Raw genomic sequence first — 70,375 nt, 5'->3', positions numbered from 1 at the left:
CGCCAGGAGAATGGCAAAATTGGGTACAGAAAGTATTTGGCACCCTACCGCCAGTGGGGGAGGCGGTAGGCTAGCCTACCCTGCCGCCTGGGGGTGTGGCGGTAGGGTAAAAAACAGAGCAATTCCCCTGTTTTTCAGGGGGTGTAACACTTTGCACAACAATTTATCACAAAATTTCATCACAGTAACAAAGAAATTGCAGACAAACTTTAGTTCTCATGACAAATTCATTACAAATGTCAAATTCATTCACGAAAAGTTCACGACACATGGCTTCTTGCCTTGGTACTACATAGTTCATGATAAATGATAAATGTGGCATGGCTTCATCTGGTTACATGACGAGTCCACCGAAGCGAAGGCCTTACTGACTCATACGGGGCCATTTCCCCTTCTTGTCACGTGCCTCATCCTCCTCTTGCGCCTCGCGAGCCTTTGCAAGCTTTCTTGCCCTCTCCTCCTCATGAGCAAGCTTCGCTTGGCCTGCCCTCTCCTCCCCGCGTTTCTTCCGCTCCATCCTCTCCTTCTGACGACGCTCTTCCTCCAAGCCTCTTCGAAACGATTCTTCGAACAGCCGCTGGCGCCTAAGACAATCTTGATATTGGTCAATTTGGACATCTTCTGGCACTTCATGATCTATCCACGTGAAGTACTTGCATAGAGGAGGCGGTGAGTGCATACAATTTTTTTGTTAGTGTTGACACACATTTGAGAGTAACATGTTACTTCTCTAGCATACCGGTGGTTGGTCATATGCGTTAGTTGGAAGCGCACAATCATAAGCATAGTTGGGGCATACAAAATATCTCCTCCCTTCCGTCCATGACTTCTTTTGGTCGGTGGACACCTTCACCTTGCAAACATCTCCACACCAACATGGCGAAATCTTCACATCTTTCTCCTTCACCTTGTCCAAAGATGCGTTCTGCCACTTGTTCGGCATGTCTTCTTGGTTAGCACACGGTGGCCTCGTCATGGAACCGGATGAAGCCATGCCTACAACAATTAAAGATGTTAAGTCAAAATATGAAGCCATGCCTAATGTAAAGAGACGAATATATCAACACATTGACATGTATAGAGACAAATATATCAACACATTGATATGTATGGAGACAAGTAGTACCATTCACATTATTTCAACCATCCGGATTTAGCAACACCTCGATAGGCCTTCCCCTATCAACCCGACGTGTCGTAGAACCACTGGATCCACGGACCCCTCTGAGAACTGTCCTTCCTCCACGGCCACGGCCCCCTCTAAGAATTGTCCTTCCTCCACTGCCCTCTCTAAGAACTGTCCTTCCTCCACGTCCACGGCCCCCTCCAAGGCTAGTCCTCCCTCCACGTGTTTGACTAGTGCCCGTGTTGGTTCTAGGTTTCTTCGTGCATCTCCTAACGTTGTGTCCCGTGTCGTTGCATTCTCCACAATTGTTGGTGTCCGGTGTCTCCATGAAATGACCACTACCAAATTGCTTCATTCTGGTGTATCCAGCTAGATCATCCATGTCACTCCTGAACCTCTTCTTTCTTCTTCGTCCCCTCATTGGCACCATGAGTGCGGGATCTGGCACAATGTCTGGGCCATCATACTCAGGCCATTGTGACTCATCAAGGGAAGGATTAAACTGAGGCGCCCACATCAACCTCGTTTGTTCCAATGAAAATTCGTGCAAATGCACCGTTGTACCATCGGAAACGCGCAAGTTTCCTGCCCGTGTTGCGGTCATCAAATGCGAGCAAGGCCAATGATATTTGTGTGGCCTCTCACACTGGCACCATCGGTTTTTGAGGTGCACCTCGTACGCAACTCCACCATAAAACACACCGTCTCTTGTTGTCCCACCCGGCTCATCTATTTGATATATCATTTCTTTTTCATTGTACTTTATGACTTGTTGATGGGCAGACTTGCGCGCTTGATGCAACAACCAATCATGAACCTTCAATGGATAGTCCATCTTCTCGCCAATCCACTTGGCCGTGATTTTGGAATGCTTTTGGAAGTACTCGTTGAGCTTGATGAAAGTGTACTCGAGTATTGCGGTCACCGGGAAGGACCGGCCACCCTTCAACACATTGTTAAAGCATTCCACCATGTTGCTTGTCATGTCCCCATATCGCATACCTCCTTCATCGTTAGCGTGTGACCACTTTTCTTTATCCGGCTCGTGCCTAAGCAAGAATTCTTTCCCCCCTTTGTTCTTCTCCAACGCCTTGAGGAGTTTATCATATCGGCTTTTGAATGTGTCGGTGTTGAATGCAACGCAAACAAGGGTAAGGTATTTGCAAAACTCCTTGCTCTTGCGTGCCCGGTAAAAGTTTGCAACAAAGTGCCCCATGCACCAATGGTTTTGAAGCTTTGGAAAACCGGGAATATCAACGTCTATTGCTTTGAGAATCCCATGATGGCGATCTGATATAATGCATACCTCTTTCTTGCCAATCACCTTTGTTCTCACATGCTCCATGAACCACTCCCAATTATCATCGTGCTCCGAAGGCACCAAGGCAAATGCCACCGGCAACACGTTATCATTTGAAGAGTGGGCCAACATGACCACTAGCATCTTCTTGAACAAGAGGAATACCATCATTTCGGAGTACTACGGCGCTAGCATTGCTAGGATCTTCTTTGGGTTGGCTACTTGGTGGTTGGCTAGAACAATTGGAGACATACACCTCGGCACTACCATCATGTATTGGGGATGATGCATTGCGGTTCAAATCAATTTGCAAGGGAGGAGGATCAACCTTTGTGGCAAATATCTCAAGAGACTTGTCTTGTGATCCGTCTACTTTGTCCTTGTACACATTCCAATGCAATTGGGAGGTGATGGGCAGATCCTTTAATCGGGACTTTAATCCCAATCCAACGTCATACCTCCCAATAAGATTAACCTCGGCATTTGGGTCATTCCAATGTAAGACGCTTCTCACTTTCACTATAAGATCATCAAATCTTGGACTTGTGTCAAAAACCATAGCCTCTTCCCCTTCATCGTCATTTCCATTCATAAATGTCGTCTTGTCCAAATAATGAACATTTATGAGCTTATGCATCTAACAATAATGAAAACAATATAGTCATCCATATATGTCATCCACCCAATTTAACCAATTCAACTGGACAAATAATCTAAATTATCCACAAATTGGACAAATAACTAATATTCATAGTCAATTTAACCTTAACATTAACCCTAACCCTAAACCTAAGCATGGCCATAACTATAACCCTAACACTAACCCCTAATTTAACCACTATAACCCTAACCCTAACCCTAACAATAACTGTAGGAACGAAGTATGTCTACCAGAGGGGGGTGAATGGTAGTTTTAAATTTTCTTTTGAAACTTCAAAACTCCAAACACTTAGCAGCGGAAATAAACTAGAGCGAAGGAAAACAAGCAACAAGATATATCATGCATATCGAAGGAAATGAGCAGGGAAGGAATACATAACCAAAATGCTCGGAGGAGACGAGGGATTTGTTCGACCAGTTCGTTCTTCTGCAAAAGAACTATGTCTGGTTGGAGGGGCTATGACTTAACACCGAAGATAAACTCTCTTCACCCTATTCTCGTCGACAATTGGTTCGTCAACCAATGTCGATTACTCATGGTGGATACTTGAGGAGATCTCCAAACCTTCACAGACTTCTTCTTCGAGAACCACAATTACTCTTGGTCTCTGAGGAAATTGACACCTATCCGTCTAGAGAGTGTGCAGCTCTCAAGAGTAACAGGCGGAGCGTACTAAACTTAGATTCCAGTGATGCTCAACCACTATCTAATTCTTTGGCTCTAGGGGTTTTCTCTTGATTGGATTTTAAACTGAAATCACACTTGGAGAGGGGGTTGCTCACACAGTCTTCTCTCACATCAAACAGAGCAGCCACCGACAAAATCCGGTGCGGGGTGGATATTTATAGCCGCAGCCTTCCCATAAGGGAAATGACCGAAATGGACATGGGTTCCAGCCAATGGTGAAATGCCACGACTCCAACGGTCGGAAAAACGAGCAACGGTAATATTACTTGCGGACCAAGTAATACTAACTCTTCGGTCCGAGGCAAATCTCTTGCAACACAGAAGATCACAGTCTCTTGTTGGCAAGTATCCGCTCGAAGCATAAAGAGATTTCTCTCACAGCTTTCATAGGAATGGGTTAAGCATCAGAGAATCAAAGCTTCGAACACTGTACCCCTCTTAATAGTACGGGTGTCCTATGACTCAAGATAACCAAAGAAAAGCAACGAAACAAATGCTACATCTTCGCTCCGTCTTCAGTTCTTCAGTAGCCTTCATATCCTTCGGACACGCACCGAACAGATTGCTTTTCGACAGTAATTTTGAGTGGTCACTCTTCTTAGCATAATCTTCGATAATAATCAACGTCACAGGACAGGTGATTATCCTTCGGAGTTGTAAGCAAACTCCTCGATACTTCAGGGACTTTTTACTCTGTGTGCACTAGCAAACACATTAGTCCCACAACTATTTATGTCAACAATCTTCAAAACTATAAGGGAGCATTATTGCACCAACAATCTCCCCCTTTTTGAACGATTGTTGACAAAATAGATAGACATCGAGGTGAAGGTAAATATTATGAAATATGAGAACTGACAAGTGTTACTTTGCTCGAAGATGAAATATACTCCCCCTAGATGTATGCGGGGTTATGAAGGATAGTTCAAGGTAATATCCTGCAGAAGTAATTCATTCGGGGAAATTTCATCCATTCACTGATTTACACTGAGAGAAGATATCCATCGAGAAAATCATTTCAGTGTTAATCAGATATGACATCTGCTAATAAGTCCACCTGCAAAATAGATACTTCGAGAGAATATAGTGCAGCAGGGGGTTATTAACATTATATCGCAGATGTCATAGAGTTTTACAACGCATCATAAAGTGGCGAACAAAAACATTTGTTAACTCGAGCGAGAAACACCAGAAGTTTTGAGCGACCGCGAAGAAACTGAAAAACAGGTAAACTCGATGTAATTCTCCCCCTTTTTGTCAACAAGTATCAAAAAGGTGAGGAATAACAGGAGTTCTCGAAGAAATATGCATTAGTCAGTGGCATCTCCAGCAGAGCTATCGGAGGTATCATCGTCGTCAGAGCTTTCTGGAGCCACATTTTCTTCAGGATTGGCCTAAGAATCTCCTCGGGTGACTGGAACTTGAGGTTGTGCTAAAGTCGAAGGAACAGTAGCAGATTCATTCGGAAGAATGGGCTTCCATGACTTGTCAGCAGCAGGCTTTTTAGGCGGTGAGGTTGCTTCAGATTCATCAAGAATACGCCTAAGCTTTAGTCGGAGGGTATCAGTAAGTGGTTCATGAGAGGGAAGTGAAAATGAGCAATCTTGAAGATCCTCAGCAGTGAACCCTTTGTCCAGATAGTCATACAGCTCCGAAAGGTTTGCATTGCTCAATTGCTTGTTAGAGAAAAACTTCCGAAGCAGCTTCCAGGGTCTCTTCTTGTTTTCGTCATGATCAGATGCACAAGACGTGTGCGATTGTTAATAGCATTCAGTTGAGAGGCAAGTAGTTCTTTTTCACATCGGTCCTCAGCAATATGTTGTAGGAGAAGTTGCTGTGTCCGAAGACTAATTTCCAGCTGCGAAGCCGGTTGAATAGTCGACAGAAATGTATCGCGCTGAGGCAGACGAGGACCATCAAACTTGTTATGATAATTGGACGGGCTAGAATCAGATGCTTTGCCCGAAGAGAAATCTTCCAGAGCTTGAATGGTGTCTCGAACTGGTGGGATAAAGCTCTTGTGTGCTACCTTGGCCAGATAGGTAGTCTTCAGAGAATGATCAATGACTTGTTGGATCCAAGGAGCAAAGAATTTCAGGCACATTGGGTGATGAGCAGAATCCTTCAGAATGTGGAGGAATAAGTCTTCGACATCGAAGACAAATCGATGAAAAATAGCATATATTGTGTTCCGAAGAACATCCGAGATTGATCCATCAGTATTCATACCGTCCAGAGGACAAATAGTATATGTGAGCAGATGATAAATGGTTTGATTCTCGAAGGTCAAATGCTCAGGCATCGGAGGCCCATCATAATCCTTAATCTTCTCAGGGTCCATAGTGCACTTGAATTCTTCATCGGATATGGCATCGATAGAGTGCACGCGAATTTCTCGATCACCATGCTCAAAGCGAGGGAATTTGAAGTGCCAGACAAAATCAGTGGCGGAGCACTTGACGCGTTTTCCTTCGGTCATCCACTCCATGATCCAAGTAGGGGTGTTTGATTCATCTCCTGTGATATACAAGGTTGCATAGAACTGGAGAATGACTTCACGATTCCAGGGATGCTCGAAGGCAAACACTCTGGTCAGATAGGCATCATCAAGAACATCGAGCACTTTGCGAAAGCATTCCAGGCCTCTCATAGCAAGAATATCAGGGTACTCATGAGGGAAAATCTTTCTGCTCTCATAGAGTACACGAGTGTAGTAGATAGCCTGTTCTTTAGTCCAGAACCGAGGGGAATCAGAAGTCTGAGGACTATTATATGGACTGGACTGGAAGAACTTTGGATGAGTGTTCCGATTAAAAATGGGACCTCTTGCACCAGCACCAGCAGGAAAAATGGGAATACATTCTCGAGGATATGGCATCTTCAGTTCTTCTTCGACTGTGAGATATTCATCGCCATATACCACAGAAGGAGGTTCACGTTGGTTCTGCCAGCAGATGGTTCAGCCACATCTTGATGATCGATGGTTTTCTCAGACACGGGCTAAGGAATCGCAGTAGGAGGAGAAGGGTTTCTAACAGGCGGTGTAGCAATTCTTTCAGGAGGAGGGGTTGGAACCCTTTCGGCAGGAGGGGTTGGAACCCTAGCAGGAGTAGGAGCCCTTGGGGGTGTTGCAACTCTTTCAGAAGAAACAATCGGGTCTTGGACACTAGTTGCTTCAGGTTGATGCTTGGGCAGACTGACATTTTGTTCGACGCTAGGGCTAGCAGTCGTCTCAGATGGTTCAGCCGATGGCACTGCTGTATTGTCAGGTACAGACTGTTGAATTTCACCTTCTTCAGAAACAGGAGCGGGACCGCGAGGAATATTTGCCTCAGGCACTGATTCAGTTGGCCGAGGAGAATTAACTGGTGAGGGATTTGTAGCAGATTCATCATGAACAGGTGGAGGAGCATTTTCCTTCAGCGAGACATTTGCTTGTGGCATAGTAACAGGAGATTTTGGTTTCGGGGCCAAAGAATTTTTGATGGCGGCCTTCTTCTGAATCTTGAGCTTTTTGCAAGTAACTTGATCAATATGGTATGGCCCTTGACCAAATCAGTGTATCCAGTCATTTTTTGCTTGATGATCCAAGCAAGTTTTTCGAACGAAAGTCTCCAGCTGTGCATGAAGATCCAATCGCCTACTGCGCAGAAGAGACAAAGAGACTTCATAGAGTCCAGCATAGAATTCTCAATTTCAGAGATAACAAATTTTGATCGAGCACCATCCAGCTGTTTCTTCAATTCTTTGAGCTGATTGTTGATAAAGGAGATATCAATCGAATCATTTCGCAGATCTTCAACAATTAATTGTTGACGCTTGAGTTCTGATCTCCGAGGGAATAGGCAAATCTTCCACATTCCCATCGAAAGGATTTTCAAAGAATCGATCTAACTGCTCCATGATGAAATTGATGTCAAACACATGTAGACTAGGGTCTGGGATTTCCTTCGGAGTAGGAACAGGATCAGCAGCAACAGAGGTTGAGGGAGCAACTTGCTCGGCAACACCAGGAATTTCTTCGCCCGGCTTGAGTGAACACAGAGGAGGAACCACCACGTGTTGCTTCATCGTAACTGTAGTGGCAGGAGTCTTGCAAGCTTTCTTGAGAGGTAATTTGACTTGAGGAGCTCGGAGATCAGGCAAGACCGTGGAGGTTGTGATATTTACTTGCTCACTGACTTGAGCTTGAAGTTCCTCGTGAGTCAGAGGAGGATCATCTTGATCGGAACTGTCTTCTTCATCGGAGCGGCGCCTTTTGTTTATTCTTTTCTGTTTCCGAGATGAAGAGGACACATTGGGATCATGAACCCTTTTTGATCGACCTTCAGCCTTTCGCTTTTCTAAGTCTCCCTTCAACAAACGAACATTTTCTTCTTCCTTGGACTGCTTCTTAGCAGCCTGCCTATCTTGCGCGCCTCTCATCGGCCTTTTGGTGTTTGATAACTTCCTGAGGAAAATCCGAGGGTTTTATCATAGATGTGGGATGAGGATTCTCAGGTAGAGGAGGGCAAACAGCTTCTGCGCCTTGAGGAACGAGGGGAATTTCACGAACATCTCCCAAAGGAGGATGGAACGCAAACAGCTTTGCATAATGGGGATGGAGCTCCTGATAGTTAAACCACTTTGTGACCCAGTGACGTCGAATCCGTTGATGTCGCCACGCCTTCTGAGTCTTGGTTTCATTTGGCTTGGTGTCATACTCACTGTGGGAAATCATCTCAGCAGCATTTTCGATCGGTTTTCGATCGGCCACCTTTTCTTCTCTTGGGAGGATCAGGATTGTTTTGGCTCGGCTCACCATCACGTTTTCTCTTCGAAGGCCCTACCGTTGGGGCCTATGCATTAGGAGCTTTGGATTCATCTGCAGTGCCTAGACCAAGATCATCACCGTCGGCATGAACTGTTGGATGAGCTGAGTCTGCCATTGACTGCATATACCTGTAAACGAGAAAACCAACGCGAGGAAAAACAAACTTGCGTTATAAATGCACACAGCGTCTTTTGCAAGAGAGGGAGTTTTCCATCGGAAGGGGATCTGTGAATGGGAGAGATGCGAGGAACAACTACAAACCGCATCCGTAATGGTTACTAAACCTAACAGATCTAAAAATACAGCGGTAATTCATCCGAAATACTACTGCGGTAGAACTCGAACCGAGTGGATGGAGGGTTGAGTTCGAGCTGCGCATACCCTAGCTTGGTGACGTGCAGCGACTATGGCGATGCGGTGAAAGAGATGAGCCGCGGCGGCGTTGGGTGACTCCGGCGTCCACTCTCCGGCAGCGAAGCGGCGGAGTAGGCGACGGCGTCGAGGCACTCAGCGGCAAGTGGTATGGAGAAACTATTCGGGAGGAGCGAGCAGGAAGAGGAGATGATGGCGTCGATGGGGACGAGACGGGGTTAATATAGGAGAAGGGCGGATCAGATCGGACGGCTGAGACAGCCAGACGGTTCCCATTCAACGGCTAGCGATGGGGACCAGTTGAGCAAATGCACGTGGCAACCGTCAAAAGAAAGTGGTCCTTATCTAGGCGGGAAAACCTAAAATTTTGGACGGCATAAGCCAAAGTAGACAAAGTTTGGTCCGATCTTTTTCCGTGAACAAGGACATCAGGAAAACGATTGAGACCAGATCAAGTTGTGCATTTAGAACGAGAAACGAAAGAAAATAGTAATGAAGAGAATCACTCAAAGCACATTAAAAAAATAAGTTCGAGGAAAAATATGTGGTGGCGTTACCCACCGTATAAGAACTGTATGACCCCGAGCGTCGCACAATTATCATGGCACCCGGTTAGTCTAGTTCTTTGTTAATATATTCACTCTTCGAAAGAAAATTTCACTTTGTTGAAATTTCAGACTCGTAGAGTGTTGTGCACCCATCCCTTCAAAGATGTGGAAGTGATGGTCTGGGTGCCGAGTCCAGTCTACTGCACGTTTGCGGAATCCAGGATATTTAGCTCACACCGTAACGCATAGAATCTTTTCTCATCGAGAGGCTTGGTGAAAATATCTGCAAGATTATCTTCGGTCTTGACGTGCTCAATAATAATATCCTCTCAAGCAACATGATCACGAAGGACATGATGTCTGATATGAATGTGCTTGGTGCGAGAATGCTGAACTGGATTCTTCGCAATTTTGATCGCACTCTCATTATCACATAGGAGAGGGATATTCTTGAGCTTGATTCCATAATCCTTCAGTGTCTGCTTCATCCACAATAACTGAGTACAGCAAGCACCAGCAGCAATATATTCAGCCTCAGCCATAGATAATGAAACACAGTTTTGCTTCCTTGAAGACCAGCATACCAAGGATCTACCGAGGAAATGGCATGTCCCCGAAGTAGATTTCCTGTCAACACGGTCACCTGCATAATCTGAGTCTGAATAGCCAATGAGATCAAACTGTGCTCCCTTAGGATACCATAAACCTAAGGTGGGGGTGTGAGCCAAATATCTCAGAATACGCTTAACCGCTTTGTGATGCGATTCCTTCGGTGCAGCTTGGAAACGAGCACACAAGCATACACTCAACATGATATCAATTCTGGATGCACATAAGTAAAGCAAAGATCCAATCATCGAGCGATAAGTTTTCTGATCATAATCTTTACCAAACACATCGGAGTCCAGTTGACCATTTGTGGGCATTGGAGTCTTGTAGCCCTTCTGATTCCAGTCTTGCATTTTGAACTTCTTCAGGCAATCGCGAAGATATTTCTCCTGAGAAATGAATATGCCATTTGCCTGTTGACGAATCTATAGTCCGAGGAAAAACTTGAGTTCCCCCATCATGGACATCTGATATTTTTCGGACATCATTCGTCCAAACTCCATCCTGCAAGCATTGTTAGTACAACCAAATATGATATCATCCACATATATTTGACACACAAATAATACACCATCAACAGCGCGTGTGAATAGAGTGGAATCAGTGGATCCTGCCTTGAACCCATTGTCGATCAAGAACTTCTTTAAGGTGTCATACCAAGCACGAGGGGCTTGTTTGAGACCATAAAGAGCTTTCTTCAACCTGGAAACTTTGTTAGGAAACTGAGGGTTTTCAAAGCCAGGTGGCTGCTTAACATAAACTTCCTCATCAATAACACTATTGAGGAAAGCACTTTTCACATCCATCTGATAGAGCTTGATATTTTTGTAGTTTGCATAACCGAGCAAAATATGGATTGCCTCAAGGCGTGCAATAGGAGCATATGTTTCGCCAAAGTCAATACCTTCTACCTGTGTGTACCCTTGGGCAACGAGTCGAGCTTTATTCCTTACCACAATACCATCTTCATCCTGCTTGTTGCGGAAGATCCACTTGGTGCCGATGATATTGTGTTTCTTGGGATTGGGTCGATCCACCAATTCCCACACATCATTAAGCTTGAATTGCACCAACTCTTCTTGCATGGCATTCATCCAATCTGGATCATTCATGGCCTCCTCGTATTTTGTAGGTTCTGAAAGAGATACGAAGGAGAAACTGCCACAATAGTTAGCTAAACGAGTGCGAGAACGAGTTGTTGGTCGATGACCTGGATTTTCAAGATCTTCAAGGATAAGTGCTGGATCAACTCGATTTGCCACCCGTGGATGAACATTTCCATTTTCATCAGATTCTTCATTTTCCTCAGGTTCTTCATCAGCATTGGCATTTCGTTCGCCATCTGCATTTTGTGTCGGAGGAGTACTTGTAGTAGAATTCTCTTGAGGAGCTCTTCATCCAAACACAGGTGCGTCATCATCGGAGGAGTCATGAGCATTTCCTTCGACTGGTCTGACATCTCCGATTGCCATCTGACGAATTGCTTCCGATATGGATGGTTCATCTATCACATTAGGCAGGTGCTCCTTTTGAGAGCCGTTAGATTCATCGAACCGCACATTTACCATTTCCATAACTTTCCCATGGTGAGAGTTATAGACCCGATAAGTATGTGAATTCGAGCCATAACCAAGAAGAAAACCTTCATGTGCTTTTGGTGCAAACTTAGAACTGTGATTCATATCACGAATATAGCATGGTGCACCAAAAACACGCATATAAGAAACATTCGGTTTCTTGCCAGTGATAAGCTCATAAGAAGTTTTCTTCAAGAACTTGTGAAGATAAACACGATTGATAACATGGCAAGCAGTATTGATGGCTTCAGCCCAAAAGCGAATGGGAGTTTTGTACTCACTGAGCATTGTTCGAGCCATTTCGATGAGAGTTCTATTCTTTCGTTCAACAACTCCATTCTGTTGGGGAGTATAAGCAGCAGAGAACTCATGAGTAATGCCATGTTCATCAAAAAAATCCTCAATATTAGTATTCTTGAACTCAGTGCCGTTATCACTCCAGACATGCTTTATGCACACATCATATTCATTCTGGGCCTTCTTGGCGAATCTTTTGAAGATGTCTTGGGTACAAGTTTTGTCTTCGAGAAAGAATACCCAAGTATACCGAGAGAAATCATCAACAATAACCAGACCATAATGACTGCCACCAAAGCTGGAATAATTTTGTGGCCCAAATATATCCATATGAAGAATTTCCAGAGGCCTTGTAGTAGTCATGACAGTTTTTGATGAGTGATGCTTCTTTGCCAATTTTCCTGCTTCACAAGCACCACATAGACGATCCTTGTCGAATTTTACTTCGGGAATGCCACGCAGATGATTTTTCCTCACCAGAGTCTGCAAATTTCTCATACCTGCATGACCAAGTCTGCGATGCCATAGCCAACCCCCAGTTGCTTTAGCTAGCTAGCAAGTTTGGACTGTGGGACCTTTAGAGAAATCCACAATATAAAGATCACCTTTTCTAATTCCCTCGAAGACGAAGGAATTATCAGAGGCCATAAACACAATGCACTTGGAGATGGAAAATAGTACAAGCATGCCAAGATCAAACAGTTTACCAACGGACATAAGATTGAATCCAAGAGACTGAACAAGTAGAACATCATCGATGCTCTTGTCTTTGGCTATAGCAATTTTACCTAGTCCCAATATCTTTCCTTTGTTGTTGTCGCCGAAAGTAATATACTTCTGAGAAGATGCAGTAAGGTTGGGGTCGAAAAACTACGACTTGTCTCCGGTCATATGACTAGTGCATCCACTATCCATGATCCATTCAGTACACCCGGAGACATAGTCCTGAAAGAAAATTATTTTTTCTTAACCACCCACATCTTTGCAGGTGGCTTCGAAACATATGAGCGAGCAGGATATGAATTCTTTCGAAAAACATGTGAGTTGTTTCTAGTACGAAATAATCAAATGAGTAGGCATTGAAATCTCTTCCAGATGAATGAGAATAATGATTAGACAAGGTATGTATGTAATCATTCTGTCGAAGCTTTTCACGAGCATATCGAGCATTTTCTTCCTGCATGGTTAGAAGAGTTTTCATAGGTAATGCCTCGATGGTTTTCTTTTCCACCCAGATGGACTTCTTGGGAGATCCATTCCTGCAGTTAGGTCCAACATAGCGAGTAATAACCTCACCACATTGGTTTTTGAACAACTTATAGTTGTCCAGAGAGTCATCATAAGAATATTCAGGAATGGGACAGTTGTATCCCGACATCAATGCAGGTTCGAGCGTTTTGCTCTTAGCAGGCACCCACACAGTGCGAGGATATTGATCGGGCGTCCAGTATGTGCCGTTCTCATTTAGTTTCCTTTCGAAACCAACTCCTTCCTTCCTGGGATTTTTGTGAAGAATGGATTTCTTCAGGACATCACATAGCGTTTGATGTCCCTTGAGGGATTTGAGTAGTCCTGTCCGAAGTAGATCCTTTAACCTGTCATTTTCATCAGAGACAGATCCATTTTCCTCGACCGAGGGGTTAGCACTCACAGAAGATTCAGCATTGTTTTCTGCATTGCTACGTTCAAGACATTTCAAGCAAGGAGGGATGAAAACATCAGATTTCTCTTTGAGTTGTTGGGTGAGAAGAGAATTCTCTTTTATCAAACCCTCATGAGCTTCTCTCAGCGATAGGAGTTCATGTTTCCTTTTCAGATATTCATTGGTTAATCTCTCATGATCAGCCGAGAGAAATTCATGACGATCTGTGAGTTCAATCAACCGAGTCTCAAGAGTGGAATACTCTTCAGTCAATGATTGATTTTTCTCCATCTCCTCAACCAACAACCCTTCAGATTTTCTGAGAGTTTTCTCAAGTTTTTCAAGCGAGTTATGTTGCTTCTTGGCAATTTTAATGAGCTTAGCTCGATCATCTTCATCAGAAGAAAACTGATCACTGGAGTGAATCGTGTTGTTCCTGGAAGATACCTTTTCTTTCGAAGCCTTGGCCATGAAGCAGAAAGCAAGAGTTTCGTCGTCACTTGAGTTTTCCTTGAAGGTTTTTGATGTAGGTCTTGCAGCACATGCTATGCCAGCCATCCCAGAGTCAGAATCTTCCTCGGAATCCTCAGTTTCTTCAGATTCAGATGATTCTTCCTTGTCAGAGTCCATTTCCTTCCCGATATACTCCTCGGCCTTGCGAGAAGTGCGTTTTCGGTTCGAAGAAGATTTCGATGGATTCTTTGAGGACCTTGAGGAGGACCTGGAGGAAGAGCTCTCCTTTTTATTGAAGGACTTCTTGGATTTCTTCTCGTCGTCGGAGTCGTAGTACTTGCTCTTCACTTTTCCTTTTGACGGAGGAGGAGTGTCGTAGCGTCCACTAGCTCGAATTTCAGCTTCCCAGAGCAGACAGTCAGAAATGAAGTGTCCCGGTTTCTTGCACTTGAAGCAGGTGTATTCTCCACTTGGTTTAGACTTTGAACTGTTCGAGCTGCTTGAACCTTTCTTCTAGAACTGATTTTTCTGTCGGAAACGCTGAAAACGCTTGGTGATGAGAGTGAGGTCTTTGCTAATTCTTTCAGGGTCATCAGAGTCTTCTTCGCCAATTTCTTCGGGAGAAGATTCAGCAGCAGCATTTAAAGCATGATTCTTCTTGTTTGAGCCATACAGATCTCTCTTTTCTTCTTCCTGTTCCTCATGAGTGTTGAGCCTTTCCATGATATCAGCAGAGTCGAGGGTTTTGAAGTCAGGGCATTCGCGGATCATGAGAACAAGAGTATCGAAGGAACTGTCAAGAGAACGAAGCAATTTCTTCACCACTTCATGATTAGTGATATCCTTTGCACCCAGTCCTTGCAGTTCATTCGCTATGTCACTGAGATGATCAAAATTTCACTGACATGATTCATTCCCAATCCTTCGGAACCGATTGAATTTGGCACGGAGGGTGTCGACGCGAGCTTCTTTCTGTGAGGAGACACCTTCGTTGATTTTCTCAAGGATGTCCCATAGATCTTTAGCAGTTTCACACCGGCGGTAGCGAAGGAATTGAGTCCGAGAGAGATGGCCACCGATTTCATCCTTAGCCTGCGCATCCAACTGAATGAGCCTCCTTTCTTGATCGTTGGGAACATGGGCAATCTCAAAGTTGAGTCCATTTGAGACCACGTTCCACATTTCTTCATCGATAGCTCGGAGGCGGATCTTCGTCTTCTCCTTCCACAAGGGATAATCCGTCCCATCGAAGATGGGGATCTTCAGACGCGACTTGTAGCTAACTGAAGACATACTTAAACTCCAAGGTTGTTAGACCAAAATGAGCAGAGACAGGGAGTACCCGCTCTGATGCCAATTGTAGGAATGAAGTATGTCTACCAGAGGGGGGAGGGTGAATGGTAGTTTTAAATTTTCTTTCGAAAATTCAAAACTCCAAACACTTAGCAGCGGAAATAAACTAGAGCGAAGGAAAACAAGCAACAAGATATATCATGCATATCGAAGGAAATGAGCAGGGAAGGAATACATAACCAAAATGCTCGGAGGAGACGAGGGATTTGTTCGACCAGTTTGTTCTTCTGCAAAAGAACTACGTCTGGTTGGAGGGGCTATGACTTAACACCGAAGATAAACTCTCTTCACCCTATTCTCCTCGACAATTGGTTCGTCAACCAATGTCGATTACTCGTGGTGGATACTTGAGGCGATCTCCAAACCTTCATAGACTTCTTCTTCGAGAACCACAATTACTCTTGGTCTCTGAGGAAATTGACACCTATCCGTCTAGAGAGTCTGCAGCTATCAAGAGTAACAGGCGGAGCGTACTAAACTTAGATTCCAGTGATGCTCAACCACTATCTAATTCTTCGGCTCTAGGGGTTTTCTCTCGATTGGATTTTAAACTAAAATCACTCTTGGAGAGGGGGTTGCTCACACAGTCTTCTCTCAAATCAAACAGAGCAGCCACCGACAAAAGCCGGTGCGGGGTGGCTATTTATAGCCGCAGCCTTCCCATAAGGGAAATGGCCGAAATGGACATGGGTTCCAGCCAATGGTGAAATGCCACGACTCCAACGGTCGGAAAAACGAGCAACGGTAATATTACTTGCGGACCAAGTAATACTAACTCTTTGGTCCGAGGCAAATCTCTTGCAACACAGAAGATCACAGTCTCTTGTTGGCAAGTATCCACTCGGAGCACAAAGAGATTTCTCTCACAGCTTTCATAGGAATGGGTTAAGCATCAGAGAATCAAAGCTTCGAACACTGTACCCCTCTTAATAGTACGGTTGTCCTATGACTCAAGATAACCAAAGAAAAGCAACGAAACAAATGCTACGTCTTCGCTCCGTCTTCAGTTCTTCAGTAGCCTTCATATCCTTCGGACACGCACCGAACAGATTGCTTTTCGACAGCAATTTTGAGGGGTCACTCTTCTCAGCATAATCTTCAGTGATAATCAACGTCACAGGACAGGCGATTATCCTTCGGAGTTGTAAGCAAACTCCTCGATACTTCAGGGACGTTTTACTCTGTGTGCACTAGCAAACACATTAGTCCCACAACTATTTATGTCAACAATCTTCAAAACTATAAGGGAGCATTATTGCACCAACAATAACCCCTAACATACCCCTAACCCTAGCCATAAATGAGCCATAAATGCATCATAAATGAGCCATAAATGCGTCATAAATGCACACAACAAGATCAACACTTAGGGTTTGCAGTAAATTGACCAAATCCACACAAAACAAAGATATCAACCAATCAAAATGAGGGGAAATGAGAGAGGTACCTTAGGTGATGAAAATGCTCCGGATCCACCAGTGAAATCTCAAGGAAATGGAGGGGATCAAGGGGGTGTTTGTGAGGGGGAGAGAGAGGGAAGAGGAGCTGACCACGGGGAAAGAGATGAATGGGGAAGAAGAGTGGTGGTGGGGCCCACAAAGTAGCCACTTATCCACCCCCCAGGACCCTACCGCCAGGGGTGATGGCTGTAGGCCTCTGTATCCTACCGCCAGGACCTCTCGCGGTACGCCCTTTTCCACGTCAGCAGTGGCTGACGGCCGTCAGTCGCCGTCTAGGTACCTACCGCCAGGGGGTGTGGCGGTAGGACGTGCAACCTTACCGCCACATCCCCTGGCGGTAGGAAAAGGGTTAGATCCCGAAAATTTTCCACCGGAGGGTCAGATCCTGAATTTGTATGCAAAAAGGGTCAAAACACGAAATTCGGCCCCCCTCTGCTTCCAGCATGCCTCCTCCAAAGCATAAAGCTGCGACAATTGCTCCTTGGTAAGATATCGATGCATCCACTCCCCCGAGAGAGCACCGGGTAGCCTCGATCGTCCTACTCTTTAAGTTCACAGAGTAAGTTATCCTTGCTCTAACGAAAATCATCTGGAAGTTGGATCCCCAGCCTGTCATAGATTTCCTGAACTCCCTCGTCGCAGCCTCCAATCGTGTACACACCTCCATAAACAGGTCTTGATTCTCCACTCGCTGTAGAGAGGACCATAAACGAAGCGTCCCGGTACATCTGTAGATAACCTGCATAAGGGAAGTACTTATATCATTAAAAACCTTATCACTTCTACATAGCCAAAGCGACCAAATCACGGCAAGCGCTCCCACCCTGAGAAGAATTCTAAACCTATGATCAATCTCATGTAACCGGTTGCCAAATATATTAGCAACACTACACGGAGGATACAAGCCAGAAGCTATCTGGATGACTGACCATATAGAATGAGCCAATTTATAGTGGAAGAACAAATGTTTTATTGTCTCATAATGCAGACAAAATACACATTGCGTACTTCCATGCCAATTCCTCTTAATAAGGTTATCTTTAGTAAGAATGACTCCGCGACGAAGATATCATGCAAAGATTTTATTCTTGAGAGGTATCTTCATCTTCCAGATCTTCTTATTATTATCAACTGGCACATCTGACTCGATCAAAGCTCTATACATAGACTCCACTGAGAACTGGCCTTTCTCATGTAGGTTCCAACGAAAGACATCGGACCCTTGTGACAACTGTACCGTGGTTAACCGTTGGAGCAGTATGTTCCACGATTGGAGTCTAGGTCCAATTAAATCCCTTTTGAACGTCACATTTGGCGGAAATGATTCCAAAACCTTGGCAATAGTATCGCCCTTGTGATGCACAATATTGTACAAAGCTGGATATTGTTCCCGGAGAGTAGCATTACCTAGGCACTTATCCTTCCAGAATCTAATTTTTGAGTCATCCTTAATTGAGAAGGAACCATAGTGGAAGAAATATTTCTTCGTTGCCATTAGTCTGGCCCAAAAATGAGAGTCCCCAGGCTTCCAGTATACTTGGGATACCGCCTTAGAACTCACATATTTTCTCCTTAGGAGGGTTTGCCATACACCATCTTCCGTCAACAACTTAAACAACCATTTGCCGAGGAGGGCCCTATTCTTAACCTCAAGGTCATGAATGCCCAGACCGCCTTGGTCCTTGGGACGGCAAACCACACTCCATTTAGCCAGCCGATATTTTTTTTCTCTCGCTATCTCCTTGCCAAAAGAATCTCGATCAGAAGTAATCCAATCTATGTAATACTCCTTTCGGCAATTGGAAGAAGGAAATCATATATAGTACCATGTTACTTAGTACTGAATTTATGAGGACCAACCTTCCACCCAGAGATAATAATTTACCTTTCCAACTGCTAAGTATTTTTTGTAGTCTCTCCTCGACGTGTTTCCATTCAGCATTTGTGAGTCTCCGATAATGTATCGGTATCCCCAAATAAGTGATCAGAAATTGGCCCAATCCTCATCCGAATAGCTTAGCATACAGATGGGACTCGTCTTGAGCCTCGCCAAAACAAAACAATTCAGTTTTATGAAAATTGGTCTTAAACCCCGAGAGTTGCTCGAATGCTGATAAAACTAATTTCAGATTTCTTGCTTTCTCGAGGTCATGATCCATAAAGAGAATCGTATCGTCAGCATATTGGAGGATAAATAGGCCACCATCCACTAGATGATTCACTACCCCATCAATTTGGCCATCAACCTTAGCACGCTCAATCATGACAGCTAACATATCAGCCACTATATTGAATAGCATGGGCGATATTGAGTCACCTTGTCGCAATCCTTTCTTCGTTTGGAAATAGTTGCCAACGTCATCATTGCCTTTAATGGAAACACTACCTCCAGTCACGAAACTATGGATCATTGCGCGCCACTCTGCAGAAAAACATTTCATTCTGAGAGTCTGTTGAACAAAAGACCAATTGACTTTGTCATAAGCCTTTTCAAAGTCGATTTTAAGAACCACCCCTTCATTTTTTTCGATGCAATTCATGAACTGTTTCACGAAGGACAACAACCCCATCTAGGATGTTTCTGCCTTGCATGAAAGTAGTTTGAGAAGGACAAACCACATGTTCAGCAACCGAATTTAGCCTAATCGTCGCTACATTAGTGAATACTTTAAAACTAACATTAAGGAGGCAAATTGGATGATACTGTCGTATCCTTTCAGCCTCATTAACCTTAGGTAATAAAATAATTTCACCGAAGTTTAAGCGAAACAACTCTAGTTGGCCAACGTGAAGGCATCCAAACAAGAGTAGGAAATCTTGTTTGATGACCTCCCAAAAATTATGTAGAACTCAGCGGGAAAACCATCAGCACCCGGTGCTTTGTTATGTTCCATTAGGAAAACCACCTTTCTAACTTCCTCCTCGGAAAATGGAGATGTTAGAAGGCTATTTTTCGCATCAGAAACCTGGGGGATGTCATCTGTTCGAGACTCATCCATCGAGAAGTTTCCTTCCTCAGGGGTTCCGAACATATTTTTATAATAACTAGTGATATAAGACTTAAGTTGCTCATGCCCTTCAATCGTGCCCTCCTCCTGTTGCAGGGAATGAATAAGTTTCTTCCAATGTCTACCATAGGCGACACCATGGAAAAATCTCGTATTCGAATCACCTTTTAGGATAAACTGAGAGTTTGAATGTTGGTACCACTTGAGTTCCTCCTCGCGCAGCATGTGAGCTAACTGGGCATTTGATTGACTCTTAATCTCTATTTCGATGTCAGAGAGAGGTCTAATCTCTGCCAGAGCTTCTAAATCATCAATAATAGATGAAAGACGAAGCTTCTCCTTTTTTAGGATACCCGCAGTGTGCCTAGACCATCCACAAAGGAACTTACGTAATGCACGCATTTTGTTGTTCCATATGTGTATTGGGGTAAGCCCGGCAACTGGTTTATCCCACACCTCCTTGACCATTTCATGGAATCCATCCCGATGCAACCAACCCAGTTCAAACTTGAACCTGCGTCGGTGCTGTGATCGAGGTAATCCATTGGTTAAGAGAATGGGTGCATGGTCTGAAATAGTCTCTATACGAGGAAGAGCGCGAACAGAAAGCATTGGGAATTTGCATTCCCAGTTGGTATCCATTAAAACGTGGTCTAGTTTCTCATATGTCGGCTCCGGAAGACTATTCGCCCAGGTGAACTGTCTTCCAATCATGGAAACCTCTCGCAAATCCCGACTGTCAATGACAGCGTTGAAAAAGGAAAGGCCAATGATTATCAAACCTACCTCGGCTTTTCTCATTTGGAAATCGTAGCAAGTTAAAATCCCCACCAATAAGAATGGGGTAGGGATTATCTTTCGCCAGATTAACCTGTTCACGGAGAAAAACGGCCTTGAGCTCATCCTGGGCTGCCCCATACACGACGACGAGGGTCCATGTGAAGTTGTCAGCTTTGTTTCGAATATGGAGTTTAATATGAAACTCTCCATCCGAACTAGCCAGAACATCCAAAGTCCCTGTGTTAATGCCAAGTAAAATGCCCCCAGAACGACCTCGAGGTGGCCTTGAAATCCAATTATAGTCTATCCCGCCAGACAGGCGGTCAAGCAGACTTGCTGAGAAATCACGTCTCCCCGTTTCAGATAAAGCCAGAAAGTCTAAATTGTACTCCCTATTACATTCCGCTATGAATAGATGTTTAGCCAAGTCACCAAGACCTCTACTATTAAAGAACATGCCATTCATGAGGAAACAATAGGAGATTTAGAAAATTTCATCCTCTTAGAGGGTTTACGACCTTTTTTCGAACGGTCAGACTTGGATTTACGACCGGAAGTTGTAAGCTCAATCAATGAACTAAGCCCGGGTTCCTCCAAGCCCACGTCTGAAACCTCCCCTACTACATGAGCGAGTAGCTGACCATCTGATGTGGCATGCAGCTCCTCCTCATCTAGATGAGAGCTAAAAGATTTGCTAGAAACTCGTGGAGTGACCTTTAATCGATCATATTCCAAATGTCTCAATGCGTTTGCGGAAACAGAAATATCATTCTCATTACTTCCTAGACTAACACCCACATTATTCAACTTAGCAACGATGGATGTAGTAGAAAAAAGATAAAAACGATTTGGATGATGACAAGGTACTTTGGTTGTCGAGGTTCTGTACAGCTTTACGCCGCATAGCCTTGGCCAAAGAGTTTCGTCAGTGTCCGTCGTTCCATCGTCAGCCACCGCATGGCGGGCACTGCGACGTGTGGGCGTCACCCCCGATGAAGAAAGTCGTGTAGGAACATCCGCCGGAGGAGGGGATGAGGGTGTAGTAGCAACCCCCTCCCCGGCAGTCACAACCACCGGTACACTCAACGCCACCGCCGAAGATGGCGTGTCTGGAGGCGGGACCACGGGTGGTGCGTGCATGGGTGAGACGTACACGTTCGGCTTCATTGAAATTGTTGAGCAGCCGCGGACGCGTCCGGCTCCGATGGAGATCGAATAACAGTCGAATGTGCAGTACTGCATGGCTGCACACCCGAGGCCAGCCCTTTGTTTCCTAGCACACTCGAAACATGCATGCACAGCTCCAACTGAGATGCGTGCTGGGTTGGCCCTACCCGAGCCGCTGGATGCCAGGGGTGGCGCTAGGGGTATGCTTGGGTCTTCATGTGAATACCCATGATTTTTACAAAACAGTGTTAATTTTGGCAAAACAGTGACTATTTTCGAAAAACAACAATGATTTTGGCAAAATGAATACACATGAATACCCGGTTGCAAATTTCTGAAGCCGCCACTGCTGGATGCCCGCTAAATAAAGGCACTACAGGGCGCCCCCTGAAACTCCGGCTGCCTGCACCGGCTTGGAGACAGCCGGTTGCGACGGCGCCATCCGTGTCGACGGCGGGGGCTGCTGCGCCAGCTCAGCAGATGGAGAGTCCGGGCATCCCGCCGAGCCGCCGGTGACCTGCACCAACTGGAGGGCAGCGGGTGACGACGTTGCAGTCCGAGAAGGCGACGAAGGCTACGACACAACCACAGCCCGTGGCGTAGAAGGCGAGGCAAACTCCTGCACTAAAATCACTAAACCACGTCCTGTCACACCTCCAGAGCCCACACTCGACAGTACACGTCGTTGAACTTGAGTCTCATGAATTTTATTCGCCGGAGCAGAACTAGAAGACGGGTAGTTGGAAGGGTTCCCGGTGTGCTCTGAGGTGTCCATCACATCATCCTTCTCCTTGGTGCCGCTCTCATTGTCAGCATCATCACCCTTGCGTCTCCAAATAAATGGGACAAAGTCAGGGTCCGGAATGTATCCAGCCGGCTCCTTCCTGAACGTGAATGCATAGCCCTTGAGCTTAACCAGCACATCTGTTGCAACAAAAGGCCCCGCGTCATCCTTGTCCTTAGACAAAATCTGAGAGTTGGTCATAGCCACGAGAATCCGAACTACACCCCGGCGTCGCAGGCTAATGAGATCCACATCTAAGGTCTTGCCCATCAAAGTACCAACGGCCCATAGACCCCAAAAATGACGCACCGTATGAGGAACACCCTCGACATGGAGCCAAATCTGTTGAAGCTCGAGCTTATGTGGGACCTCCTGCGACCTCCATGCGGTGACAGTCATCTGGGCATTAACCGACGGCACGTTCATCTGAATTCCGTCAACCCTGTCCAAGTCCTCGAAAGAAGGAAAGCTAACAAGGTAAGCATCAGACCCGTGTTGAATAGCCTCCCACTTCCACTGATCATGTACCGGACATCTCCTAGCAATCTGACTCTCGACAACGCTCGCCGGTACCATCAACCCACTCACATGAACACGGGCGATCGGTGTCTGTGTCGGCGCCAAATGATCCTTCACCACACTATGTGGCAGCAGGGCAAAGTAAGTCTCCTCAGCACCAACTCCCGGGACAAAATCATTGGGCTTGGGGAGTTTCAGAACCGGGCACTGCAACGTTGGATAAGCGATTTTGTCACAAATATAACAATAATGCTGCACTGTGCAATCCTTTGCGGCATGCTTATACACCGCACACTTCCAGCGTCGGACCCCTTTCATAGCCTTGTTCTTAGGCACTGTAGGATTCACTTGCACATCAAACACGGGAACTCCCAGAGAAGGGACATCGACAGTAGTAGGCCCCTGTGGCACCTGAGTGTTCTGCTGCTGCACAAATTGCTGATATTGCCCCTGCTGAAAAGACTGCACATGTTGTTGTTGTATAGGTTGATGCGGTATATGTTGCTGAACCTGCATGTGTTGAGCCGGTGGGTGAAAACCATGTTGCAAAGCTCCCCCAGCAAACTGTTGTTGATGCAGCTTCTTCTTCTTCTTCTTCTTACGTTTCTGGACTGGTTGTGCCACAATCCCTCCTGGATGGAACTGTGAAGGAACGGACATCCCGGCCGGCGAAGTCCTATACGTAGAGCCTGGCGCACCGGCGACGGCCGGACCGTATGGCGGGGCGTAGTGCCTGGCCTGGCCATAGCTAGGGGGTTGGTTCCCACCGTAGTTGTAGACCGGCGCCGGTCCTCGCTGGAGAAGAGGTGAACTGGAGAAGCCCGGCGTCTGAGCCGGAGGGCGCGAGGGAGTGGAAGTCACCCCCATGACTGGAGCTGGATGAGGGTTCGTCCCTCTCGAGACGGAGGCACCACGCATCGAAGGAGGCACGCCCGCCATGGGGCGCTGATGCGCCGCCGCGACGGGCAACCCCGACGCCGGGAGATTGTACTGGAGCCGTATGCGGCGTCGGCGAGGGGAGTGAGATCTTGGCGGCGACGATGGAATCACGCGAGACAGCAGACGAGGACGACGGCGCTGAAGTCGAAGGCCTGGAGTTGATTGATCGCTCGTGCGTAGGGTTATTCCAGAGAGCCCACATACGTCTTCGAAGAAAAGCCCAAGAAAACTTCAGGCCTGGATCCAACGTTGCATGCATGGGCCCGATCCCCGAGGACGCAATTGTAGTTTGAACGTCCGTAGAAATCGGGGAGCTCCTAACCAGCGCTTTAGGCCTCGGCTGGCTATACCGGCGCCCGCTAGCGACGCGTAGCGGGCCGGCCCACCAACCGAGTCAACAAAGTAGACGTGAAGAAGAAAAAGGAAAAAAACCAATTGTAACTGAAAATATGGGATGTCTAGGTTTCGAACCCTGCAGCACATCAATCAAGGATTGATGCTTTAACCACTGCACCAGGACTTGATGCTTTGACCACTGCACCGAACTAGTTCTTTTATACACTCCTAGAAAAACTGTCGTGGTTACCATTTCCTTTAGTAAAACCAATACGTATAAATTATTTTTTAGAAAGAAAAAGAAACTTTGAAAATGAGATCATCGATTTTTAGAAAATTTCATAGGTTTATCTAAAAAGTTCAATGATTTTGAAAAAAGTCCATCCATTTTGAAAAAAAGTTCATGGGTTTTGAAAAAAGAGTTCATCGGTTTTGAAAAAAGTTCATCAAATTGAAAAAATGTTCATCGATTTTGAAAAGAGTTCATCAATTTTGAAAAGAGTTCATTGATTCTGAACAAGAGTGCATTGAATTGAAAAAGTTCATTGGTTTTGAAAAAGAGTTCATCGGTTTTGAAAAGAGTTCATCAATTCGAAAAATAGTTCATTGATTTTGAACAAGATTTTATCAATTTGAAAAAACGTTCATCAGTTTTGAAAAAGAGTTCATCGGTTTTGAAAAAGTTTGCTCAATTTTAAAATAGTTCATTGATTTTGAAAAAGGAGTTCATCTATTTTGAAAAGATTTCGTTGATTTTGAAAATAAGTTCATTGATTTTGAAAAACAGTTCACAAATTTGAAAAGGTTCATCGAATTTTGATTAAAAAAAAGTTCACGCATTTAACAAAGAAAAATAAAAATAAAAAATGAACAAAACCGTTCCAACAAAGGAGAAAAAGGAAAAAGGAAAAATAAAGAAGAAAACAATGAAGAAGATGTGCATGAACACATCCGATGTGGTTGGAAGGTTGGTTATTGCTGCTTACATACAACGAAGAAGTGTTGGGTTCGAGTTCCGGGAGCTCCTAACCGGCGCCTTAAGCGCCGGTTCAGGCAGCTGGCGCTCACACTCCGCACCCCATGGGCCGGCCCACCGCACACAGTGAAGGAAAAAAAAAGGTCTCGCGTAAATAACACACAAAAAGAGCGGATACAGCGACTCGAACTCACGCTTTACGGCTACAACACGAGAACCGTTTTGCTAACCACTACAACCTGTGAACACCAGCGACTACAAGGAACACGAGCTATTTAAGACCAACGCGTCAGCGCTATTTATTAGATTTGCGAATTATTTGAAAACAATTTGGAAAAGTTATTTTTTTTATAAAAAAGAATTCATCAGATTTTGAATTTGTTTAAGAATTTTAAAAAATAGTTCATCAATTTTGAAAAAGGCTCATCGAATTTGAAAAAGAGTTCGTCGATTTTGGAAAAGTTTGTCAAATTTTGAAAAAGTTCATCAAATTTGAAAAATTGTTCATCGATTTTGAAAAAAAAGTTCATCCATTTTGCAAAAATTCATTAAATTTGAGAAAAATCATAGAATTTTAAAAAAAATGTAGTTTTTGTTTTTTGTTCGTGATTTCAAAACATGTTCATAGTTTTCAAATTTATTCACTTTTTCAAATTTTCTTCACAATTTTAAATTTTTCAGTGTACATGAAAAATGTTCAATGGGTATTGAAATGGTTTTTCAGTGCATATCACAAAATTGTTCACTGTGTAGTTCAAAATTGTTCAGATTATATTACAAAAATGTTCAATGTATAAAATTTGTTCATCTTATATCAAAAACATGTTCAGTGTATATTTGAAAATCTCTCGTCGTATATAAATTTTTGTTCATGTTCTCAATATTTGTTCACGTTTTAAAAAGGTCATGGAATTTTATTTTTAATGTATTTTTCGTTTTTTGTTCGTGATTTCAAAACGTGTTCATAGTTTTCAAATTTATTCACTTTTTCAAATGTTTGTTCATCGATTTTTCAAAACGTGAAAAAATGAAAAAGTCCATCGATTTTTGTTCGTGATTTCAAAACATGATTTTTTAATGTACATCGATTTTGAAAAAGTCCATCGATTTTTCTAAAAAGTTCATTGATTTAGAAACAACAATATTGAAAAAAGTTCAACAATTTTGAAAAAATGAAAAAGAGTTCATCAAATTGAAAAAAAGTTCATCGATTTTGAAAAAGAGTTCATTGGTTTTGAAAAAGAGTTCATCCATTTTGAAAAGAGTCCATCAATTTTGAAAAGAGTTCATCACTTTTGAAAAAGAGTTCATGGATTTTGAAAAGAGTTCATTAGTATTGAAAAAGATTTCATCGATTTTGAAAAGAGTTCATCGATTTTGAAAAGAGTTCACCGATTTTGAAAAAAAGTTCATCGATTTGAATTTTTTTTGTCAATTTTGAAAAAAGGTTCATTGGTTTTGAAAAAGAGTTCATCCGTTTTGAAAAGAGTTCATCGATTTTGAAAATAGTTCATCGCTTTTGAAAAAATGTTCATGGATTTTGAAAAGAGTTCATCGGTTTTGAAAAAGATTTCATCAATTTTGAAAAGAGTTCATCGAATTTGAAAAGAGTTCACTGATTTTGAAAAAAAATCATTGATTTGGAAAAAAATTGATTTTGAAAAAGAGTTCAGTGATTTTAAAAACAGTTCATGAATTTGAAAAGGTTCATCGGATTTTTATAAAAAAAAGGTTCACGCATTTAACAAAGAAAATGACTAAGGAAAAAAAATGTACAAAATCGTTCCAACATAGGAGAAAAGGGAACAGGAAAAAGGAAAAGAAGGAAAAATTAAAAAAGAAGAAGAAGAAAAGTAGAAAGAAGATGTATTAGAACACACCTGGACTGGTTGGCCTGTTGGTTACAGTAGCTTGCTTAGAGTGAAGACGTTCTGGGTTCGATTACCACCCATGCGCATCTTTTTTTGCGGGATAAACTGTGAAAAAGGAACGTAGATGGGTCGAGCCCAAGTCAGTGCGGGGGGTATGCGCCCGTTAACGAAAACAACTAAAACGGACGCAGCGGGCGCCGTTTAGGATTTGCCTAGAAATCGCTCCTGACTGCGTCTCCGGCTCAGTTTCAGATCTCGACGATCGGCAATGTCATGCTTCCAATGCTAGTTTGATGCATTGAACTGATGCATTTTCAGCACTGTTCAAGAAGGCGCTCGCCTAGGCGCGCATAAGCACTGGGCGTTAGCATAACGCCTCGCTTTGGCCCTAGGCGCTCAAAAAAGCAGCCGGCGAGGTTCTCCGGCGAGAAAGCAGCCTCTCGGGCGAGGAATCATGTTTCTCAGGCGAGAAATCAATCTCCCCGGCGAGGATTCGACCTCCCCTGCGAGGATTCATCCTCCCCGACGACAAATAGATACACGACGGGGCAATGTGTTGAGCCAGGCACCGCGCGCCCAAGGCGCGTTTCCTAACTAGTGGATTACATTGCCTGCTCAACCATGCCATGCTACGGGTGTTCAACTAGTTTGACTAATAAGCCGAGCTTTCTGCGACCCTGTGAGATATGGATTACATTGCCTACTCAACCATGCCATGCACAGAACAAAGTGCTGGTAAAAATCTGACATAGTAGCCCAAGTGTGTTGTTATAACCCTTGCTGTATCTAATTCCTAGAGAGATAGAAAGTGTAGTACATAGCTATTGGTAGTATGTACTTCCTCCATCCAGTTCCGTGACAAGTAATTCGGGACGAACGAAGTAAATCTAGGAAGCCATGTGTGGAGTTTGCCATATGTCACCAACAGCACAACAAAAGAAATTAGTTTTGCAATACTAGAACAAAAACTGTACAGCAAGTGATGATGCTTCTAAAGGGTTGCAGCAAGACATTATTTCAAAAAAAACAATCAGGGGTTTGCGTCGGCTAACATTTGACCATCTAGTCCCTTGAGCAAAGAAATATACTTTCTTTATTTGCCAAAAGTAAAATAAGATAGATCTAGACAAACGGCAAGGTACTACTACTTAGAGAGACAAAATTTAGAACAGATTTGCATCAACTTGGTCCCAAACCAGAACAAACAATCCACACACTACCTGCAATATGTTGGCCAGAATGAAATAGGAGTTCAGGCAGGCAGATTAAGCATCAATCAAATGTTCAGCATCGATCGGACAATTGACTTATAGGAGGAGTATAAAGGTTCTAGATGGAATAAAATATGGCGACACAGGTTACTAATAGACGGTGGTTTTTCATCAGATGGGTCATGCATGTGCTTAATTTATGTCAAGCAACCGCACTTCCTCTTGGAGTTCACTGTCGCAGCTGTAATCGCCATAGATCCGGTCCTCCTCCAGATTATCCAAATACAAGGTTATGTAATAGCTGTGAGACATGACGTCATCACTGGTGTCTCCTTCGCCGCGGAACATCTCCTCAAACTCTCTGTCACGCCCCAGGAAACTCTCCTTCGTCGGGTGCACGATGGTCCTCCCTCCGGACTCACAGTAAAGGCAACGGACTTGCTCTGCCATGCATACACATGCAACGGACTTTACTATATAGTTCTGGATCGTATAAAAACTGATGACAGAGTGCAAAGCTATTTAAAATATTTATACTAAACTTTAACACTTATTTATAAAATAGTTATGTCAAAACACAAATAATGAATCATGATGATTTTAAATTTATTTTGCAACATTATATATTTCAATATATATTATCTTAAAACATAATTGACCAAAATCCAAATGTAATAAGAAATGACAAATAGCATGCTTCTTGAATAATTTGTGACACTTCCATAAATATACTGCATATGTGTTTTGCATGTTCTTAAATATACTAGTAGACAACTGAACAATATTAGTAGAGACTCTAATGGTGAACGGTATAAGAAATATCATGATACTGATCTATAATTAGCATCAAAGCAAATACAAAAATCTAGAGTATATAGAAGGGTTGAGAATCTTCCAGTCGAAGGATGTCTTATTAGGATGTAAGGAAATTGTGCCCCAAGTGCAAGAGTTTGTAATAAGAAATAAGTTTCCAACGAGAACTAAGTATCAATCCAAGGAAGTAAAATTTCCTAAACCAATAATTAATTCTGCAATATTAACAAAACTTAATTTGTGCCTCCCAACAATTCAGCATGGGTGTCAACATTACGAGCTTTGCTAGTTGTACACGATATTAATTGATAAAGTGGCACTAAATATTTTTGTAATAAATAACAACTTGAAAGTACATATCCATATTACCCTAGTTGGTTTTGATGATTTATGAAAAAATCATTGAGTTGACTAATGTTCAGTTACTTGGAATATTCTGGCATAATTAAGGATGTCCTTTATCAACTCGAATTTAGGAAAAGGTCTGCATTAGGCAAACCACTAAGATTCTACAGTTATTTTTTAGGCACATTAACATCCTTTGTGCTTGGAAACACTCTAATCATTTTTTAGGCCTGTCTATTTTTCCAATGGATTGTTAAGAATTTCAACAAATATAGAAAAGGTAAGTTATCAAATGGGAGAAATTTAAGCGATGGAGGAGAGTTTAATCATTTTGCAGTGAAGCAGTGCGAAAGGTTTGCCGTGCCAATCCCTTGTGACAATGAGACGCTGGAAATTAATATGTGAGAAGATGTGAACAAATTTCAGTTCGCTGAAAACTCGATGAGCATTCATGTTATACGAGATTGCAAAAATTAACGCATATATTCATAACAAGAGAAGAGAAAATATGATACTTGAACTAAGTCTTGCAAGTACATAATACGTATCGTGAGAGAACCTGGAAGTTCCAAACTTGGAGAAGGGTCATGTAGAGCCTTACTCAGCAATTACATTAAAATATACTGGGAAGAAAAACATAGGAAAAGACAACCAAATTTGTTGAAGGAAACACCTTGATATTTATAAGTGATGGACGTAAATTTGCACTCAGAGTGATAAACACTTGTTCCTCTATGAAAAGTTATCTTTAGCACAAAAATAGAACCTGATTAGTTCTTACTTGAAGTCTAACAAAAAAAATTGAAAGTCACTCCCCTTTTAAATGTCAAAGATTGTTCAAAAGAAAATTTCAAGCAGGGCCACTAGAACAGAGTACCAAATAGCAAAACAACCATTATTGAAATCATAGTTATTTATCTATCTTCCGTCCATAACACTACTATCAAAGTTAAGCGAGAACATGTGGAAGGTTCTGTTTTCGCTTTCTCCGATGCCTTTATCAGACAATAAGAACATCGCTAATGCTCTAATAAAGCATCTCTAGCTAATTTATTGATAGTACTATGCAAAGCAATGGACATAATTTGGGACACAAATTACTACTCCCTCCATCTCAAAATAAGTGTCTCGACTTTATACTAACTTTAGTACAAAGTTGTACTAAATTTGAGACACTTATTTTGGGATGGAGGGGGTACCAAATTGCTATGGTTTCTTACAGATACTAGGTCTCCAGGTCTCCTTGGACGGCATGAGGCGGTATTGAAACTCCCTCTTCTGAAAAGCATAAAACCTGCAAAAAAAATTCCTCATAGAAGAAACTAGAAAATCTGATCAGGATGAACATTTGTGTCACATCACCCCTCACAATGGTTCTCAACACGTCCATTTATCACCGTCCCCATGTCGAATATGTTGTGAAATCACTAGATCCTACAATGAGAATTCTAAGTTCTTCGGAGCTCCAACTATGAGTGATGCTAGTAGAGTTCTTCCCGTGTGAGAAAGTTGGCTTGTTCAATTAGGAGATTATGGTGAACCTAGGAGGACCGAAAGGAACTAATGTGAAAATATACTCATTATTTACATTCTTGACTATACGATGTGAACATTTTTCAATTAGTAGTGTGAAACATGAAGAAATAATCATCTCGCTAGTCGTCGGAAATTGTTCCTTTTTAAGCTAGATTTGACAAAACACACTTACAAATTCCTACAAAAATAATATGCCTAATAACATGCCAAAGGTTTTAGTATCGAGCTTGATGGACTGGAAAACATTCGAGCTAAAAGTATAAGTAGCTATCTTGAAAAACATAGTTTTGTAGATCATGAACGTGTGCTTCATTAATTTGAGAGAATAATGTATGTTGATTTTAGGAATTTACGATGAGCTTGATGAAGTCATGATTTCAAGATAAATAAGCAAGTCCATATGATCCTTAAGAATCCTATATAGCTACTTTGGTTGTTCTAGGAGTTATGTGCCTTATGGACTGCATCCATTTTTGTTTGCATATGACTGGATCCAACGCACAATGAATGTGTTGATTGAATGGTGAACGAAGCTTGTCTAACATGTAGGGATGTAGAAGAGGCGAGGTTGTTGTTGATGAGTGAGTTAATCACCTCGGTGCAGAGAGTAGCAGTTGTAGCATCGTAAAGATAGATCGATGTTGCCACATTGATGCCAGCACTAGAGGGTGCCGCTTGGTCGTTGGGAAGGCGAAGAATACAGTGGAGCCATCAACCATGGTCAGTGGAAGTGTCACCAAATTGGAGATCGCATGGCAGTTGTCTCCTAGCAAGGTCATGGGTGATGAGAAGGAAACACATGTCACCGTCCATGGATCTCACAGAAAATGTATGTGACGTTGAAGAAGGCCACAAGCTGAATACGCAAAGAACCATATTGCAAGGATAAATTGCAGAAAAACACTTCACAAGACTAATAAAGTGGATGCACCATTATCTATTTCATGCAAAATACCATTTCTCTACATTTCTTCAGGTAAGCATTCTGGTATGCTCATGTATTCGATCAAGGGCCAACCTCTCGAAGACTACAAAATTCACATCCATGTAGTATTTTACGAGAACTCATGTAAACCTTAAGAAGCATAGTTTTTCAATTCACAACACAAACTGAATCAGATCTTATCATATACTCCCGCAATTAGTCACTGAAACTGAACATTCCTGCAAGGTTAGTCTTCAAACGGGTACATGTGAAACATTAGGCAATGCTTCAGTTCATAGAGAAGGAGAATGATTGAACTACAAACATAGTTAGTGATGAGGAGAGGGTCTACATAGCTTAAGCTTTGATTTTTGATCGAGACCAAGAGGCGAGCTGCGGGGAGCACGGAGAGGTACTGTCGACTGCAGCGCCACTATGTGGTTTCATAAGGGGCGAGGAGAGAGGGGGCAGTGGAAGGCGGTGGACGCCGTCGCCGATGGACAACGAGATGAGGGTGATGGCAGACGACATCGCTAGCGGGCCGCGAGATGGAGTACAAGGCGATGGAGCAGCAACCACCGCCACACACACTTCTCCAGCTTCCTCTTCGCCTCCCCAACTGCCAAGCTCTTCGTTGTACGATGCATCGCCGCCTTCTCCTCCCAATCCACTTTGGGACGTCTATATCTGGGTGACATCCGCCATCGCTATCGCCTCCATTAGGGCTCGCGGGCCATGTTGTGATAGAGAAGCGAAAGGGAAAGTGACGATTTATGTTGCCATCGTTACGACGGATAGGAAATCGATCACAGGTGATTGATTCATTGGCAAGAAGGCCCATTTAAACAATGGATCTTAGATTTTGTTACGGGAGTAGCGGCCCATCCGGTGTAGCGCGATCTTCACATCAATGAAAGCCAGGTGGGACTAAATCCTTAAATGAAGATCCAACGGTCAAGCCAGGCGAGACTAAATCCTTAAATGAAGATCCAACGGTCAAGAACACCCACAAGTCCAGATCCGACGGTAAAATATGTTGATGGCCTGGGAGGGCTCTATTTAGTGCGCAATTTAAATGTCTCTAACTGCCGCTAGTGGAGGTGATGTGACACCAGCATATATAGTGGGTTCTCCCAATTACACTTAGTGACTGGTATGATGAGAGAAAGGATACACCAAACGTGCTCGGGCCAAAGGGCATGCGGCATGCACGAGTGAATGATCCATTGAAATATGGCACGTGGCCTTGCAGGAGTGAAACTTGCTTTTACCGTTGTAATTTTTGATTTCTTGGCGGACAAGCGGACATTTTGTTGACTGTTAAGTTGGAAACCAAGTCGGTTTAGATGGTTGTGGCGAAGTGAAAGCATGTGGGCTCTTCTGTATATAAGACTTGCAGGTCACCGTCAAAGACTCACATAAATAAGTTAGGGTTCCGGGTTGTCTCGCTTGCGCATTGCGCCACCATCATAGTGCACTCCATCCTAACATCGGCGTGCACCGATGAGGAGGTCTTCGGAATCTCTCGTCCTTGATACTGCTCCGGGGAGAAAAATAAATATGAATTAGCCTTTTGAGAAGTGCTACACACAACAGCCCAAATTCGTCACCACGAACATGATCGTGTTCCTTCCAAGTCAGGCGGGTCTCCAATGTCGCCCGGCCGATTGGTCTTCCCAGCATTGTAGTTAACAAATCCTTTTTATGGACCAGCCATGACTAGTACTATGCTAGAGCCATGTATGCTAGTAATTGTTTGTCATTATTTATTTATTTAGTAGAATTAGGGCATGGCTAATGCATAGCCTTGCGGTAAAGAAGTGTGTGTCACGTAGAATCGGATGTCATGGAAAGTAGGTTTGGATAGGGAAGCGGGGATCCTCTGCGAGAGGCATCATTGTACATGCCCTTAACCTCTTGTGTGATACTAGGTGCTGGCACGTGGGCTCCCACTCTAGTCCAGTTCGGTCTAAGGGAGAGGGGAAATGGATATGGATGCCAGGCTGGAGGGAAGGGACGGTGGAGGTGAAGCGGAGGAGGTGACACGTGCGCAACATGTCAGCACAGCAGCAGCATACTCTATCCCATCACATCATGCAGTGCAGTGCAGTGCAGGGGAAGGAAGGAAGGAAGGAAGCACGAGAGAGTGTGATGTGGGCCCCACGCTCCACTCCACTCAGTTCCCACTTCCACCACCACCAGCGGTTCCCCCCTCTACTTTCCTCCTCCATCCCACCAAAGCAATCACGATCACAATCGGAAGCAGTCCCGACCGATCGACCGATCCAGCAGCGAGGCGAGGCGAGGCTCCTGCTCTTCTTCCCTCCCCATCTTCCAAAGATTTATTTTTGCTCTACAGCAGCAGCCAGGCAGGCGCTAATAACTCTTCATGTATAACCACACCACACAATTACTATCGCCTTTGGTTTCATGCACCAATTGTTTGCTCATACACTACATATTTGTCTGATTGGATTGGATCATTGATTCTCTCCAGTTTTACTCCCATGCCTATTTTTTATTTTTCAAGTCCATTTTTTGCAGTTCCAGTCCACGGCCGGCCGGCATGGGGTCACGGAGGGGAAGGCCGCAGCAGCAGCAGTATCCTCCTCCTGCCAGAGGAGGTGGGCGCGGCCCAATCCCTCAACAGCAAGGGGGAGGACGCGGCACCCAGGGATTCACCGCCGCACCGCCGCAGCACCCAAGACACGATGCGGCCGCAGGCAGAGGCAGGGGCCGTGCTGCCCGTGGCGACGGCCCCTCCTCCCCTGCCCCTGCCGCCGCAGGGCCGTTGGGCCGCCTGCCTCCCGAGCTGCGCCAAGCAATGGAAGACCCTTCTCCGCCACCCGCCCAGCCAGTGCCCGTGCCCGCGCAGGCCGAGGCTGCTGCCGCAACGGGCCAGGCGGCGATCCCGGCGTCGAGCAAGGCGATCCGGTTCCCCCTCCGCCCAGGCAAGGGCAGCGCCGGCACCAGGTGCCTGGTCAAGGCCAACCATTTCATCGCCCAGCTGCCGGACAAGGACCTCCACCACTACCATGTTCGTCTCTTGCTCTTGATTTCTTTTATTTATTATCCTTGCGACTTGTGATCTAGGTACTTTTCTTTTTGTTACTGTCTTGCCAAAATTACTTAACTGAATTCCAACCGCAGGTGTCCATCACCCCGGAGGTCACGTCGCGCGTCGTCAACCGGGCGGTGATCCACGAGCTGGTGAACCTGCACAGGGCGGCCTACCTCGGCGGGAGGCTGCCGGCGTACGACGGCAGGAAGAGCCTCTACACGGCGGGCCCGTTGCCGTTCGCTTCCAAGGAGTTTCAGATCACTCTGCTTGACGACGACGATGGATCCGGCGCCCAGAGGTCAGCCATTTCGCACTCCATATTTATTCAGACCTGAACAAGTATGCTCAGTGTTTCTGAACTTAACTTTCTTCTTCCATTTGATTCAGGCGACAGAGGAATTTCAAGGTGGTCATCAAGTTCGCCGCACGAGCCGACCTCCATCGCCTCGGGATGTTTCTGGCCGGGAGGCACGCGGAAGCTCCTCAGGAGGCGTTGCAGGTCCTTGACATTGTGCTGCGGGAGCTGCCCTCTGCAAGGTAGCAATGACGCACACACGCTAGTGATATTCTACAGAGGCCGTTTGGAAAATGGAGGAAGATAACTGTTCAAATTGGTTGTTCTGACAGATATGCGCCGTTTGGACGATCCTTCTTTTCGCCGGACCTGGGCAGGAGGCAGCCCCTCGGCGACGGATTAGAGAGCTGGCGCGGGTTTTACCAGAGCATCCGGCCTACTCAGATGGGCCTGTCACTCAATATTGGTAAAACAATCTCACCTTCATATCGTATTATGTTCTGCATGATTTTGTTACTTTGGATTTATTTATTTTCCCTTTCATGCTTTTGCAGATATGTCAGCGACAGCTTTCATTGAGCCATTGCCTGTGATAGATTATGCCGCGCAGCTGCTGCGTTCTGACATCCATTCGAGGCCCCTCTCAGACGCCGAACGTGTTAAGGTCTCCCCGCGAAACTAACTTGTCCTTTTAAGAGCAGATAAAATGTGGGTTTCTTGAGCTGAAATTTGCTCAGTGCCTACTGTTCCAAAACTTATTTCTGTGCTCTTTGTTGATACCATAGATCAAGAAGGCACTGAGAGGAGTAAAGGTGGAAGTTACTCATCGTGGCAACATGCGAAGGAAGTACCGAATATCTGGTCTGACAACCCAGGCAACTCGAGAGCTAACGTATGCAAGTTTTTTATGATATTTTTAGAAAGCATTTACCAAATGAACCCTGCTTGCTATATTCCCTGAGAATGATCCGTTGTTTCTTCATGCCGCAGTTTTCCTGTTGATGAAGGGGGTACAGTAAAGTCAGTCGTACAATACTTTCAGGAGACATATGGCTTTGCCATCCAGCACACGTACCTGCCTTGCCTCCAAGTTGGCAATCAGCAGCGTCCAAATTACTTGCCTATGGAGGTAAGCCAAGTGCCCAAAGCAATTAAATGTTCGAACCATTTTCATTTGGATATGTTCTGACCAGAGTTGAGCTTGTTCAGGTCTGCAAAATAGTGGAGGGACAGAGGTACTCCAAGAGACTAAATCAGAATCAGATAAGAGCTCTCTTGGATGAGACATGTCAGTACCCGCGTGATCGGGAGCGTGATATAACCCAGGCATGAAATTTCTTGTTTTTCATGTCTGATGTGTTTCTACAGATAATTGTTTGTGCAACTTCAGTATATAACTCTTGCCCCTCTTTTTTTGTTCTGTTTTTCGGAAACACAGATGGTCAAACACAATGCTTATCAGGAGGATCCTTATGCGAAAGAGTTCGGCATTAAGATTAGCGACCGTCTGGCATCAGTAGATGCACGGATTTTGCCGGCCCCACGGGTAGGTCGTCCCACTTACTGTGAATTTTACTCGCTATTTCGCTGCCGTACCCTTGGTCATCTCCCAGCAGTGCAGTTGCGCTAAGCGAATGGGGCATCCTTTGCCTGTAAACTTTTGACTTTACAGACATGCTTTATGCCGCCTTTTCTCTTGATGCAGCTTAAGTACAACGAGACTGGTAGAGAAAAGGATTGTTTACCCAGAGTTGGTCAGTGGAATATGATGAACAAGGTAATCACATAAATATTCTTCTGTTCACAAAGTTCTCTCATCTTTTGTTTCGGGAGCAAAGGCTATCTTTTTATTTATTTATTTGCTGACTCAACTCTAAAGTAGCCTCATCTCTGGTATATGGAAATAACCGAAAGGGAGGGAACCAAAAGGGGAGCCAACTGAAGATTGAAACAAATAACTTGCTAGTTAGACTTTGTGCCCAACCAACAAATAGCAAAGGTTGAATAAACAACTCTTAGCCAAGTTGTTTGCAAGCAACTTGCTTCAGAAACACTGAAGCAGCACTGTGCATGTCAACAGCTCCTATGAACGACAGGCCTTTGCGCCCTGCATTTTTTTTTTATGTTGGCAAGCTTCGTAATACGCAGCTTTCCAGCTAGAAAGTTTGACCTTAGCAGCTCCTGGTTTCGATCTACCTGTATCTTACTTTTGCTTCATCTTAGCCCTACAAAAAAACGGAAGTCAGAAGACTCTGCATGCATGCCGTATCTGTTGAATTGCACAATACAAAACAAATGAGTATTGAAAAAAAAATAGTGTTCTGTAACTGACAATCTGAAGTTTCTGCCCAACATCAGTCAGTCGGTGTCAGATTTTTTTCCCCTGAAAGTCGATTGGTTTTCAGCACTGACCAAGTTTCGTTAACCAAATAGACGTATATATTTGTTTATTCTCCATAGAGAAAAGTATATTTTTGGTCCCTCAAGTTCCCCAAAAGTATAGACTTGGTCCCTCAAGATTTTTTGGTATATATTTGGTCCTTCAAGTCTCAAAACCAGATAAGTTTGGTCCAAAACCAGATTTTGAGCACGTTGACTGGGGTTTGACCAGGTTTGACCGGTGAACAGTAAATTCAAAAAAATAGGAAACAAATTCAAAAAAAACTGAAATTTTGTGACAAAAACCATGCTTGTGAAAACCAACATGCTTTTGAATTTACAGTTCATCATTCAAACATGGTCAAACGTTGTCAAACCCGGTCAACGTGCTTAAAATCTGATTTTGGACCAAACTTATCTGGTTTTGAGACTTGAAGGACCAAATGTATACCAAAAATTCTTGAGGGATCAAGTCTATACTTTTGGGGAGCTTGAGGGACCAAAAACATACTTTTCTCTTCTCCATAAATATCTAATGTCCCTTTTCATTTTTCATAACCAGAAAATGGTCAATGGTGGCAAAGTCAGAAGCTGGATGTGCGTCAATTTCGCCCGTAACGTGCCGGACAAGCTTGCTCGTGATTTCTGCCATCAACTTGCTCAGATGTGCCAAGACTCGGGAATGGCAAGTATTCTTGGCATGCTTCCTGCAAAATTAATGCGCATATCAGCATGAAGGAACCACACCAAGATCCATAGATATAAAAGCATCAACATGAATCGTAGGCTTTGTGCTTTGAGTCTTCATCTAGTCTTCTTCAGCAGTAACAGTATCATGCATCATCATGATAGGACTTTGCTCTGGAGCCTGTTCTTCCACCTATGAGTGCACGCCCGGATCAAGTGGAGCGAGCTCTCAAAGCTCGGTACCATGAGGCAATGAACATTCTTGGACCCCAGCGCCGGGAGCTTGATCTGCTTATTGGAATCCTTCCTGATAACAACGGCTCGCTTTATGGTATCTGACAAATGCAACCTTCCTAAGTTTACTGTTCATGATGTTCGTTGTTACAGTTACTTGTTTCTTTATCTGATGCTAGGTGATCTGAAGCGCGTGTGCGAAATAGATCTTGGAATAGTTTCGCAATGCTGTTGCACGAAGCAGGTGTTCAAATTGAACAAGCAAATTTATGCAAACATTGCACTGAAGATAAATGTCAAGGTTAGTGTGCCCTGATGCTGCTTTTCTTCACAATTTACATCTTTGTTCCATGTTCCTTGACCTTTTTTCGCTTTGTAAGGTCGGGGGCAGGAACACTGTGCTGGTGGATGCATTGTCGAGGCGTATTCCTCTGGTCACCGACAGACCTACGATCATATTTGGTGCTGATGTGACCCATCCTCATCCTGGCGAGGACAGCAGTCCCTCGATCGCTGCTGTAAGTTGAAAAATATTTAGTACCTGACTACCTGTTCTCAAGTCTTTGACTATTATTTTTTTGGCAAGAGGGGTTTGGTACTCTGTTAATCAGTCACTGCACGCTGTCTTGTAGGTTGTAGCCTCCCAAGATTGGCCTGAGGTTACGAGGTACGCGGGGTTAGTTTCTGCTCAGGCGCACCGGCAAGAGCTGATAGAGGATTTGTACAAGGTCCGGCAAGATCCACAGAAAGGACCAGTCAGTAGTGGCATGATTAGGTACACTGCTCGTCTATTTTTAAATAGTTATAACTTATGAACATCCTAGCAATTTATTACACTACAAAAAAATGCAGGGAGCTACTTATATCCTTTAAGAAATCGACCGGTGAGAAGCCCCAGCGGATAATATTTTACAGGTTTGTGCATGCCCAATCAGAGAACACCAGGTCATGTGCTGTCTGCTTTCACTGATGCCCTGTCTTATATACCTTTATCAGGGATGGCGTTAGCGAGGGCCAGTTTTACCAAGTTCTGCTGTTTGAACTCAATGCGATCCGAAAAGTAAATACCTACTTTATCCATCCAGTTCTTTATTTATCCGTATTCAGATGTTTCCATTAAATTTTGATCTCATTCTGTGTGACTCAGGCCTGTGCTTCCCTGGAGGCAAACTACCAACCACAGGTGACTTTCATCGTGGTTCAGAAACGCCACCACACGAGACTATTTGCGCACAATCACAATGATAAGAACTCGATGGACAGGAGTGGGAACATACTCCCAGGTACGTAGATTTTACAAACAACTCATACCACACATTGCTACCATGGTTTCACCAATGTACTCTGGTCTGCTGTTGCTGCTGCTGCCTGCTGACTGGTCTGAAATGGGCTTCCTTCCCAAATGCTCTACATCTGAAGGTACCGTTGTGGACACGAAGATCTGTCATCCGACTGAATTCGACTTTTACTTGTGCAGCCATGCTGGCATCAAGGTAATCACCAGACAGAATTTGCTTGCATCTCATCTTGTGATCTAAGGGTCCAACAGACAATCTATATAATATCCTCTTGTCTCTAGGGCACCAGCCGTCCCGCTCATTATCACGTCTTGTGGGACGAGAACAACTTTACAGCTGATGGGTTGCAGACTCTCACCAACAACCTCTGCTACACGTTAGTCCCCTCTCTGTCTTAATTTTTTATTTAGAAAATTCATTTCTAACTCGAACCACTTCTGCAGCTACGCGAGGTGCACTCGTTCGGTGTCGATTGGTGAGTTACCTTCTTCCAGGGATCACTGTCAAAGTTCTACTGCCTTGTTTCGGTGAAAAATACTTCTACTGCTTTGTCTCCTTTCTGAAGTCATATTTTCCTGAACTGTTCCATTGCAGTTCCACCTGCATACTATGCTCATCTGGCCGCCTTCCGTGCCCGTTTCTACATGGAGCCAGAGAGCTCCGACAGTGGCTCTATGGCAAGTGGGCCCGGTGGGCGTGGACCGACGTCCGGCTCGTCGGCGTCACGCGGTACTCGGGCCCCCGGCGGCGCAGCTGTCAAACCCCTTCCAGCTCTGAAGGACAATGTGAAGAACGTCATGTTCTACTGCTGAAGCCCGTGAAGGCGGAGCTTAAAATGCTCCTTAAGTCGGCGGGTCGCCCCTTGTCATTGTAATTATGTGAAGAAAGTAGTAATAATCCGCCGGCCGCTGTCTCGTGCGCCGTACTATGCTGGCCTATGTTTGCTGAAGTACCATCTATGCGTGTGCTTTGTTATGTTGTAAATGTTGAACCTCGAGTACTTTTAAGGGTCTGGAGCTTGAAATCTCGTTTCTGAAGCTCTGCTGGTGTTACTTGCTTTATGTTGTCTTATCACTGATAAGTTATCAGTATTTTGCTTGCTTTTGCATGATGCAGAAGCAGTTAACTGCTGTTGCTTCACTCACTATCGTAATGAGTGCAGGGCTCACATTTCTCCTTTTCTTCACACTTTGCATTACTCTCATAATCATCATGATTAGTTCCAGTTTCATTGGAACTTTCCAAATCAATGGCACACACACAGGAACACAGGGCACATTTCTGGTTTATGGTGTTTGGTCTTCACTTCAGGCTGCATCCTGGGAGAAGTTGGACGTCGGGAGCACCGGGCCGAGTAAGCTGGTCGCGATCCTGCAAACACAATATTCAGAGATTCATCAGTTTTATACCAGTGTGACCTGATATGCTTCTTTTGTTGTTTTGCAGCTTGATGATTGGTGGCAATTCTCACCTCTGAATCCTCGTCTGCGGCCTTCTGAAGAGTCGAAACAACAAACGGTCAGGTCAGTCAGTTGCTTCCCTGCTATCGCCTCAGTAAATTTCGTAACAGCGGGCACACTTGCCTTTCTCTTGGCCTCGGTGCAATCCTAGCAGGCGCCGTGCTTCCCGCCGTAGGCCGTGCGGGTTGTTCGCCTACCTTAGGGACAGTCTTGACCTGAAAACAGCAGTAACAGATGACATCAGTGAAATTGGTTTGGGTTCTGTTATGTTGGTGTCGCCTACCTTATGTTTTTCTCAACTTACCAGCTGCCTGAACTGAAGGTTGTAGAACATCTGTAGGTAGAGCTGTTTGGCCTGCCTCTCTTCCTTGTTCAGAGTCCTCCAGAAGCCGTACATCGACCCCATGTTCAGAACTTTAGTCGCGTAAATCTGCCACGTGTAACTAAAATCACAGACCAGACATTATTAAATTATTTTGTGAAGAAGAAGCATAGTTATCCATAAGTATTCTAGGATGATGATTCTACGGACCACTCATAGATGCGCTGGAGTCCGGCAGTGGACATCTTGTTCCAGTAGGTGGGGTCCTCCTTGCATTTCTGAAAGAAGGCTGCTATCTTGTCGCTTGCCTCCTTGCCGTTGAGCGGGTTGATGTGGAAACCCGAAACCTCATTGACGATGATTTCCGCTGGTCCTCCTTGATTTGTTGCAAAGGTTGGCAGCCCGCAGTTCATCGCCTCGATGACCGTTAGTCCAAATGCCTCATAGAGTGCAGGCTGAAAGACACGGTTCAGTCACATAGTCAGTGCTTGAGTTTCATGCTTAACTGTATTTGAGTTTTTTTTTACCTGAACGAAGGCCCCCCTGGTATCTGCAATGCAACGGTACAGCTCGCCGTTGCGCACGCGCTCGGTCTGTGCTTTGATCCAGCGGATCTGTCCCTTGAGCTGGTACTTGTCCATCAAGCTGTGCATCTTGTTGATCTCCTCGATCTCTTCTCTGTCGTTTGACTGTGAAGGTTCCAGGAGCCCCCCAACGATGACCAGGTTGACAAGGTCCCTGAGCTTCCTGTTCTCACCATACCATTCGACCAGCCCGGTAATGTTCTTCACCTTGTCGAGCCTTGCCATCGAGAAGATGATTGGCTTGCTTCTGTCCCCTAGGTACCCTCTGGTTGAATCATATCACAGTCCAGAGTTATTAGCAGTTAATGTTGTCAACAGTAAATTAAAAAGCCTTATATATATATATATTACTTACAAGTGCTCATCATTGTCCTCCTTGCTGTAGAGTAGCTCCTCGATTTGGGGGTGCAGGTCTGTCAGCCGAGCCTGCTTTTGTGTGAATGGAAAGTAAACGGATTGATCAGCGCCAGGGGCGGCGATGTTGAACTTGGGATCGAAGACGTTGACGCCTGTGGCGTAGCGACACAGCCCTGGCATTGTGAAGGCGTAGTGGCTCTCATACTGGCCAGGTTTGTCTTTGCTGCATTTTGTCAGGGAATCCTGGGATGAGTTGCACGACATTGCTGAGAGACTGATTTTAGTTTACGGAGTGACTGACCTTCCGGCTATTTCTTGGTAGGTGCTAGCGATGATGAAGTCGCTAGTGTTCATGGCGATCATGTCGGCAGTGAACTGGCAGGAGAAATGGTACTTGTGATCCATTTCTCTCCACTTGACATCCGAATCGTCGTACTTTGTCTTCTCAAGAGCATGTGCAATTGTTCCCTGTTGGTTTTGATGTCAGATTTGTTTGGTGACAGAGGAACAACATTTTTCAGGATTTCATCTCGATAGCTCATTTTCACCTGGGTGACCCCGAGTTTGCTCGACAAGAGGGATGCTACTAGATTGCCATCGGTGTAATTGCCGATGACCATGTCTGGCTTCCCCTCAAGTATGTCAAGAATCTTGACAGAAGAATCCTGAAACCACCATGATAAAGGTTTGTTATCAGTGTCACATTCAGTTCTTTCACAAGGTGTTGCCAATACCTAGGAAAATTCCTAGCTGACATACCTGGGCATATCTCTCCAGGTAAGGGTAAATGTCAAACCGGGAGACCCACTGGCGAAGATCTTTCCCATCATCAGTCTTGAATGGCACGCGGAGGATGCTCGAGTGCTTCGTGTGCTCGACCGGTTCAAGCTCAACGTTGCACTTGGTTCCCTTTGCGTCCGGTATGAGTCTTGTTAACTGCAAGATGTTCGAGCAGCTGTCAAAAGCTTCCTCCTTGCAGCGTGAGGTCATGGTAGTTTAATGAAGGCGATCGAAGCTTACCACAAGAATCTTCGGGGTAACATTCAGGCCCTGCCGCTTGATTCTTTGCAACAATTCCTCTTCAAGAGCTCTAACTTGGTCCAGGATGTAAACTACCTGTCAAGGAAAGATTGAAATGTTGGCTTCTGTTTCAAGCATTGATACCTGTGGATTCAGGGTTATATCTTCCATTGTGGGATAATGATCCCTGTACCTGACCGCCGGTATCCGGCAACCCAAGGACCTTCTCTTGACCAAAGTAACCGTGGATGGAGAAGATCACGATGCTGAACACCGACGGCACCCTGCTGAAGAACTTCTCCATGTTGATCGGATCCGGCGCCTGGAGCACTTCGGAGAGGAAGTTGAGTGTTTCTCTGCATGTTTCGGCAGTGTCACCCCACCCCTTCTCCAATCCCCACTCCTGAAACCTGCAACAGCCAGCAAACACATCTTTGATAAGTAAATACTAACATGCATGTCCTGCTGCTTTCTATGTTTATAGCTGTCTGATTACAACAAAGTGTTCTGATATTTACTTTTGTTCAAAATTCTGGTAAGGTGTGCTCTTCTCCAGGCCTGCGACGAAGACCTCTGCAAGAAGCAATGCTGTCTGAAGCTTGTCGGCGGTGTCGATGGTGTCGCTGATCATCAGTTTCTGCAAGAAAGTGAGGAGAGGCCGAGCTCATTCTACCGTCGACACTGACCATGCCGAATGGAACGATCAATCAACATGCATGCTTAGTTGTTGCTTACCTCGCCGCGGTAGTTCAGATTTAGCAGGTAGTCCAGCAGCGGCTTCATGCTCTCCGGCTTGCCGCTCAGCTTTGACGACATGAACCGGGAGACGAACTGCATCCCGTTGCCGATGGACGACGGCAGCGTCAGATGAGGCGTGGAGAGGTCCAGCGCGCTGAAATCGACCTCCAGCGAGTTGTCGTCGCGCGCCCTGAAGAAACAACAACAGCAGCCAATCAAGCCTGGGTTCATCAGGTTTCTTTCTTGTAGTATGTATAGATGAATTGATGATGCAGTACCATTTTTCGTCGTAGAGGGTCTCCTTGCACTTGAGGTAAGCGGATGGCGTGATCTCCTCGACGGAGAGGTCCCCGGAGTGCACCCTGATGAACTCCCAGACGCCGGGGTTGGTCCGGACGGCGAAGGCGACGAGGGGAGGGAGCACGACGGCCTCCTGCGTGGAGCAGATGACGTAGCCGAGGAAGCCCTCGGCGAGCCTGGCCTTCTCGGGCTTGTCGTCGCCCGCCGACGCCTCCAGCTCCTCCATCAGCTGCTGGTTCCTCATCAGCCTCCTGCCCTTGGAGACATACCTGCAGAGCAAGGAAGGATCCGTCATACATTTCAGAGAAAGAAAGAAAGAAAGGAGTGTTTGTGTTGTGGACTTGTGGTACCTACCTTTGGAAGCACCTCTTCATCTGGTAGCGGCTCTGGCGCAGCGCCTCGGGCATCATGTCGGCGACGCTGTCGGACCTCCTGAGGGGCATGTAGGAGGAGGAGGAGGAGGAGGCCATGGCTGAGCTGAGGTGGAGATGGAGGCCTGGATGGTTTAGCTTGGTGGTGGTGTTATGTGATGGCAAGGCAAGTTTATAGACAAGGGGAGGAAGATGGAAGCAAGTTAACTAATTATGCTCTCCTCTGTCTCTGTCTCTGTCTGTCCCTTTCAGAGGAGAGGAGGAAGATGAAAGGCAAGAGAGGAAGGAGAGGAAGCAAAGGAAAGAAGAGTGATGGGTGGCACTTTAAGCAAGGCATTTATTTTGTTCCTCTTGTTAATCAATTTGTTTATATGTTAGATAAGATTCGATTAATCGTTGGTGCAAAAACATTCAGTTTAATTCATGCCCGCCTGTAAATGCAAAACTGAACTGCATGTCAGAAGATGATAATTTTCATGCTCAGTTAAATCTTGTCTGGGTGTAAAATTAAGATGGAAGGAGAATATTTGTTGGCTCTGAGGTTTGCTTTGGCGTGGTGGCATAGATAACTAAGCTAGCTAGGTTACCTTTTACCTAGCCTAGCCTTTTGGGTTTCTACCTTTACATGCAGAAGAGTCTTGTATTCTATGCACCCGTGCACTGAAAAAGTTCACCATCTGAAGAGTCCTGAAAATATTTCCTTCAAAACCTTCAAAAATGTCTACAAACTCCTGGAAACAGATTAATTAGCATCGTTTGTAAAAAAAAAACGCATGTTATCCCTCATTCCCGTAAGTATGAATGTAAGATGTTTATCAAGCAATTTTATTCCCTCTTCCAGTAATTAACTACTCTCATTGTTTATGAATATAAGATGTTTTGGATATTTCAATATGAACTAAAATGAGTGAAAATAAAATAAAAATGTGTGTATATAGATTTGATTCTCAAAGAAATTAGAACATCTTATATTTGTGAACGGAGGGGGTTGAAAATATAGTAGCGGAAACAATAATTTATAACAGCCTCGCTTCAGAAATTTGACCGCTTTCCAGATATGACTGCGTGTTATACCTGAAATAAAATGAAAAACACATGTGGTTTGTTTGCACCACATGTGAACTTTCAACTGTTGACAAAATTAAAAGGTGAATTACCCTTGCATGATTCTGAACTGAATAATAATAATATATATATATATTTCTCGGTATATAATGCAAAGTGGTCCATGAGGAAAATTTCATACAGTATGTTTTAGGAAGCCAATTTTTCAACGGTCAGAATTATGCTTTATCCGAGTGAAAGTTGCTGGTAACAAATGCAGAAAGAATAAGAAGAGATCTGTCGTCGATGGGCCAGAGCAGCAAAAGAAAATAATCAAGCCCAGACAAACAAACAAGACCCAAATGAATGGCCCACTAGCAGGCACCAGGTCAGTTTATCAAGCAAAGCCTACAAAGCCATGATATAACATCAAGCAGGCATCAGCTCTTTTCTTGTTTTTCTCAAAAAAAAAAAATCAGCTCTTTTCTTGTTAACAAAAAGCTCCTGCTACAGGATGAAGAGAAACCGCTGTCGACGAAGAGAAACGTAAATCGGAAGGATCCAACCCGTGAACACACAAATGCGGACAAGATTTAAGCGGATCCACCGAAGACAAACGTCGACCGAATCCCACGAGATCTGTCGGAGACACACCTCCACGCCCTCCGACGAGGCTACACGCACCGTCGAGAAGAAGGCTGGTCGCAGAGAATATTACTCCATCTTTAAGGAGCCGTCATGGCGTCACCGCCCCGCCTTTCTAAGCAGTACATGAACAAACACCTAACAACAGAATTGAAGCCCTTCTGTCGGCACGGATCGAGATCCACCACACCTCCATTGTCTAGGGCCATATCAGACGGGGTAGACTTGCGCTTTCAAGTCGCTAGAGCACAACCGCCAAGGGGTACACCGTACACGTGCGTAGCGACAATGAAACTTATGCTTGTGTGTTACATAAATATATAAGTTCTTTTTGACATTTCAACATGGCCTACGTAAGGAGCAAAATGAGTGACTCTATACTCTAAAATATGCATATATACATCCGTATGTAGTGCATATTTTTTTTTGAAACAAGACAAAATATTTATCATTTTCATTGATTAAGAAGAAAAAAGTTGTCCGGTTAATTAGAGGAAAACCGGACGAAAACTAAAGTACAAACCCCATATGGGGCACACACACGAATGACCTGGCCACAAACAAGATAATGACACAACCAACGACACAGCCGTCGAGAGGTAGCATCGAATAACAAAGCAACACCAAATAGTCGACCGTAACGCTGAGGACATGAAAACTCTAATTTTGCTGACGTGCATCACAGGAGAAAGTTGCAAGCCTCGCACCAACCTAGTCGAACACGACACCTGAAGAACACCGCTCATTGAAAACCGCCCTCATAGAGTCATCATTGCCGCAGTGGCCCCGCCGCCCGCAGCTCCGACTTCTTTGTCACAGCCAGAAACCAACATAGGCACACCCATTGACGCACCAGACCTTCGGCATCAGAAGGACAAGCCGCGACCTGGCTCTGCTCGCCACCATCGTCGTTGCTACACATGTCGCAACGCCACACCACCTCATCACCGGTCGAGCACCTGCTGACCACAATGTAGTGCACGCCCAGCCCACATGAATCACAAATGGGACCAAGATCTTCAAGACGGCGCCCCCAAGAGGGTATACAACATTGAAGACGACGCCACCGCCTGATCCAACCAGGATCATGACTTTCGCCCGAAGATCTTGACCCGAGAGCGAAGAATGCCCAAATCACCTTGATGGCGCCTCCAAGGAAGAAAGTGATGCCCGCGGGCGCCGCCGCCGCCGGCCGGCAAGAACAAGCCAAGCTTTCGCTCGGATCATCAACACCACCCCTCCCATGCCAGCAACTCCACTAACCCGCGCACTCCTGCACAAGAACAACGCCATGACTACCACCACCATGCCTTGCTGTCGAGCCAACCACAGCAAATCACCGGCACGTAGACTGACACACATCCTCCGGCAGGGAAGGGTGGGCTGCCACCCCGCATCATCGCGTCGGCCAGATCTGCGGGTCCAAAGCCCGTGCAGAACGCAGAAGCTACAGCCCGAGCCGCCGGAGCTGTGACCCGCCGAAGAACCGTCGTCGTTGAGCTACCTAGACAGGAAGGACGAGCCTCCCGCCGCCAGCACATCGCGATCGCCGTGTCGCCCGCGCGAACTCCACAGCCGCCAGCACATCGCGATCGCCGTGTCGCCCGCGCGAACTCCACAGCCGCCGACACGTCAACCACCTTCCCGGGGCCACCGCCCCGGATGCCAGCCCTCGATGCCTGCCAGAGCTCACAGCTCCACCATGGAGCCGCCAAGCACCACCTCGTCGATGTGTGCCGCCCACCGCAGGCCCTCACCGGCGCCAACAACCCCACCATGGAGCCGCCGAGCACCGGCCCGCCGACGTGTCGCGCTCCACTCTGCCGCAGCCACCGAGGGGAGAGAAGCCAGATCCGGCCAAGCCCGGCCAGGGTCCAGCCGCTCTCCGCGCAGACGCCGTCCCCGCAACCTCGGGAAGACGCAGTTGCTGCGCACGCGCTACACCGCGGAAAGGAGAAAGTGCCCCGCCGCCACCCTCCCCTGGGGCACGCGCGGGCTTCGCCGGCAGCCCCTCAGGCGGCGGCGATGCGGAGTGGGGAGAGGAGGACTTTGCGGCGGCGGCGCTAGGTTCCCCTGTGTCGCCCGAGCAAGGCGACACGGGGTCAGGGTTATGTAGTCCATATTGAAATTCTCTTAAAAAAGATTTATATTTAAAACAGATGGAGTATATGTTTATTACTAAGTCATTTTGCAAAAGAAAAAGTTATGTTTTCTTTGGAATTAGCAGAAAAAAAATAATTTTTTCTTATAATATACTCTCTCCCTTCCATAATGTAGTGCGCTCATACTTTTCGAGATTTAATTTTGACCATAAATTAGACCAATAATATACAAATCAAGTTACTGAAAAATTATACCATTGAAAACTTCTTTCAAATACGAATTCAATGTTGTCATTTTTATGACACATAACCCGCATTTTGTTGGTTAAATTTATGGTCAAAATTAAATCTTGAAAAGCGTATGCGCACTACATTATGGAATGAAGGGAGTACCATTTCTGTATTAACAGACAAAAAACTGGAAACTAAAGCAAAACATGTTAAGAGCCACTGTTGTGAGCAAGATCATGCACCCAAGTGTAAAATTTGATACTCGATTTATGAAATTGAACTTCCTGGACAACTTCTTGTATCAACAGTGCAATTCACTCCTTTCGCAACTGGAAGCCTTTTGCAACAGTGCAATTCACTCCTTTCGCAACTGGAAGCCTTTTGCAACAGTGCAATTCACTGTTCTGCAATCGGAAGCATATCGACGAAACTTCCCAAAGTTTTCATCAAGAAAAGCTCACAAACCAAATCATACACCATGAAGTGATTATGCCCCATTTCAACTAGATTGGGCAGAGCTCTTTTCAACAAATTCTTTTAGCTTCTGCTAATTTTTGACGATTTAAACTCCAGAAACCTTTCCTGACAAAATAAATAAATCCAAGAACCTTGAAAAGGGGAAATTTCACTGCTAAAAGTTAAGATTTTGTTGTGTCGACATGTCAGACTGAAGAAAACTCTACACCACATGTCTGGACCTGACCTGCCATTTTGCTTGGTGGCACAAATTTATTTGCTTCCTCGAACATCTGGATCATGAGAAATTGAAAACATTTTCAGAATGAAGCCCCTAATTTTGAGAAGTCGTACCAAAACATCAAAATTCAAATGATCATAGCACTCTCTTTTCTCTTTCACTTGTTTATAGTATACACTCCCTAATTTTTATTTTGTACACAAGGAACAGTAGTAGAATATTTTCTACTATTTCCTGTCAAACATTAATTAGCCACCACGACACAGTAGTAGATAACTATGCTACATGAAATTTAGTATCAGAATTTCCAAATTAAGCTATTAGTCTGGACAATATCATTTACCTTGGCCGCTCTTTCGCCGCGCAGTGATCCAATCAATTCATTTGCTTGTGTCCATATTTTGCTGAAATGACTGCCCAACCGAAGATTATTACCAGGGGCCAATATACTGCCAGTGTTTGCCAGAACATAATACTTGCGCAAATGAAAAATGCTTTACTGCTGCCCAGTCGAACACGTAGCGCTCCTGCTAAACCAATGCCTCTTAGAGGTTCCATGTATCCGCACCAAGACATCAGGAACACCAATGCACATATTGCAATTGCTGTCATATGCGCAACATGAGACAAAATCAAATACTGGCCTAACGCAAAAGCAGCACCCAAACTTGTGACCGAACAGAAGGCGCAATATGCTGATATGTTATAGTGAAGACGCCGAATGCGCAAGTCAACCATAGTCGTTCCAGCATACATGAGATTGATGGTTGCTGCAGCGGATAAAAGAAATGCTAATGTGTTGGCCATCATGAATGCGTCAAATATATACCCGCCAGCAAGTGCTGGTGTGCCACTGGTATTGTAACCGCCAGGCACAGTGAAAGATGCACCGAATGTGACTGTTGCAATTAGCACAGGACCAATAACCAGAGTTTGTGTTGAATTTGTTAGTTTGTTTGATTCAATCCCTTCATCCTCTTGTTTCTGGTTAGGAAAGTAGCGTGCTATGTGTTGATCATGTCGGAGATGATAACCATGCCTAGCTTGGCAGTATGTTAAAGCACCATCTATCAATTTCCCAGCGTTCTGCAAAAGAGAAGAAGAGAAAAAAAATGTTAAAATAGGGCTCGGTACTGTTTCTTCTTCCAAACTTAGGTTCCCTACTACACTATTTATTAAGGTTTCAAGGGAAAATGCCTAAAACTAAAAGGAGAAAAGGACGGTGTATTACCCATTGATAGGAATATCCACTGGCAGGTATCTTACTCCATGTTAGATCTAGAGGAGTTTCCCCGTTGTTATTTGTCAAATCCAAGCGTACTGTCTTGTTCATTAATAGAGAGCAAAAGCTGTCAAAAACCCGAAGTTGTACTGCTAAATGTAGGGCGGTGTTGCCATCCTTGTCTTGCATATTCAAAATCCATGCCAGCGATGGAGTACAGCAAGCATGCGTAATGAAATAGTCTCTTTTCCATTCAGCAGCAACATGAATGAATGTTCTACCTTTTGAATCACGCAGTCCAGCGGTTTCAGGATACTCGGTAATCATAGTCTTGATGGTTGAATACAGACCTGATGCGGCAGCGATATGAATGGGAAATGATCCTTCATGGTCTGGTTGATACAACTGATATGGGTCAGCATGTACCAAGGGTTTTATAGGGACACCTGAATGCCACTTCTGGAAAACCCATGGAAATGTACGGCTGAAGGTCCAGCGAAATGCACCTCCAACCCCAGTAAGTGATGCAGCAATGTGGAGAGGCGTACTCCCCATTTGATCTGCTTGCTTTGCAAGGTCCTTCTTCCAGTTCAGCAGCATTTCTGTCATCACTGCAAATGGATTCATTATGTCAAACCAAGCAGCAAGTGGAGAAGGAAAACCAAATTAAGTAACAATATAAATAAGTGATAAATTTCTCAACAACAAAAATGATAAAATAATAAAATACGACATAGGGAAACTAAGTTTTACATGCTAGTAATGGAAAGACGACCGTAGATACTTGGCATTAGTGTTGTGGAACACTGCTTTCAAACTTGTAAGGATGTCTGACAAGGGGACCGGAGATACTGATTCTTTGTAAGATAGTGGCGGACATGCTGTCCACCTTGAAATCAAGAGCTAATCCGATACGCCAACATATTTGGCATGTCATTTGGGGTGGTGTATAGAAATATATTGTCCGTCTCTCCCTATCATTTCGGACTTCTTGATGAACTAGCTGATGCAGGAATTCAATATCGCGTCCTTTATTTTTATGTTTTGTACTACGTGCATTCTTGATATCTCGACTAGCTCTTGACATTGTTTCGTTGCAGATGCATCAAAAAATATAAAGACTCATTATCTATAGCGCACAGTGGTGTTTTGTTTTATGGGATGTCCACGAACGTCTATGTTTTGTTTTCTCTCTATAAAATACCGTTTTGGTGCCGGCTATACTGGCTTAATAATATAAAAGAGTTCACATGGACTTTTATACCGTGAACTCTTTATATGCCAATAACTAAAATTGTAAAAGTATTTTCTATTATTATTTCAATGGTATGAATTGCCTTTTCTATCTGGAGCTGATTTTTGAAACTAAGAATTATGCACTATATATGTATGCTTAGATGACCAGTGAATACAGTACATATCTAGAAGACGCATGTACTCCCTCTGTAGCACAATACCACAATACAATACTTGCTACAAGTATTGTGGTACAGAGGGGGTCGTACGTGCGTACCTTCGCCTCGGAGAACTCCAGCATGCAGTGCATTTTGGCCATTTGGACCGGAGTAGGACAGCATCCCGGCGGCGCTCTTCGCATAGAGCGTCTCTGCAATGGTCTTATCTTCAAACAAGACTGCAAGGTATAGAGGTGAGGCGCCGTCCCTGGGGATGCTGGCCAATTCCGGGTCCTCCTCCATTAGCTGCTTGACTATGCCATCGCTCCTGATGCGGACAGCCTCATGCAGAGCCGTCTCACCGAGCTTGTTTTCCATTTCAAGCAATTCCTTGGCTCTGCCAACACATTTAGCAAAACCTATGAGGCGATAGATCATATGGGGGCTCCCGGCCCGTGCGGCGCAGTGCAGAGGCGTGTCTCTATTGTTGTTCCGCACAAATAGGAGGTCTTTGGCCTTGCCGAAGATGAAGTCGGCGCTCTTCAAGAAGTTAGTACTGTCACCGTAGGAGGCCACCGCATGGAGTGCGGTGTCCCCCTCAACGGTGACCCCCTCGAGAAGCGACGGCTCCCTGAGACACGCTTCTTCCAGCTCCTTCCTAGAACCAGCGCATGCCAACGCTAGCAGCATGGGATTCATGGCGGCCCGGAGAGGCACCGCCGTGGAGGCCTGCTGGTTGCTTGGGTTCATTGCCGCCATGGTGACGAATCTTTGCTTGATCCTTGAGTGGGTCACAGCTACCTCTTGGTCTTGGTACGTACCATCAAGCTTGGCGTGCGTGTGTATATATAGCCAATAGGCCGGCCGCTCATCTGATCACACTCTCCTTTGGCCGAGTCTTCTCAACAATAATCATGCATGCACATGATGCAACAACCACGAAAATGTGACTTCAGCTACTAACCACTTTTTTTTTACTACTAAATCTTCTAATTATTGGTACTTGTATATTTACATAACGAAAGATGACAAAACTGGAAAGCTACAAAGGAGAAGAAAGGTAGCTATTCCAAGAGCGCTACCAAACCGCGTCTACAGCCGAGCCGAGCATGTGTACGTACATTTAGTACGACCGTAATCGTTCGTGGTCAAGCTAACGAAAGGTTCAGCAAAAGTACTAAACCAGAAATGATAACAAACTGCATGTGTAACATTATTGGTATGCATGTCCAGTCACATAACACAACGACGTAACAAGTCACCAAACGACTAGATGGTATTATCTTAGGACGATGATTGTGCACATGCAGGAAGCGAGCCGGTTTGTTCATGGTGGCAGGGCTGGAAAAGGTGTCAAAGTTAGTAAGTAATGTTTCCGACTAGCAACTATTGTCAATTTTGGAATTGGTCAGTTATTATTTATCTTATCAGAAAGGCGCATTTTATTAAGCCGGGGAAAACCAAAAGGCGGTATATATGAAAGATTATTTGCAAAAGCCAAAAAGAAACCGTCAACTGCTTTCTGAGCCCATGTCCTCTCTTGCAAGGAAAAAGAACATCTCGAACCACAAGGGACAAGTCTTGAAAATTGTGGGTGTCTTGCTCCTTCCACACGTTCCATAATACATGCATGATGGTATCTCGCTACGACACATCTAGGGTTTATATGTTCATATCATCCACAATAATCCTCAAGCTTAAAGTATTTGTGAGGATGGAAAGCCAACTCGACACAATGCCCCGACCTCCCAAACGAAAAGACCACATAAAAGGTGTTCATTGCTTTGAAACTATGTTTTTATTTTTGTTTTGAAACTATATATGTTAAGCATAGCCTACATGTACATGCCTTCATGGGATCATCCCCTGATAGCAACCCAGTAAACATCTTACACGCTGGCTCAACTTTTGCCTCCTGGATGAAGGACCGCCAAACCAGCAAACTTAAGCTGATACGCTGATATTGATAGGTATTTTTCTTTTCTTTTTGATAATGATGTTGATGCGTATACTTCAGTGTAGACGAGAAGTTCCAATATATTGAGTGAATGAAGATGGACATTGCTGAAGCGAAATTCAAAGTCAGTAGGGTGAGTAGGCGACACGAAAACCCCGTTGAATGACTTCAAATGAACTGTGAGGGGCTGAGGGCGGCAAGAAACACGATGTAACCAGCTTCAGGCCCCAATAGGTGTAAGAAGCCCTACTCGCATGGGATTACAATAGTGGTTGGAGAGACTAATCTGCACGAGATATATACTGCATATGGTGAAGGGTTTGCTGCGTTAGGCTCTCGGTCAGAGTTTTCTTCTTCCCCGTTGCCTCCAGCTATTCAAACATGCTCCTTGTCCTAGACCTACAGGCTAAATTTTCTCCCAGTTAGGCTCGCCCATAGTTTGTGTTAAATATTTCGTTACAAGCGGGTTAAAGCTATAAGTATGAATATCCACAAATTCTGTAATTACACAGCTCTGGATACGATTAAAAACTTACTAGAACATAATGGCAGGTGTTGCCGCGCCCATCCCTAAACAGTAAATAACGAATGGTACATGGATTTTGTAACTAGGAGTACGTCAAAACATTAAGCTTGTTTAAGATGACATTTGTGATGCTTCTTCCTAAATAGTTGTTTTGTTTCTCCCTCCATAATTGATAGTTGGATGTATATCATTTTACATTCTGTATGAATTTTTATTAACACTGATCTATTTTTTTAGTATTAATATAGATAAACATCATGCATACCTCCATATACCTTCAGTTTTCTTTTCTTATTCATCAGTTTTAAGCTAAGATGCATGGTTACCTAGCCAATTTTGGGTTTCTACCTTTACAGGCAGAGTTCTTGCATTCTATTACTATTTCCCTTGCTACCAATTATCTTGCTATTAAACGACCTATTACAACATTTGCAGTGAAACCTTGCCGAAAATTACTTGCCAATTCCTTCTGCTCCTTATTGGGTTCGACACTCTTACTTGTCGAAAAGGCTGCGATAGATCCTTTATTCTTGTGGGTCATCACCAGAATATTTTTAAGCCCAGAATAAAGGAAAACAGTATGAACGTGAGCATCGATGTGACGTGAGCATAGCTGTATGAACGTGCGCGTCGAAGAGACATCTAGGTGCTTTTATAATTTTAGTGCATTAATCTCAGTTTAAACTCATGTCTTTTCTCATTATGAAATGAAATGAGAAAATGTCTTATGTGTAGTAGTAGATGATCAATTTATTATAAATACTCCCCGCCAAAAAGTTATTTGAAAAATTGCTTAATTTTACACATCACATTTGCTTCTCAGATTTTATTTACTATACTTGTGAGTGTAACGGTAGCTCCAGCTTGAAGAATCTTTTCCATATTAAAATTACTAAAAAATTCCATGAGATTAGCAATGCCACAATCCAGATTAAATGATTTTGCATTGAGATAAGAGTCTTCATAGGTTTTATGCCTAGTGGACGTTAGAACAATCAACAATTTACCTTTTGTGTCTAGTGTTGATCTTTAGTTGACATGGAAAAAAAGGCGCTTTTTTATTCGTGTTTGCATATAAGAGGGCCTCTTTGATATTTTGCGCTAGGCCCCCTGACACACTAGGACTGGCCCTGGGAGTTTCCATCCAGAGGTAGAGGTATGCATAGGGGGCTGTTGCCCCCCCCCCCCACCCCACACACACACACACACAATTTGGAAAGATTTTGAATTTCATATGATTTCTTACCGCCACTTTTTCATATGATTTCCATAGATCATGGTGTTGTACTAGAAGCATTCCACGTGAATGCCCCGAGCCCCCACAAGCACATCCGTCATACGATTCGAACCGTCATTGATCCGACTACCATCGCGTCAACCACATCTTAGGCTTGCTGTTTCTCACTTTAAAAGGAGCCAGCGCCGACACGTATGGACCGGAGGGGAGGGAGGGGGGGGGGGGGGGGGCAGACAACACAAGTGGCCGATAAAAGAACCGACCCATCCACTGGCTGCCAAGGCGGACCCACGCGCCCTTCGCAGCCTCGATTGAGGAGAGAGCCCCATTTTGTGGCAGCTTAGTAACTATGGAGACTCATTGAAACAATTATGAAAAGAATTTAGAAAATATCCATATGAAATGGATTTTATTGTGTGATGGGTACACGTTTTTTACTCCTATATATGGTTCCTTTCTTGTTGGTCAAATTATATGGTTTCGAATCTCACAAATTAGTACTTCTTCCGTAAACTAATATAAGAGCGTTCAGTTCACTACTTTAGTGATCTAAATACTCTTATATTAGTTTATAGAGGGAGTACAAGATTTATGAGAGCCTAGTGAACGAAGAAATTCTCTAAAACACGAGGATCGAATGTGGTTCATCGGTTTGACATCGGGTGTCAACGATAAAAAAAACTCTATATAACGCCTCAGATTTTGTTTTTCGAGTCGAAGCTGGCGGTAAGTAAGCTGAGAAAAGCCCGAGAACGGGCCGCGACGGGCCAGCAGCGCGGTGAAAGAAGGAGGCCCACGCAAGCGAACGGCCCGGTGGCCCGCCAACGGTTACTTAGCAGGTCGGTTTCCTCTCTCCCCCTTCCCGTTCGTTCCGCAGAAATTCAAAATCCAAATCCCACCCCCACCCCCACCTCCCCTCGCCGGCGGCGACCGACCGACCGATCGATCGATCCATGGCGCCGGCCGACGTCAAGGACGCGTCCCCTCCTCCCCGCCCCCCGCCTCCCCCCGCCGGGCCGGCGCTCCCCGGCGGCGCGGAGGAGTACGTGCGCGGCTCCATCGAGGCCGCCCTCGGCCTCCCCGTGCCGGACCGCTCTATCCGCGCCAAGCTCGCGGCCTACGAGGACCTGCGCCGCCGCCTCCAGGACCGCGTCTTCGCGCTCGAGGAGGACCTCCACGCCGCCGCCCGCCGCATCGACCTCCTCAAGGTCCGTCCGCCTCTTCCCCCTTTCCCCGTCCGTTCCGTTCCGCATCGGCGGTTACCTGCTCGCTCGCTGGCTGTTCGACGGAATGCCTGACGGATCGGAACGGCCCCCGTGCGTGCGTGCGTGCAGAACGAGTCGGCGATGAACGCGGAGGGGATCCGGCGCTGCGTGGAGGAGAAGGAGGCCGTGGCGGCCGCGCGCGATCAGCTCGCCGCCCACGCCGCCAGGCTCGAGAAGGAGTGCGGGCTCTACGAGCGCGACCTCGAGCGCGCCATGGAGTCCTGCGACGAGCTCGCCAGGGAGAGCGACGACCTGCGCAACCGCCTCCGTGACGCCCCCGACGTCAGTAACACCACCACACCCCGTCTCCTTGTTCCCCTTCCCTTTCCTCGCTCATATTATCAGTCGATTTCATTCATGGTTGATGAGTCCTGTCATCGACTGATTGCTATACTCTGGATATGATTGCTTGTCTGCTTCTGCTCTTGTGTGCTCTGCCATTGGGAAAGGAAAATTGGTTAGTTGAGTCAGTTGATGAATTGTATCATCCTCAGCTTTTAATCACTTCATGCATAGTTCAGTTTGACAACTGGTCTTGTTACATGGTTTGTTTTTGGTCTGGCAACTGTGGTAGAGCTCCATCACCATCAATCAGGTGAGGTGATTTGGTGTTGGATCAACTCTAGAGCTCTGTCACCATCATTGAACACTCTGCTTGCTTGCATGATACTCCTATATGCTACCGCGGTGGCTGCTTTGTAATTACTAGTGCAGTGCTGCTGTTTAACCAACCTGACTGACCCTCCAACATTCATCTTACTTACTCACGCGCAGCTTACTGAACAAGTCCAAGCGCTGCAGAGGGACAAGGAGATACTCAAGACCAACCTGAACAAAGCAGAGGAGGAGGTACGATACATACTGAACCTCTCTTGTACTTGCAACACCCATGTTCTGCACCTGTGACTTTTATCGCCTTCTCAGTGAATGTCAATAGATTTGTGCGAAACTAGCGTGGTTCTGACGGTTAGAAGTTTCTTGCGTGTTTCCATTCAAGGTTAAGTTGCTGTTTGAGGAGAACAGAGCCCTCGACGAAGCAAACAAGAGGCTGCTGTGCTTGCTGGAGAAGGAGCAGAAGCATCGGTCCGAAAGAAAGCACTCCGCCAGTAATTCCACCAAGGTAAAAAACACCAACCAACCAACCATAAAGCTCACACAAGTGTGTACTACTGATTTAATTTAATTTAGTACACGCACACACACAGGCAGTAGAACTGTTAGTTGAAACCATGAATTACCTACCCTAGTGTCAGTGTCAGTCTGGTTACCTTGACTATATTAACAATGCCGTCCTTTGTGTTGCAGCAGAAACGCAAGTCGTCGAGCCTGAAGGACACGAGCCCGGTCAGCCTGGCCATCGATTTCAACAGTGCGGACGCGTCGAGGCAGCCCCTGTTGCCCTTGCAGCCAAACTCTCCGGACTGCAGGGTGCATAAGAAGTGAAGCTGGCCGTCCCGGCATTCTCCTCTGGATGGCTTAAACTGAAGTGAACTGAACAACTACCCCTTAGCTAGGCATCGTCGCTTGCTGCTTGCCTGATCGATCTGACTAACTTGCTGGGTTAATTTGGTTGGTTCTTGTCGGTAGAACCTCCTCGGTCATATGTAGCCTGCGTTTTCCGCTTTCTTCTTCCGCTTGTGTTGGCAGCTGCCTGTGTCTATCATATCATGATCCTTTCATGACAAAATTAGTAGTATTATCTTAGTAGTTTTGTGTCTGGTGATGGGCGTGTAAGGCTCTGATTCGACGCTTATTGTGGCCAGTTCGTCGTGCCTCTATTATCACTTCTCTGTTCCCTGGCTGTCAATACTGCGGCGTTTTTTACAGGAAGGGTAAACTTGTGTCAGGCAGATGTATCGTGCCTGGTTAGACATCCTGAAGACGTATGTTATCCATCTCAGCGAACGCGTTTGACCTGCTTATATGCCATGAAATCGGTTTGATTTTTGCATCAGATTGCTGGTGACAGCTTCTCATAGTATGTATGCACAAGTCTTTCTTTGACATGTAAGATTTCCGAGGCTCCCAAGTGACTTGCTGCAAGTGTGATTAGTTTCTATGTGATGCCGCCATTCACAATGAAACTGCAAAACGGATGGTGTATGGGCAACAAGATTTTAGAGACTTTGGTATTGGTAGTTCAGAAATCATATCTCTGAATGAGCTAAAAAAAGAGCATGAACCAAATTACGCAGTGCTATATACATATAGTACTCCCGTCATTCACAGATATAAGATGTTTGGATAGTTTAATATAGAATATACAGATAAGCAACAATTATCTTGCTGCTTAGTCCATTCCCTTGCCCCACTTGTACTTGTGCCCCAATCCAGTGGACTAAATATATTTCGTCTTATTCCACTCTCTTTGTTGGAATATAAGGCAGTACAAAGTAGTAGAAGGAAACAAAGAACGTAGGATGTATACTGGACAACACAAGATGGTAGGATGATCATGGATGGTATGTGCTCCTTTCCTATCTTCTCCGGCTTGGGCGCCGAATCATTATCGTTGGCACTTACAGCTGAGGGGGTGCCGGGCTCCGACATTGATCGTGGGGGGCATCCAGCACCACACCTGTAGGGAGATGCAGCTGCAAGAAGAAGATGCGAGCAGCAAACCTGCATGGCCCCACCAACCTGTCCAAGTTCATCGGGAAGAAGCAACCTGAGAAACGATGAGACGACGATGCCTTGTGCAAGCCGTGTGAATTAGTACAACTATTTGTGTTTGGCAAGAAATTCAGACCATCCTAACTCAGCCCAACAAACGGGTGAGAACGTTAAGAAGCATCAGTGCTACCTATCATGGGCCTGTTGAACTAGCCACATTTATGGTGGTTCTATGCGATTTACTCCTGGTTCAACTCTTCGGCGATGTTCATGTTGGTATCATCTCCCTTCCACGTCGGCAAAATCACCTTCAAAATCCAGGACGTCAACAGGTGATTTAACTATAAAGTTGATTAATCTATTTTTGAGCATTTTACCAAATGGCAACCAACGTTAGGTACGTAAATACTACAAGGGTACTTTGCTTATGGGTAAATAAACAATTTTCCTGTGGAGGTAGCTATGGAAGGAAACCAAGCGAGTCCAGGGATCGCTAGTTATTTCGGTGGCCTTTCTCTCTCTCCTTTGCGCAACGGTGCTCATGTAGGTTATGGCTCCACGGCTGAAAAGCGGCTGCTGTCAGGTAGCGGCAATAGATTAGAGGATGAAAATCAGAAAATTGACCAATTCTTTCCTCCATTTCAAAGAAAAGATCGACTGAGCTATATTCAATGATTGATAATTTTTCCAATTTTTAAATAGATTCTCAGATTTGCTCAATTGATGGTTGAAACCAAAAGGATGATACAACTTTTTTTTTTCTGTTGATGTACCACCTTGATCCTTTCGATTGATAAATATTTTATTCAGTGAGTATTGTCAAGATGGACCGGATAGTGTGCTAATCCGAGGAAGAGAGTTTAAAAAATATCCATGATGCTAAAACCATATATTAGAGTGTTCGAAGCACAAAAGGCATTAATTTGCCTAAAAAGGAAAGTGCAGGATCTTTTAGTGGTATGCCAAATGCAGACATTGGCCTAAGTTGGAGCTTGATAAAGGAGAACTCTAATTATGCCTCAATATTCCAAGCAACTCTGAACTTTATTCATCTCAATGATTTTATCATAAATCATCAAAACCAACTAGGGTAATATGAAATGTACATTCAAGTTATTATCTAGAGTCAATTACTCCGGTGGTGTTAGAACTTGACGCAAACGGTCACTTTAGTGCTACAACTTGTGGAATACATCGAAGTGGTGTAAAAACTTGGCTTGGACGTGCAAATACGGTGCTAATCGCGTTTGTATATGTCCACGACGCTGGCGAGGCATGCTAGCGTGGCGTGGGCCCGTTTGTCAGTGACCCAACAATGAAGACAAGGCGTGCGGCATGCTTTTTTGCATGGAAACCTTTTATTTTTTTCATATAGAAAAGCTGCTGACAAGCGGGTCCCAGCTATCTGCAGCACAAATTTTAATTGAATGAAATTAAAGGTATGCTCAGGTTTCCAACCAGAGCAACCTCAAGTTCCCTGCTCGTGAAGTTAGCCAGCCAACCCATTCACCGTTCATGTACATTAAGGAAACACAGCCTATATTTTTGCCAAAAAAAAGGAAACACAAGCTATATATCCTCAGTTGAATAAGAAAAAAGAAGAAAATATAGTAAACAAGATGCAGCCGCAGAGACTCGAACCCTGAGCGTACCGTTAGCTTTTTTAAAATTTTGAAAATGTTGGTTTTTTCCAAAATTTTATTAAAAAATAGAATTATAAATTTTAAATAATATACATATAAATAAAATAAATAACGTTAAGTAAATGCTCATGTAGTTTCATAAAATGTTCACCTATTATATAAAAGTGTCCAGTCTTTAAAAGAATTGATTTGTTTTAAAAGTGCTCATGCGATTTTAACAAAGGTTTTTTATTGAGATGTTTTCTAATAAAGTTTGTGTGTTTTCAAAAAAAGAATTTATATAACTAAAAATATAAATATATGTACGAAGACTATTGTTCCTCAAATGAATACATAATTAAAATTATATGTATGTTATTTATAGTTATAATTAATTTTTATTACAAACTGCAAAAAATAAAAATAAAATAGTAACATATTAAAAATAGGCCACACTAACTGACAAACTGTTGTCAGTTTTGGCCCATGAGCACGTTCTGGTATAGACGTAAATTGTAGCATTGTCTAAAGAAAACGTTAAGAGTAACAAACCTTTGCAAATTTGTGTTGTTTAATTAAAGAATATTCACCTAAAAATATTAAAGAATATAAGGTTGCATATCCTCTTCAGACAACGAGCATGATTTTTGTTAGGTGGTTCGCAGCGGACATGTTAATTGGATGTCACTGGTTTGAAACCTAAGCGCACCTTTTTTCTGTTCAATTATTATTTTTGCTGCTGACAGCTAGGACCTGCCTCTCAGGGTCTTTTTGGTGAAAAAAATATAAAAGACAAGGGGGTTTCTAGGACAAAGGAAAAAAACCACACGCCTTGTCTTCATTGTTTGGTCACGGACAACGGGTCCTACGCCATGCTGGCAGGCCTCGTCAGTGTTGCGGATGTATACAAACATGATTAGCACCGTATTTGCACGTCCGAGCCAAGTTTTTGCACCACTTCAATGTATGCCACAAGTTCTAGCACTAAAGTGACCGTTTACGCCAAGTGCTAGCACCACCGGTGTAATTGACTCTATTATTTATTATGAGATCAGTTATGGTTTTCCTGTTGTGAGACGGTGAGGCGTTTGACCGCCGAGCCCTACCCAACACTCGTAATCTATCCATGTCGCCGCCGCCAGGGAGCGTCGCTAGCGGCGGACAGGGATGTCCGAATGGGGGGGGGGGGGGGGGAGGCTGTTGTAGAGGCATTGGAAGGTTCATGTGGATGCCGACGGGGATGTGTGCTCGAGCGACGGCCTTCGTGATACGGTGCGTGACAATGGCATTGGTGAAGTCGGCACTGGCCCGAGGGATCCAGCATGGAGATCCTCATCGGTTGTCCGACAGGCTGGATTATCGGAGAAGAGGGCGTCGGTGCATGATACTGGAAGGCGAGAATCTTGACATCATACCCACACCTGTTGTATAGTGGCATGGATGATTTTTTAGGTTTTCTTTATGGTGTTTTAGTTTGGTTTGGGGCAGTGAAGCGGCGGCGCTGCCCCGTGGTAGGAATAATGTACTCCTCACTATATCCCATTCCGTTGTTTTTTTTGCTGGTTGAGGGCATGTGGAGTTGACTCTCAATTAGTCTCCTAGGGTATGATCGGTTTGAGGTTTTTGGCGGATCCGTCTGGATTCAGCTAGGTTTTTTGGTCTACATGGTATTCAGAGTTTCTACAGGCCCATATCGGCGTATTTTTCTCCAGGTTGATAATTTGTTTCACAGACCAGGACCGTCGGCATCTCCTGGTCTGCATTGATGACTTCCCGATCGCTGCTTCTACATGCTCCTGGGTTCAAATATTTTGGTCCGACGAGGCGGCGGCCTATAGGAGTAATTGAGCTATGGTCACGTCGCGCCATGCCGTGGATGTAGGAGGAAGAAGACTTTGGCACCCTCAAATTTTGAATGTATTTATGTATTTTGTATGGGTGTGTTTGTAAGGAGCTATGCTACTTAGGCCTTGTTCGTTTCAACTATGATCTTATTCGAATCACCTAGGGATTCACTTTAGTGGCAAAGCTGATTCACAGTTATATAAGATCATGTTTGTTTCAGCTTTGATTCGCCACCAAAGTACACTTTGAAGTGCTTCAACAAATTGCACGAAAAATGACCCAAATGCAGATTCAGCTTCACTCGCAAAGCTGATTTGAAATAGCTGTTTGTTTCAGATTAAATATTCAGTTTCAGTGGCAAAGTTGTCTTCACTTGTAAAGCTTTCGAAATAACTGTTTGTTTCAGATTCCAGATTTAGCTTCACTGACAAAGCTGAATCTGGTTCCTGAAGCTCAAACAAACATGGCCTTAATATATGACCTTATTCTTTTCACAAAAGAGTTATTATTTATTTCAAGATAAAAAATATGACTTTATAAATTAATATCTTGTACAATCAACAAAGCTATTAAGGTTGACACCATTGCTAGAGTTACTGGGGCACAAATAAATTTTTGTTAGTATTGCAGAATTTATCATTGGTCTAGGAAATTTGTACCTCCTTGGATCGATTCTCCAGTTCTCATTTGTAACTTCTTGGTACAAACTCATGCACTCAGGGGCCCAACTAACTTACATCATAACAAGGCTGGTGTAAGCACCACCCAGCTAGAAGATTCCGGAGCCCTTCCATATACTCTAGATTTTTCTATTTGCATAGAAGTCTATGTCTAATTGAAGATTTCTATCAGGATAATTCTTATCCCTTTTATAGTCTCAACTAATATATTTAAGAATAGTCAAAACACATATACACTATATTTATGCAAGTGTCACAAATTATTTGAAGAAGCATATGATTTGTCATTTTCTCTCACATTTGGATTTGGTTCATTTATATTTGAAGATATAATACACTATATAACTTCAAAATAGATTTAAAATTATAATGATTCATTAGCAATGTTTGTGATTTAACATAAATAATGTATAAAAAGTATTAAAGTTCAGCATAAATAATTTATAAACAGCATTAAAGTCCAGTATGAATAATTTGATATTGTCATTTGTAGTCGACAGAACCTCGTCTGACTGACCTTTTAAGAGTGTGCTGAGAGTTTCAACTTGCGTTGCCAGCACTCCAGCCCTAAATCTGATCTCGGTCTTAGCACGTCTTAGCTGACCCGCTTGGTACTTAATCCGAGTAAACGTGTGGAGAACGCTGTTAGGCCCCTGTATGGCGGCATGTGGATTCATGGCGGGCTGTAGGCCTACGAGAACGACGCGGAGGCGTTGGACAGCAAGAGCCAACCAGCTAAATCCTTCCAGAACGATTAGCTTCTCACATATCCACGGCCTTGCTCTCACTAGGGAGTGGAGGTGCTGGTACATGTTGGGCCACTAGTAGGAAAAGGGGCTTTTACCCCGGTTGGTAAGGGCCTTTTGTCCCGGTTTTCGAACCGGGACTAAAGGGTCGTTACTAAAGCCCTAACCCTTTAGTCCCGGTTCTTACACGAACCGGGACAGAAGGTCCTCCACGTGGCCGCTGCTGCCAGCCCAGGCAGGGGGGCCTTTGGTCCCGGTTGGTGCCACCAACCGGGACCAATAGGCAGGGCCTTTTGTCCCGGTTGGTGTCACCAACCGGGACCAATAGGCATCCACGCGTCAGCATTTCAGGGGCTGGGGTTTTTGTTTTTTCTGAAGGGGGGGGGGGTTGGGGGGTTTTGGGGGGTTAATTTAGGTGTTTCATATATTGTGTTAGCTAGCTAATTAATAGAGAGAAGTGTCCTCTCTTATCTCCGTACTTGGTCGACGCTACGTACTATATACGTATGGAGAGGACTAGACACGCTAGCTAGTAAGCAAATGAAGGAAACAGAAGATCGTCATGAACATATGCATACAGAGAGAAGTGATATCGACCACCTCTCCTTCTCCGAGAGATTGGTCGAACAACAAGTTCTCGTATATCTATCTGACACTACTGGCTACATATATACAATAATTATCTCTTACAATATAATCTCCTAATTAAATTGTAAGAACACAGGGTCCACATAGTATTCTCCGTTTTTAGCGATCATGGGGTCAAGGAAGGATGCCGCCAATTCCTCTTGAATTGCTCGCATACGATCTTCTGCTAGGAGTTCATCCCGCATCCGAAACATCTAATTTGAAGAAGGGGGTCAATACATATATATATATGAATAAATGAAACTCGACACAAATGATGGTAATAAAATAAAATTGTGAATATTATTGCTTACGCACTTCATATTGTTCGTCAGAGTAGCCCCGCTCACAGGTCGTGTGGCGGATAGACTCGCAAACGTAGTATCCACAAAATCATTCCCTTGTTCCTACCACAACCACTTTACAAGAAATAGAAGTCAATCTAACTGATAAGCAAGCATGCTAAATGGTATTGATGAAACTAGCGCTTGAATCACTAGGAGATGTGCGGAACATGCTACTATAGTACTTACTTTCGGGTGTCTAAATTGCAGCTTCTTCGGCAGTCCCGGAGCTTTTGTGGTGAATTTTCTCCAAACCCTGCCATACAAAGAAAACAATTACTTGATATCAGGAAATGAACAAAGTTGCTGATATGGTGGATAATGATCGATTTAACTTACTTCTCGAGCATTTGAGTCATGTCCGCATAGTCCTGGGGATCTTTTCGTCTCGAGTCTAAGACGGTTACTACTCCCTGCTCAAGCTTAATCTCTAGGAGAATATAGTGGAAGCTGCGCATGCATGCATAAGTCATCAATTACATTACCATAACCTGGACTAATAAGGGAAACCGAATATGCACAAGACAGTAACTCACTTGAAGTTGTAAGGAAAGAGTATTATATCTTTGTTTTGATTTAATACCAACGATCGTAGCAAGTTGGCCTCGGCTTCTTTGGCATGTTTTTCAACCGTATATGCATCTATGAGATTTGTGTTAATGAACCCAATATCACCGATTTGTCTTTTCTTCAATTCGGCGATCTTCAATCTGCATAATATAGTGAGGATAATTATAAATACATGCAATGAAAGAGCTGACCTATATAGAGAGACTTAATGACATAAGTAGTACTACTTACAGACAGTAGCAAGTGATCGTTGATTTATCGAGGGCCTTTTGATTGAAAAATTGGAAGAACTCCTCAAATGGAACATTCAGCAGTTCAATTCCAACGAGGTCATGCTCCGGTTTAACTCTCAGCGTCAAAGTATTCATCCCATCAGACTCTCTGCAGGTTTTCATATACCAATCATGTAATCTTCGCATCATCGTTGTTAGAGATCTTTCATCTTTGACGAGAGGCTTCCCGTAATGGTATTTGTGTTCGTCCACCTCCATGATTTCATAATGCACATCGTCGGACAGGTAATCTCCAAGATTGCTATAACCGGCCACCATCCTCGGATCATTAGCGACAATGTCTTTAGACACCTTGAGCGGGGGGCACGATTGGTTCGCTTGTTCGCCGAGCTGGGCAATTTTTTTCCCAGCTCGTCGTTCTTTTAACCTTTGATCACTGACAGTACTTCCCGACCGCTCCGCTTCGACAAATGTCTTTGCAGTAATGCGCTCATAGTTGCCTTTCGGCGGAGACTTTGGTGGTTTTGTCAGGGCATCCAGAGTGCGCTTCGCTTTCACCGGATCTACCTTCTCCTCCGGAGGTGGATGTTTCTTTGCTTTCACCCCTTCAAAGAAGTTCTTCACTTCGGCTCGCACGATCTTCGCGTTCTCCTCCTCGGTCCTCTCGTATGGTAACTTCTCTGGAGTCTTCAGAGAAGGACCGAATCTGTATTGCCTCCCGCCTCTGGCAGCTATACTGCTAGACGCCGGCAGAGCAGACGGAGCGGCTGCGGCTGTCTTCTTTCCTTGCTTACGAGGCGGAGGAGAAGGACTACGACGCGCCGGAGCAGCCGGAGCGGCGGCGGGTCTCTTCCGCCCTTGCTGACGAGGCGGAGAAGGAGGAGGCTGGCTGCTCTGGCACGCCGGCGCAGGCGGAGAAGGAGGCGGAGTGCTGCCACGCGCCGGAGAAGGAGGCTGAGTGCCCTGATCACTCGCCGGAGGAGGAGGCGGAGTGCCGCCACGCGCCGGAGAAGGAGGCTGAGTGCCCTGATCACTCGCCGGAGGAGGAGGAGGCGGCGGAGTGCCCTTACTCGCTGGAGGCGTCCAGTTCGGAAGGTTAATGAGCTCCTTCCGCCATAGGCACGGAGTCTTCAGAGCTAAACCCAGCTGAGTCTCCCCTTCACCGGTAGGGTGGTCAAGCTGGAGGTCCTCAAATCCCTCCGTTATTTCATCCACCATCACCCTAGCATATCCTTCTGGAATCGGCCGGCAGTGGTAGGTTGCGCCGGGTTCAGGAGGTAAAACAGAGCCAACAGCCGCCTTGACTTTGAAGTTCTGCCATTGCGCCATAAGGTGGCAATGTTGAGACTCCGTGATAGCATCCACGGGGTAGCTAGCAGGAGCCGTCAAGACATGCTCCAGCTGAAGCAGCTCGGTGGAAGCCACGCTGCTTCTCCGCTGAGATGGCGGGGTAGCTTCGGGGGTAGTTTCGGCATGTCGATTGCCGTCTCGTTCCTCTAGCGCTTGAACCCTTTCGTGCAGCTTCTGAATTTGGGTCTACTCCATTTTTTTTCCTCCTCTCCTGGCTTTTGTAACCGCCTGCGTCCGGAAAACCAGCCTTCCATGGAACGGAGCCTGGCGTGCCTTGTGTCCGTCCAGGGTGCTCATGATTCCCGAGGGCCATTGTGAGCTCGTCGTTCTCTCTGTCTGGAACGAAAGTCCCTTCCTGCGCTGCATCGATATATTGCTGAATCTTCTTGACTTTTATTCTCAAAAGCTCGTTCGTCCAAACGCACCTCCCTGATACAGGGTCCAAGGTTCCGCCAGCCCCGAAGAACCAAGTCCGGCAATGGTCTGTCCAGTTCATTGTCTGTGGTTCGATCCCTTTTTCAAGCAGATCATTCTCAGCCTTGGCCCACTTAGGCCGGGCTTTGAGGTAGCCACCTGACCCCGTGCGATGGTTAAGCTTCTTCTTGTTTGTCGCTGACATCTTCTTACTCTTTTCCGATGTCTTGTGGGCCACAAATGCGGGCCAGTGATCTCTGATCTTCTCATACTGGCCGATGAATTCTGGTGTCTCTTCTTTGTCGACAAACATTTTCAGCTCATTCTTCCACCTCCTGAATAGGTCTGCCATCTTCTGAAGAGCATGATACTTGATTAATTGCTCTTTAACTAGCTTCTCCGGATCCTCCTCTGGCGGTAGGGTGAAATTTGCCTTCAGCTCAGTCCAAAGATCATCTTTCTGCATATCATTGACATAAGACACCTCAGGGTCTTCCTTCTTAGGCTTATACCATTGCTGGATGCTGATCGGGATCTTGTCCCTAACTAGAACCCCGCACTGAGTAGCAAATGCATCCTTTGTCCGGATGGGTTCAATCGGCTGGCCGTCGCGCGCGATTGCTGTGATCTCAAACCTTTCATCCGAGCGCAACTTTCTCTTCGGGCCTCGTCTCTTTACCGAAGTTGTGCTCGATCCGGAGGGCTAGAAAAAAGAAGAAAGACGAGTGTTAATTAATATGTGTACATACCAAAACAATGAATGCATCAATTAGCTAGTCAGCACAGGCTTAACTAATATATTTACCTGGCCGGACTCTGTTCGGTCACCGGAGCCGTCACCACGGGCTCCTTCTTGCACTAGCATTGGGTCACCTGAGCCATCATAATCATGTCTTTCCTCCTCCACTCTTCGATCACCGTAGCCTGCTTCTTCACCCTGTTCTTCCAGACCATCATTGTCATTAAGATATGACAAGATATCACCTCCGGCTAAGATTATGTCCCCCAACACCTCTTCTGCTTGCTCGTCTCGTCCGTGCTCCATTGTTTCTGCAAATATTACAACATGGCAATTATTACACAAACATGACAGCAGGTGGATATATTAGTGCAAACGTAGACCTAGCTTATTCCGGGTTTGGGGTGGCCTCGGCAACGCTTCAAGGGTAGGGGCGCGGCGGGAGGGGGTAGGAGACCGACATCGTTTTTTTCTAGGGTTTGGGTGTCCTCGAGAGTTTTGGTCGAGCGAGAGGGCCGGGGGGGGGGGTGCTCCCGTGGTATAAGTTATCACGGTCGAGAGGGGGTATAAATATCGACCGTCCATCATGTCGAAGTTATCTGGGAGGGAGTTATATATATCGACAACGACGACATACATACATGGGAAAATAATGTTATCGGGGAGGGGGTATATCGACCCCCCCACGTGTTGAAGTTATCGGGAGGGGGTTATATCGATAACGACGACATACGTACATGGGAAAATAATATTATCGGGGAGGGGGTATATCGACCCCCCCTCGTGTTGAAGTTATCGGGAGAGGGGTATATCGACGACGACAGACCCGATAAAACATAAGAAAACGAAGAAGAAATAAAAAGAGAAGAAGAAGAAAGGAATAGAGGAGAAGATCGAAGAAAAAAAGAAGAAAAAAAAGAAGAAAAAAAAGAGGAGAAGAAGAAAGGAATAGAGGAGAGAAGAAGAAAAAATAGAGAATTTTTTCTATTTTTTCTTCTTCTCTTCTATTCCTTTCTTCTTCTCCTCTTCTTTTTCTTCTTTTTTCCTCTTCTTATTTA

At 44.7% G+C, this 70,375-nt stretch overlaps 4 protein-coding genes and 1 long non-coding RNA gene across 10 annotated transcripts; 3 read left to right on the top strand and 2 right to left on the bottom strand.

The window, feature by feature from the left end:
- The first annotated feature begins 34,150 nt into the window (after positions 1-34,150).
- On the top strand, positions 34,151-41,099 carry LOC109749304 (protein argonaute 1C). Of its 4 annotated transcripts, none has more exons than XM_020308266.2 (23): positions 34,151-34,477; positions 34,653-35,145; positions 35,259-35,467; positions 35,557-35,706; positions 35,797-35,930; positions 36,019-36,128; positions 36,250-36,356; positions 36,455-36,593; positions 36,674-36,790; positions 36,903-37,010; positions 37,170-37,241; positions 38,406-38,528; positions 38,696-38,861; positions 38,944-39,065; positions 39,145-39,282; positions 39,397-39,539; positions 39,617-39,679; positions 39,761-39,824; positions 39,912-40,047; positions 40,184-40,257; positions 40,344-40,438; positions 40,506-40,537; positions 40,657-41,099. In XM_020308266.2, the coding sequence occupies exons 1-23, from the start codon at positions 34,164-34,166 to the stop codon at positions 40,872-40,874; spliced, it is 3,327 nt and encodes a 1,108-aa protein (XP_020163855.2). In that variant the 5' UTR covers positions 34,151-34,163; the 3' UTR covers positions 40,875-41,099. The 4 variants fall into 4 exon arrangements, with proteins under 4 accessions (XP_020163855.2, XP_020163858.1, XP_020163857.1 ...); XM_020308269.3 differs by having other exon boundaries at positions 34,221-34,404; XM_020308268.3 differs by having other exon boundaries at positions 34,232-34,499.
- A 133-nt stretch (positions 41,100-41,232) lies between these two features.
- Positions 41,233-45,396, bottom strand: LOC109749305 (sucrose synthase 7). The gene is made up of 16 exons (XM_020308272.4): positions 45,198-45,396; positions 44,822-45,112; positions 44,541-44,733; positions 44,324-44,442; positions 43,999-44,215; positions 43,806-43,901; positions 43,545-43,721; positions 43,334-43,450; positions 43,087-43,253; positions 42,784-43,008; positions 42,372-42,693; positions 42,055-42,299; positions 41,827-41,965; positions 41,646-41,737; positions 41,534-41,557; positions 41,233-41,433 (listed from the first exon to the last, which is right to left on the bottom strand). The coding sequence occupies exons 1-16, from the start codon at positions 45,311-45,313 to the stop codon at positions 41,370-41,372; spliced, it is 2,604 nt and encodes an 867-aa protein (XP_020163861.1). The 5' UTR covers positions 45,314-45,396; the 3' UTR covers positions 41,233-41,369.
- LOC109749306 (uncharacterized) lies at positions 41,474-45,752 on the top strand. Of its 2 annotated transcripts, none has more exons than XR_005760998.3 (6): positions 41,474-41,585; positions 42,814-42,997; positions 43,108-43,175; positions 43,307-43,470; positions 43,563-44,246; positions 44,346-45,752. It is a non-coding gene; the product is annotated as an uncharacterized lncRNA (long non-coding RNA). The 2 variants fall into 2 exon arrangements; XR_012188301.1 differs by having other exon boundaries at positions 41,482-41,585; positions 42,819-42,997.
- Positions 45,753-51,078: 5,326 nt separating this feature from the next.
- LOC109749313 (protein ACCELERATED CELL DEATH 6-like) lies at positions 51,079-53,308 on the bottom strand. The gene is made up of 3 exons (XM_020308277.2): positions 52,669-53,308; positions 51,660-51,766; positions 51,079-51,611 (listed from the first exon to the last, which is right to left on the bottom strand). Exons 1-3 carry the CDS (start codon positions 53,306-53,308, stop codon positions 51,117-51,119), a joined length of 1,242 nt encoding a protein of 413 aa, XP_020163866.2. The 3' UTR covers positions 51,079-51,116.
- A 3,899-nt stretch (positions 53,309-57,207) lies between these two features.
- On the top strand, positions 57,208-59,238 carry LOC109749314 (uncharacterized). Of its 2 annotated transcripts, none has more exons than XM_073502731.1 (5): positions 57,208-57,477; positions 57,604-57,816; positions 58,309-58,383; positions 58,532-58,654; positions 58,843-59,238. In XM_073502731.1, the coding sequence occupies exons 1-5, from the start codon at positions 57,223-57,225 to the stop codon at positions 58,975-58,977; spliced, it is 801 nt and encodes a 266-aa protein (XP_073358832.1). In that variant the 5' UTR covers positions 57,208-57,222; the 3' UTR covers positions 58,978-59,238. The 2 variants fall into 2 exon arrangements, with proteins under 2 accessions (XP_073358832.1, XP_020163867.1); XM_020308278.4 differs by having other exon boundaries at positions 58,840-59,238.
- Positions 59,239-70,375: the final 11,137 nt, after the last annotated feature.

Source organism: Aegilops tauschii, chromosome 6, assembly GCF_002575655.3.
Source record: "Aegilops tauschii subsp. strangulata cultivar AL8/78 chromosome 6, Aet v6.0, whole genome shotgun sequence".
Lineage (NCBI taxonomy): Eukaryota > Viridiplantae > Streptophyta > Magnoliopsida > Poales > Poaceae > Aegilops > Aegilops tauschii.
The sequence above is the reverse complement of the archived record's forward strand: the minus strand, read 5'-3'. Positions and strand labels throughout refer to the sequence as shown.

Coding starts and splice junctions, on each gene's coding strand:
- LOC109749304 (XM_020308266.2), top strand. CDS start 34,164: ATGTCAGCACAGCAGCAGCATACTCTATCCCATCACATCATGCAGTGC. Junction 36,129..36,249: donor CAGACGCCGAACGTGTTAAG/GTCTCCCCGCGA, acceptor TTGATACCATAG/ATCAAGAAGGCACTGAGAGG. Junction 40,538..40,656: donor CACTCGTTCGGTGTCGATTG/GTGAGTTACCTT, acceptor GTTCCATTGCAG/TTCCACCTGCATACTATGCT.
- LOC109749305 (XM_020308272.4), bottom strand. CDS start 45,313: ATGGCCTCCTCCTCCTCCTCCTCCTACATGCCCCTCAGGAGGTCCGAC. Junction 43,902..43,998: donor TGCCGGATACCGGCGGTCAG/GTACAGGGATCA, acceptor TTTCCTTGACAG/GTAGTTTACATCCTGGACCA. Junction 43,254..43,333: donor GCAAACTCGGGGTCACCCAG/GTGAAAATGAGC, acceptor CAAAACCAACAG/GGAACAATTGCACATGCTCT.
- LOC109749313 (XM_020308277.2), bottom strand. CDS start 53,308: ATGGCGGCAATGAACCCAAGCAACCAGCAGGCCTCCACGGCGGTGCCT. Junction 51,767..52,668: donor TGGAGTTCTCCGAGGCGAAG/GTACGCACGTAC, acceptor ATCCATTTGCAG/TGATGACAGAAATGCTGCTG. Junction 51,612..51,659: donor CACTTACTGGGGTTGGAGGT/GCATTTCGCTGG, acceptor GTTTTCCAGAAG/TGGCATTCAGGTGTCCCTAT.
- LOC109749314 (XM_020308278.4), top strand. CDS start 57,223: ATGGCGCCGGCCGACGTCAAGGACGCGTCCCCTCCTCCCCGCCCCCCG. Junction 58,384..58,531: donor TGAACAAAGCAGAGGAGGAG/GTACGATACATA, acceptor TTTCCATTCAAG/GTTAAGTTGCTGTTTGAGGA. Junction 58,655..58,839: donor CCGCCAGTAATTCCACCAAG/GTAAAAAACACC, acceptor TTTGTGTTGCAG/CAGAAACGCAAGTCGTCGAG.